Here is a 71,405-nt window from a genome sequence, read left to right as displayed (position 1 = left end):
CTCCTTCTATTTATAGCCCCATGGGCTAAAATAGCCGTTACCCCTTCACTGGGCATTTTTCGGGTTGACCAGACGCGCCGGCCATATCGACTGAATGCAGGACCTCAATGTCAGATTAATGGATGCTCGCCATGTGTTGCCTCTGTTCAACCTTAGTCATTTGATCTCAACTGGTCAAGTGATGACCAGACGCTGTTGCTCAAAGTGACCGGACGCAGGACCCCAACGTTCGGTCACTTCTAGTAAGCTTCCATAGGTGAAAAGTCATGACCAGACGCGTCCGGTCGGTCACGATCGGACGCAGCATCAACGTCCAGTCATTTCTCCTCTTCTCTGTGCTACCATGTCAGTGGGACCAGACGCAACCACCTAGCATCCGGTCACGAAGTGACCTAGCGTTCGATTGAAGACCGACGCCTGCGCCTTCACTGCTGCTAGTGACCGGACGCAGGACCCCAGCTGTCCGGTCACTGCGTGACCAGCATCCGGTGTACTCTATGAAACCCTATCTTTTCTGTATAGGGCGCCGGTGGCACCAGTTGTACTGTCCGCACTCTACGGGCGGACACTCTACCAATGAAGTTGCGAACCCTTTTCTTTATCAAGCTGATCCACATCAACTCCAACTTCTTCTCCTTTGTAAATGTGCCAACACCACCAAGTGTATGTGTGTTTGCTTTTCACAAACATTTTCCAAAGGATTAGCCACTCAACTTGCCACGCCACTCGATCCTAGCGATGATGCAAAGTTAGATTACTCGAGTGGCACTAGATGACCGATATGCAAACAAGTTTGCCCCTCTTGATAGTACGGCCATCTATCCTAAACCCGGTCATCAACTTCTCTACACACCTATGACCATTGAAATGAAATGCCCTAGGTTATACCTTTGCCTTACGCATTCCATTCCATCTTCTCATTGTTGATGCAACACATGCACCAACATGATCAACAATGATATGATCCACTTTATATCATCACGTGATCATATTGGTTCATCGATCTTGACTTTACTTGTTTTTCACCGTTGCCTTCGTCCATCGGCGCCAAGTCTTGCTCAAGCTTCACCGCCACATGGTCCATTGCTCCAAAGCCTCCGACTTGCCCTTCACGCTTGCAACCGGTCCATCAAGCCTAAGTCATGTCTTGATCTTCTCCACCTTGATCACATGATTCAATGTCATGTCTAATGTGCAATGAGCTCCTTCATCATCACATGTGTGAGCTTTGCAACATCTCCGAGCCATTTCCACCTTCATGGCATATGTTACTCACACACATGTACCTGTGGACTAATCACCTGTGTATCTCACATAAACACAATTAGTCCACCTAGGGTTGTCACTCAATTACCAAAACCACACAAGGACCTTTCATATACCTAGACATTTTGTGTTTTCGGCAACAATGCCATAACTGTCCCGCAAATGAGAAAAGTTACGAGCCTAGTTACTTTGGAGGTGTGCTTACTAACAAGTAAAGTTAATCAGTTAATTATATTTTTGCAGGTGTGCATGAGCCTAGTTACTTCATATCGATTCTCAAGACGTATACATATCGACAATCCTCATTAGCTTATATGTTTGTATACATTCTTGTAACGTTCACTTAGGCAGTACCAACACCTTGTGCTCTTGTGCTTGTGGTTAGATTTGAATTATATATGTTCTGGTCGAATTTGAATTGTAAATTTGAATTTTTTTGGTAGAAAAATATACTATAGGGGTGGTTCTAGACCGAACCGTCCCTACAAACAGATATTATAGGGATGGCTGGTACTACGACCGCCCCTACAAATCGATTTTATAGGGGCGGCTGATAACATCAGTCGCCTCTATAAATCTATAAATCGATTTGTAAGGGCGATCTGGAAACCGCCCCTACAAATACATAATTTGTAGATACGGTATGGTAGGGACGGCTGGCCGAGCCACCTCTACAAAGCCTCACCAGCCGCCCCTACTAATCCTGTATGTGGTAGTGGTTCAAATTGTCTCTCCCGCCGTAACGTCCGCAGGCTTAATTTATTTACGTTTGCATGCGTTAGGAACCTGTCAACCAAACAGCTTAGCTATGTTTAGCCTTTCTTAGACAGATTAAGGAGAATGTCTTCTATGAATGTGACCTTCATCAAACTATGTCCCTGAATGCTTGTTTCAGTTGTTTGGTCTCCATATGCCAACTATTGCCTACCTTGCATGTCTTCATATGCTGGTTAAATGGAAATAAATAAATGTGCATACATGCCGTCATTTGCCCATTTATTTCCGCAGCATATAGTATTGTCCAGTTGCATAGCCACATCTTCTAGAATATAGAGTAAGTGGTTGTCGATATCCACCTAGGCAAGTACTGTCCAGCTGCATGGCCAAAATCCCTTATATTTTAGAACGGAAGTCGTAGCTAATGCCTATGTTAGTATGTTGTGTGTATATATATACACTCCATATCTGTACGTCCTGAAATATACTATATTTTTAGTTGTCCTAAATCAAACTAATCTAAATTGACCAAGTTCTTAGAAAGAATGTATAACATTTACGATGTCAATACATTTATAGTTTACCTATTTGAGGTTGTAGATGTTAATACTTTTCTCTATAAATTTAGTAAAATTTAAGGTAGTTTGACTCAAGATAAACTCATTATATTTCAAGAAAAAGAGAGCAGGATGAGAGGCGAGTTAAAAAAGAGCTAGACTTGGGCTGGTAAGTTATTATAAGACAAAAGAGTGACTAGAGGCCATAAAAGTAAAGCCTAATCTCACAAAACATAGTTGCTTCGCTTGTGCTATATATGGTCAACACCTTTCATTTCTCCTTTATTTTCGGTGTGAGGCCTATTCTTTGTTCTCAATCCAAAATATGAGATCCCAGTAGAGAAGGATGATGAGTATTCACAGGTGCCCTCTTGGAGGTATTTTGGAGTTATCACTGTATTCAAGAAATTTCAAGCCACTATGCTATATCATCTCATCTCAGTTCTTCTCTGGTGTAACACCACTCCATGAGAAAAGTTTTGTGATTATTTCTAGTCCACATGCTTAGTGGTGGATCTAGGAAAACAAGTTAGGAGGGACTTCTTCCATTATCTTCTACCTTTAGCCTCTCTTTCTAAGCTTTTATTGGATACCAATTTATAGTGGGGCCTTAGGAGGACCTCCATGCTTTGAGTACTCGTAGCGGGGGCGGGGTGCTAGATCTGCCCTTGCACACACTGGCTAAGGGGTGTCCTCGAGATCCTTCTTGTGTACTTTGTTTACAATTGTTTTTGAACTACAGGTGAAGAACTTGTATTTTGGCGGTGCAAACGCTAAGATATAGCTATGGGGAATATATTTGGCTCTTGTATTTTGTGCGCCTTTGGTCGTGTAGAGGCCGGGAGACCGATTTCAAGTCCTTGTATATCACCTTGACATACTTGTGGCAGAACCGCCCGAAATAGCATATTTACGGAGGCGCTTGTCTTCCATCAGACACTAAGCACTTCGGAAGCAGGCTACAGCGAGCGGTGTCCGTTGGGCACACCCCGAGGGAGAACATGAAAGATCCACATTTTCCCATGGATCCAATAATGAGAGCGAGTTACAATACCAGTTCATTTCATATATTCGAGTTTCTTAAAAAGTACATTATTACAATACCAAATACCAGAGTGCGGAATAATAAACAACGGAATTTTAAAAATAACAACTAGCGATAAGGGCGAGGATTCCGTCTGAGCTCATCCAGAAGGATCATCCACACAAAGGTACTCTTCAAGCATCACCTGCAACAGGGGTAAATAAACCCTGAGTACATAATGTACTCGCAAGACTTATCCAACTATTGGGAATAATTTCCCTGACTCCAAGGAATATGATAGGCTTTATGGTTTGCTAGGTTTTCTTTAGCAGAAAGCAACGCTAATAGTGAGTCCTTATTTATGTCTTATTATAAGCCGTATTAAATTATCATCTAGCCAGTCTATATAAGCACCTGTTCTACTTTCAAGCAAGAGTTGAGCAATCAGTTTCATGTCTTCTCCTTTCAACTTTCAGTTCTAACTATGATGCTAGAGGTAAGACAAGTCGTACCGACTCGGCGGCGATTCGCGAACCAATGTGCCCAGCTAGGTGCCCCGAAACACACGCCCTGCTTGTACCCCAGGCACAAGCAGGACTAACCCATCACTCTCCTGTCCCGGGTGTCCAGGTCCCCGTCCAAACTTGGACTCCAAGCCCCCACACCAAAGTCCCTAGACTTCGTGTAGTGCAAGGACCTCTACCATCCCCGCCTCCAATCAGTCGGTCCGGAAAGAGCCGGATCCGCGACAAGAGAGCAACAAGTCTTCCGTGCGCCCATACCCAAGTATGCGCTCGAAACAATATATCTGTGACTTGCCTAGCGTCCATTGCAATGACCAGTCCTTAATCGACACGGACAGGGAAAAAGTGTAACCCAGTCATGCCCCGTTGGCCGCAGGACACAACCCTTTACACCCACTAGTACCCAAACCATATCCCTGCCCTGTCACCATTCTTCTTTTCACCATTTTATCATGAGTGATCATATTTTATCACCTATTTGCGAGTAACGGTAGGTTACTCACGCTACTGATATCCTGAGCATAGCAGCTACTCGACCTGTACTAGTAGGACTCATGGGTAGATATATTTATGCAGGTAGTTTCCATAAAATGCATGTAACTTAAATGCATATCACACACACATATATATATATATATTTATTTAGTGATCATAAAAATATGGATTATGCTCCGCGGCTTGCCTTGGGCGGGCGCCGGGTCAGCAGGGTCAGCACCAATAGGCTCCTAGGCTTTCTCCTGCATGAGGATCTCCTCCTCGTACTCCTCGATCACCTTGTCAGTACTCCGGCTCACCGATGGGCACGAAGTCTATCAGTTCGTGATCTACATGAAACTGATGATGCAACGTTTAATAATACGGCAACAGAAATTCTTGAAATAAAAGTGCATCGATTAAACTACTAAGTGAGGTCTACCCACTAAAGGCTAAGCTGCATACCGTCACCACTAATAAGTATGAAACATGACATTCATTCTTATAGCAACTACAGGTATTCTTACTCCAAATGCTAATTTACGCAATATATGATAAAGTAAAGGTAATAGCTACTCTATCTAACAACTCATTCTAAGGCTATAAAATTTACATCAAGTACATAATGGCCTAGGGAAACTACTATAAAATTTTTATGTCGATAGATATCACCAATTTTCCACAAGTATTCCTACAAATATGAATCTACATAATACCAAGCTTTCTAATTAGAATTTACGAGCCTATCATCATAACAGCTAACTGTGAACTAACTACACTAATAGATAGATGGTGTTTTTGTGAACCTAACAAAATTAGTCTTGCTATTTTTGGACAACTACGCAATTTACTATCGATTTATCGAAGTTCAATTCATAACTAAAATAAATAAACATTTTCTAATTTACTAGAATTCAAGGAAACCGAATCCTACCCCTCGGCCCAACACTGACACGACTTGATTTCCGTGAAGGGAAATCCACATAGTCGAAGTGTATTATGACCATTGTAGATTATATTACCCAAATTCCACTCGAATACCACATCCATACAACGATAATATCAGAGTACATAAGGTGTGGAATTACATAAATTATTACATCGCCGCATTAGCGGAATCAAAAGTAGCATTCAATCAGAACAGCTTGAAGATAAGATCACCAAACTCGAGCGTAGGAATGAACCCCTCAACCGTCAAACTCCTCAGAGCTATAATCCTCCGCAGAGCCTGTGTGCCAAAATTTATCAGTACGATTTGTACTGACCACTCCCACCCTATGAGCATTGCTTTGTGGAAATTGGATGCAAGTTGGATATATTCAAAAGGAACCTATAAGGTTGGAGTTTCCTATGTATTAGCATATCAAGAGTTTTTAATAATAGTTGGTCAAGTTTTTAACACCATTTCCACACCCGTTCCACCCCATTTCTGTCTAGAGCCAGGTTTCGATCCTAGGATCGATATACCACCATCACCATACCATCGCTCAGTCGACAGGCCAACTCCCTCTCGACACTGTCTCAAGGCCCATAGCCCCTGGCTACGACCAACACTCTCTCATGGGGGAAGAAGAGAAGGACTCATCTCGCTATCTAGTTTAAGTGAAACCCAAGAAAGGTCCATAGCCGACAAGTCGGCACATGTATCGATCGATCAACCATACACTCTGCAGAGGTTTTACTTAACCACAAGATCTGCCTTCTTCACTGACCATCGTCAACTGGGCTAATTCTAGCCGCTTGCTAGCCTAGGATAATGCCACTCTACCATTCAGCCCTAGTATACCCCAAGTCTAGTCTGGGGCGGCTGAAACTGTGAGTCATGAGCTGGCTCCACAAGGTCTCCATGAAGTCTCAGAAGGGTGTGGGGGAATCCTCCGTGCCCCGTATCTCCTTACATTGTCCGCTATCAACCTAGCAGTAGTGGCAATATCCTACCAAGTAGTCCGGCCGTCCCACACCATATAGGGTGAGTGGTACGTAAGGCTTCCCGGTGAATCTAAGTACTAGTAAGTCCTTAGGGATGACCAAGCCAGAATGTCTTCATCAGGGTTTCCATTTATCGTGCCACCATAGCACCTCCACCCTGGGTTCCTCCCATCATAGGTTCACACCTAGGACCACCTCATATACCATTTACCCACCACAGGTATCCATTTCTAGGGGTGCCTAGGTAGCACCCCATGGCAAGACTTGCCCCAGGCTCATCGTATACTCCAACTTGGTCGACACAACCCTCACCCTCCACACACCCAAGTCACACACACAGCACTCTCCCCATAGTCCAGATAACACCAGTTTCCACCACGCATTAACGTAGTATAAGCATAGTAGAAGTATGAGCAGTGGAATATAGCAGTAAGCGTGTGTCTAGCCTAATAGCAGGGTATGTAGGGGTAAGGTTGCGTCAAGGTAAAGGCCATCAAGTAAGTATACTACCATGCAAGTCCTATCATAGTATGATTATAACAGTAAATTAAAGCAATAGCAGTTCTAGATTAGCCATGCGTAATAGGTGCTACAAGATTGGATGGGATGTGGCACCTTTAGTGTAGTCGTCTCCGTACTCCTCACGATACTCACGATCCTTGTCCGTCTGGTTCTCCTCCGAGTCTGCATACGTTCGAATTATAGTCGCGTTAGCGACGTCTATAGAATAGCACAAAGAAGCAATGAAAATTCAAAGGAGCCAAATGCACTCAAACATGGGTTCATTATGTGAAGCTCGATTTTAGATGAATTTTGATCCTAGTTTTGTATTTTTCTGAGGTCGTATGAATTAGTTATGAATTTCCGAAGTTTAAATCATCTCTGAAAATAGAAAAGGCTGAATTAATTCAGGGCTGACACGTGTTATGCTGATGCCAGCGTGACGTCAGCATGACATCATCATCTCGGCTTCGAGCTGACAAGTAGGGTCCTGCTGATGTCATCTTGACGTCAGCATGACGTCATCAGTTCCGACAGGTGGGGCCAGGGCTCTTGGGTCGCTGATATGTGGGTCCGATCAAAGTCAACATCAAGTCAACAGGTGAGTCAATGGTCAACGGATCATAGTCACTGACATGTGGGGCCAGAGCTGCTAACGTCAGCAGCTGATGTCATCGTGATGTCATCATGACATCACCTCGACTGTGTTGTTACTGATAGGTGGGACCCGTGTGACGTCGTCATGATATCAGCATGACATCACTTACTGACAAGTGGGTCTAGAGTCTCTGTGTCGCTGACATGTGGGTCCGGTCAATCGGTCAATGTTGACCGGTCAATGGTCAACACAGACTGGGTCCAAACTTGGCCGGTTGGGCCTGGATACAGGCTGGGCTTTGGCCCACCACGTGGCATGCTATGGCGTTGCCATGTCATAGGCAAGGGCCTCCACTGGGCTTTGGTCCATAGATTGGCCCACACCGCGTGGCTCATGGTGGACTGGTGTTCATGGTCCATGGACCGTAGGCTGGGTCTTCGGTGGACCGAGTCTATCCTCCTTCCCTTTGGCCTGGTCCACGTGCACTAGGTGCATGTGTGTGTGGCCAGCGAGGGAGGATTCCTCTGCTTCCTTCCCCGGCGTGTTCCTGCCAGTGGGGTGCTCACTGGCGAGCTCCCATAGAGGCACTAGCGTTCAATTGAGGTGGGGAAAAGCATCACCAGGCCTCGGAGAGTACGGTGGTGGGGTCAAGGTGGTGGCTAGGGTTTCCTAGGGCTTTGGCCATGGTGGTCGGTGGCTCAGCATGGCGGTGCTTGCCGGTGGGGCATCTAGGGGCAGTTCCAGGGGTCCTGGTGCCCCATTTTCTTTCAGACAGATAGCAAAAAGCAGGATGTAGCATCGACGATGACCATAGGGCGTGGCAGTGTCCACACGCAGTGGTGGTGCACGGCGAAGCTCCGGCCAAGGTCCGGTGCTCGTGGCCAAGGCGCTGCGGCCGGCTAACGGTGTCTTGGTCTATGCGGCTATCCTCCAGGCATCATGGCGGTGCTCTATGGCTATGTCCTAGTCCAGCGAGGCGGCCAGGTGCGCATGCGGTGGCCACGCCATGACGGCGGCATCATGAGCGTGGCGAGCGCGTGCACTGCTATGGTGTCCATGGGCTAGGAGGTCTCAGCAAAGGAACTCACCGAGTGGTGCTAGTGGCGTTCGGTGGTGGTGCGGTGGCGAGGCACTGCCTAGTGGTGGAAGCCGCATCATTGGGGTAGGCGCTTAGCGCGGCGCTCTAGGCTCTGGTGATCGACGTCTCCGAGCTCCCTGCTCGCCTCCCTCTTCCGAACTTCCTTCTCGGCCCTCTTCTCTCAGAGTGGTGTGGGCAGTTGGGCCACCGAACGGTGGCGGTGGGCTATGGAATCCCTAGGGCACTCTAGCGTCGCTTTATAGCCCCGAGGTCCGAGCTTCACCCATGGCGGATGGGGCGGATGGCAGGCGATGCGCCGATTGCATCGGACGGTGTCGCGGGTGTGGGTAGTTGGCGTAGGGGTTGCGTGGGCACGGCTCCAAGGGAATAGGGCTAGGTGATTCGCGTGACCCTAGGCCCACGCCTGTCGCTTTGGTTGGAACTCGATCGGGAGGAGATGCTGGCATAGGGAGGAAGAAGGCACTGTGCCGGGAGTGGCTAACGCGTGGGGTCCGGGTGGCAGCGGCAGCAAGGGGGGGCGGACGGGCGCGCGAGCGTGTGCGGCATGCTAGGCCGGTTTGCTGGGCCGGTCGTTCGGTCGTGTGAGTTGGGCCAGTTAGAGGGCCGAGTAGGCCGAGCCTGGCTGCGAGGCTTTCTTCTTTTCTTTCCTTTTTTTGTTTTATTTTTCTTCTTCTTTGTTTGAATTCAAATTTGATTTGGAGTTTGAATTCAAATCTGGTGTACCTTATTAATTGGATTTTTAGTTATAAGGCCCACAACACTCTTTTATATATATTAGGAACTTTATTTAGCTATTTTGTTTAACAAAAATAGTGGTAGTTTTGTTATACAACAATAGAAATGGTTTTCATTTTAAGCATTTATTCTTTGGTTTGATTAATAATTACTTTGTGGTTTATTACTTTAAAGAAGTTGTATAGCAATTGGAAATCCAAATCACAATTTGAGTTGACAATGTATTCATTACTTTATTTATTAGAATTTAAATAAACATAATTAACAAATGACATGCTATGCTCATGAAATTGTCTAGTTGGGTTACAACTAATGAAAAACCTAGGGTTGGCTCCTTCAGTTGTCACTCAACATTGCATGGGGTAAGAAACAAAAATTTTGTAGTTGTGATTTTTGGTGTGTGGATTTTTGGGTTGTTACAGTCCTACCCCCTTAATAGAATCTTGTCCCCGAGATTAAAGCGTAACGTGCTCTTTGAAAAGGTAAGGGTATCGTAGCCGGAGGTCAGACTCTTTCTCCCATGTTGCTTCTCTCTTAGTGTGATTGCTCCATTGGATCTTGCACATAGGAATAATTTTGCTTCGGGTGTCTTTGGTATCTCTACCCAGAATTCTGATAGGATGCTCTTTATACTCGAGAGTGTTCTGGATGTCAAGTGTATCAGTCGAGATCACTTCATCGGGCACTCTCAAACACTTGCGTAGTTGTGAGACATGGAATACGGGATGTACACCCGCCAATTCCTCGGGTAGCTCGAGTTTGTAAGCGAGTTTTCCAATTCTCTTATGGATCTTGTATGGCCCAACAAATCTAGGCGCAAGCTTTCCTTTCACATGGAACCTGATAGTCCCATGTAGCGAGGATACCTTGAGATAGACGAAGTCTCCCACATTGAACTCAAGTTCTCTTCTTCTTTTATCAGCATAGCTCTTGTATCGACTTTGGGCAATTCTCAAATTCTCCTTTACTTAGGCAACTCATTTGGCATCTTGAATCTTAGGAGAGTCAAAGAATGATCTTTCACCCGGTTGAGACCACATCAAAGGTGTCTTACAAGGTCTGCCATACAGAGCTTCAAATGGCGACATCTTGATACTGGCTTGGTAGCTGTTATTGTAAGAGAACTCTACATAGGGCAGGCATTTCTCCCAATCAGAGCCATAATTCAGTACACTAGCGCAAAGCATGTCTTCTAAGATCTGATTTACTCATTCTGTCTGTCCATCTGTCTATGGGTGATAAGTGGTAATGAAATCAAGTTTGGTCCCAATGGACTTGTGCAGAGCTTCCCAAAATTAGGACACAAACTAAGGACCACGATCAGATATAATACTAGAGGGAGCTCCATGCAGTCTAAGGATATGCTCAACATATAGATCTGCTAACTTTTTGGCATCGGTCTTGGTCTTAACTGGTACAAAGTGAGCAACCTTGGTCAAACGATCAACAATCACCCAAATGGAATCATTGCCTTTCTGTGAACGGGGCAATCCAACTATGAAATCCATGGATATGCTCTCCCATTTCCACTCGGGAACATTAAGAGGCTTCAGCAATCCTGCAGGCCTTTGATGTTCAGCCTTGACTCTATTATAGGTGTCACATCATGCCACATGTCCCACAATGTCTGTCTTCATGCCTTTCCACCAAAAGTGTTTCTTCAAGTCTTGATACATCTTTGAACCTCCAGGGTGAATACAGTACTTAGAATCATGAGCTTCTGATAGAATTTCCCCTCGTAGTGCTGGATCGGAAGGGACACAGATTCTATCCTTGAACTAGATGGTTCCTTATTCATCTTTATGGTGGTTGGTCTTGTAGCCTAGTTTCATCAGACCACGGAGATATTCGATCTCTTCACAATTTCTCTAAGCTTGACGAATGGGATCTGTGAGATCATACTATATGCGGAGCTCATTCAATAAGCCATGTGGTAGCATCTCTAGTTGGAAATCATCAATCTCTTCCTTGGGCTTAGGTGGTGTGGATTCAGTGATCAAAGTGTGATAGTAACTCTTGCGACTAAGAGCATCTGCGACTACATTAGCTTTTCCCGGATGATAGTGAATTTCTAGGTCATAGTCCTTAAATCATCTCTGAAAATGGAAAAGGCTAAATTAATTCAAGGCTAACATGTGTCACACTATGACTGGTCCATGTGGCATGCTGACGCCAGCGTGACGTCAGCATGGCGTCATCATCTCGTCTCCGAGCTGACAAGTAGGGTCCTGCTGACGTCATCTTGACATCAGCATGACGTCATCAACGTCATTAGTTCCGACAGGTGGGGCCAGGGCTCTTGGGTCGCTGATATGTGGGTCCGGTCAAAGTCAACGTCAAGTCAACGGGCGAGTCAACGGTTAACGGATCATAGTCACTGACATGTGGGGCTAGAGCTGCTAATGTCATCATGACGTCACCTCGGCTGTGTTGTTACTGATAGGTGGGACTCACGTGACGTCATCATGACATCAGCATGATGTCACTTACTGACAAGTGGGTCCTAGAGTCTCTGTGTCGCTGACATGTGGGTCTGGTCAATCGGTCAATGTTGACCGGTCAATGGTCAACACAGACCGGGTCCAAACTGGGCCGGTTGGGCCTGGATACGGGCTGGGCTTTGGCCCACCATGTGGCATGCTGTGGCGTTGCCATGTCATAGGCAAGGGCCTCCACTAGGCTTCGGTCCACAGATCGGCCCACACCGCATGGCTCATGGTGGACTGGTGTTCACAGTCCATGGACCGTAGGCTGGGTCTTTAGTGGACCGAGTCTATCCTCCTTCCCTTTGGCCTGGTCCATGTGCACCGGGTGCATGTGTGTGTGGCCAACGAGGGAGGATTCCTCTGCTTCCTTCCCCGGCGTGTTCCCGCTGGTGGTGTGCTCACCAGCGAGCTCCCACAGCGGTGCTGGCGTTCAATTAAGGAGGGAAAAAGCATCACCAGGCCTCAGAGAGTATGGTGGTGGGGTCAAGGTGGCAGCTAGGGTTTCCTAGGGCTTTGGCCATGGTGGTTGGTGGCTCGGCATGGTGGTGCTCGCCGGCAGGGCATCTAGGGGCAGTTCTAGGGGTCCTGGTGCCCCATTTTCTATTAGACAGATAGCGGGAAGTAGGATGTAGTGTCGATGATGACCATAGGGCGTGGTGGAGTCCGCACGCGGTGGTGGTGCATGGTAGAGCTCCGGCCAAGGTCCGATGCTCATGGCCAAGGTGCTGCGGCTGGCTAACGGTGTCTTGGTCTACACCGCTATCCTCCAGGCATCACGGTGGTGCTCTACGGCTGCGTCCTAGTCTAGCGAGGCAGCCAGGTGCGCATGCGGTGGCCACGCCATGACGGCAGCATCATGAGTGTGGCGAGCGCGTGCACTGCTATGGCGTCCATGGGCTAGGAGGTCTCAGCAAAGGAACTCACCGAGTGGTGTTGGCGATGTTTGGTGGTGGTGCGATGGTGAGGCGCTGCCTAGTGGTGGAAGCCGCATCATTGGGGTAGGTGCTTAGGGTGGCACTCTGGGCTCTGGTGATCAATGTCTCTGAGCTCCCTGCTCGCCTCCCTCTTCCGAACTTCCTTCTCGACCCTCTTCTCTCGGAGTGGTGTGGGCAGTTGGGCCACCAAACGGTGGCGATGGGCTGAGGAATCCCTAGGGCACTCTAGCGTCGCTTTATAGCCCCGAGGTCCGAGCTTCACCCATGGCGGACGGGGCGGACTGCAGGCGATGCGCCGATTGCATTGGACGGTGTCGCGGGCGTGGGTAGTTGGCGCAGGGGTTGCGTGGGCGCGGTGCCAAGGGAACAGGGCCAGGTGATTTACGTTACCTCGGGCCCACGCCTGTCACTTTGGTCGGAACTTGGTCGGGAGGAGATGCCGGCGTGGGGAGGAAGAAGGCACTGTGCCGGCAGTGGCTGACGCGTGGGGTCCGGGTGGCAGCGGCAGCAAGGGGGGGCGGATGGGCGCGCGGGTGTGAGCGGCGTGCTAGGGCCGGCTTGCTAGGTCGGTCATTCGGTCGTGCGAGTTGGGCCGGTTTGCGGGCTGAGCAGGCCGAGCCTGGCTACGAGGCTTTCTTCTTTTCTTTCCTTTTTCTGTTTTATTTTTCTTCTTCTTTGTTTGAATTAAAATTTGATTTGGAGTTTGAATTCAAATCTGGTGTACCTTATTAATTGGATTTTTAGTTATGAGGCCCACAACACTCTTTTATATATATTAGGTACTTTATTTAGCTATTTTGTTTAACAAAAATAGTGGTAGTTTTGTTATACAACAATAGAAATGGTTTTCATTTTAAGCATTTATTCTTTGGTTTGATTAATAATTACTTTGTGGTTTATTACTTTAAAGAAGTTGTATAGCAATTGGAAATCCAAATCACAATTTGAGTTGACAATGTATTCATTACTTTATTTGTTAGAATTTAAATAAACATAATTAACAAATGACATGCTATGCTCATGAAATTGTCTAGTTGGGTTACAACTAATGAAAAACCTAGGGTTGGCTCCTTCAGTTGTCACTCAACATTGCATGGGGTAAGAAAGAAAAAATTTGTAGTTGTGATTTTTGGTGTGTGGATTTTTGGGTTGTTACAGTCCTACCCCCTTAACAGAATCTCGTCCCCTGAGATTAAAGCGTAACGTACTCTTCGAAAAGGTAAGGGTATCGTAGTCAGAGGTTAGACTCTTTCTCCCATGTTGCTTCTCTCTCAGTGTGATTGCTCCATTGGATCTTGCACATAGGAATAGTTTTGCTTTGGGTGTCTTTGGTATCTGTACCCAGAATTCTGATAGGATGCTCTTTATACTTGAGAGTGTTCTAGATGTCAAGTGTATTAGTCGGGATCACTTCATCGGGCACTCTCAAACACTTGCGTAGCTATGAGACATGTAATACGGGATGTACACCCACTAATTCCTTGGGTAGCTCGAGTTTGTAAGCGAGTTTTCCAATTCTCTTACGGATCTTGTATGGCCCAACAAATCTAGGGGCAAGCTTTCCTTTCACATGGAACCTGATAGTCCCACGTAGCGGGGATACCTTGAGATAGACGAAGTCTCCCACATTGAACTCAAGTTCTCTTCTTCTTTTGTCAGCATAGCTCTTGTATCGACTTTGGGTGATTCGCAAATTCTCCTTTACTTGGGCAACTCCTTCTTCAGCATCTTGAATCTTAGTAGAGTCAAAGAACGATCTTTCACCCAGTTGAGACCACATCAAAGGTGTCTTACAAGGTCTACCATACAGAGCTTCAAATGGCGACATCTTGATACTGGCTTGGTAGCTGTTGTTGTAAGAGAACTCTGCATAGGCAGGCATTTCTCCCAATCAGAGCCATAATTCAGTACACTAGCGCGAAGCATGTCTTCTAAGATCTGATTTACTCATTCTGTCTATCTATCTGTCTATGGGTGATAAGCGGTACTGAAATCAAGTTTGGTCCCAATGGACTTGTGCAGAGCTTCCTAGAATCAGGGACACATACTGAGGACCACGATCAGATATAATACTAGAGGGAGCTCCATGTAGTCTGAGGATATGCTCAACATATAGATCTGCTAACTTTTCGGCATCGGTCTTGGTCTTAACTAGTACAAAGTGAGCAACCTTGGTCAAATGATCAACAATCACCCAAATGGAATCATTGCCTTTCTATGAACGGGGCAATCCAACTATGAAATCCATGGATATGCTCTCCCATTTCCACTCGGGAATGTCAAGAGGCTTTAGCAATCCTATAGGCCTCTGATGTTCAGCCTTGACTCTATTACAGGTGTCACATCATGCCACATGTCCCGCAATGTCTGTCTTCATGTCCTTTCCACCAAAAGTGTTTCTTCATGTCTTGATACATCTTTGAACCTCCAAGGTGAATACAGTACTTAGAATCATGAGCTTCTAACAAAATTTCCCCTCATAGTCCTTGATCAATTCTAGCCATCAGCGTTGCCTCATATTCAGATCTTCCTGAGTGAAAAAGTACTTCAAGCTCTTGTGATTAGTATAGATATCACACTTGTTGCCTATCAAGTAGTGTCTCTAGATCTTCAAGGCATGCACATCTGCTGCTAACTCAAGATCATGAGTTAGGTAATGGTTCTCGTGTTCTTTCAACTATCGAGACGCATATGCTATCACTCTTCCACCTTGCATCAGTACACAACCAAGTCCTTGACGGGATGCATCACAATAGACCATGAAATCTTTACTGATATCAGGCAATGCTAGCACAGGTGTCGTGGTAAGCTTTTGTTTCAATTCATGGAAGCTTTGTTCGCACTCGAGCGTCCATTCAAACTCCTTATTCTTCTTTAGAAGGTTGGTCATTGGACGGGCTATCTTGGAGAAGTTCTCGATGAATCGGCGGTAATATCTAGCCAATCCTAAGAAACTTCTGGCTTCAGTCACATTACAAGGTTGATCCATTCTTTCACAGCTTCAATCTTAGCTGGGTCAACTGCAATGCCTTCAGCTGATAGTACATGGCCTAGGAAGGCAACTTCCTGTAGCCAAAATTCACATTTGCTAAACTTTGCATAGAGCTGATGTTGTGCTAATTTCTCAAGCATAGTCCTCAGATGATGTTCATGTTCTTCAGCGGTGGGTGAATAGATAAGGATGTCATCAATGAATACTACCATGAACTTATCCAGTTCATCCGTGAAAAGCTTATTCATCATGTTCATGAAGTATGTGGGAGCATTCGTGAGTCCAAAGGACACCACAGTGAACTCATACTGCCGATACCTAGTCACGAAAGCTATCTTTGGGATGTCACTCTCTCGATTCTTCATCTGATGATAGCCAGATCTAAGATCAATCTTAGATAAATACTTGGCACCTCGAAGCTGATCAAGTAGATCATCGATTCTTGGCAGAGGGTACTTGTTCTTGAAGGTGACTGTGTTCAAGTTCTAGTAGTCAATGCACATTCTCATCGAGCCATCCTTCTTCTTAACAAACAGAACAGGGGATCCCTAGGGTGAAGCACTAGGTCTGATATACCCCTTTGATATGAGCTCATCAAGCTGTTTCTTGAGATTGGCTAGTTCGTCCACTGACATGTGATAGGGTCTCTTGGCAATGGGTCCTATTCTCGGCAAAAGATCAATGATGAACTCCACATCACGGTCTGGTGGCATACTCGGTAATTCTTCAGGGAATACATTGGGATAGTCTCTGACCACAGGCACATCATGAACTGTCTTCTCCTCTTTTTGTGATTCTGAGCTGGCTTTAAGGGCACATAGGATAGAAGTGGACTTTCTGGACTGGGGTTCACATCTAATAACTTGGCCTGATGGGTGGGTCACTTGGACGTATCTAGGTGAACATGATATGATACCTTGGTGAATGGTTAGCCAATCCATACCTAAGATGACATCTAGGTTTGTGGAAGGTAACAGGGTTAGGTTGGCTTTAAAGATAAGACCCTCAATGGTAAGACTCACTCCCTTACAGATGTGGGTGCACTTTAGGTCTCCTAAAGGTGAGCTGGTGATGATAGGCTTTCCACATGGGGTTACAGGTAGGTCATGCTCTCATGCAAACTTGGATGATATGTAAGAACAAGTTGCTCTAGAGTCAAATAGAACTGTTGTAGTAATGCCATTAACTAAAAACATACCATACACAACTGTCAGGGGCAGCCTATGCTTCCTCGGCAGTCCAGATGGTTGAGATGTCCACGAGTAGCAGATCCCTTGAACTAAGACTTATGAGTGGCTAAGTTCTGAGGGCACTTAGTGGCTTTGTGACCTAGTTGGCCACAAGCGAAGTAGGTGAAAAGCGCACCACCTATAGGGGTTGGCGCGGGTGCCTTCTAGTTTCCTAGTGCTTAGTGCAGAGCGGTTCTGTGCTGGGCGTTCATTCACAGAGAGGAACAGTTGAAACATGTCCTGAGTGTTGCAGTCCTGAGCATAACTGGTCTCGAGTGTAACGATCCTGAGCAGGGCAGGGAGTATTTGGTGGTGTAGCCTCCACTACCCCTACTTGATCCAGGGTTGTCATCCTTGTTGTGGTGAAAGCATTCCCTGGATGGTGCATCTTTGCGGAACCTCTTGCGATCACTGGCCACAGAAGGACTCCTCAGGCTTATGCTTTCTCTCCCTATACTCTTCTCCAGCTTTAGCACGGTCCTTCTTGATCTGGATGCAGTGATCCACCTAGAGCACGCAACGTGCTACTCTCAATATCGCCAAACTTCAGCTTGATGTGCAGGTTAAGTCCCTTGCGGTAATAGTATAGCTTCTCCTTCTTAGAGTTCACAACATAGGAAAGTGCATAGCACAGAAGATTGGTGAAACGAGTAGTGTACTCAGTCACCTTGTCCTTTCCCATCTTGATGTTGTGAAACTCCTCGGCCTTGGCCTCCATGATACCCTTGGGAATGTGATACTCAGTGAATGCTTCGGCGAACTCATCCCACTGAGATGTTGGTAGGGTCCACATGGGAATCACTGAAACTATCCCACTAGGCGCGTGCTACACCTATGAGCTGGTGTGTGGCAGCTCCAACACACTCATCATCAGTGAAAGTGGTGAGGTTAAGCTTCTTCTCCATCTCCTTGAGCCAGTCATCGGCCACAAGCTGAGTCAGGGTTGGTGCCATCATAGGTAGGTGGCCTTAGCTTTAGAAATCCTTCTAGCTTCCTTTGGAAGTCATTATGTTGACCTCCCTGGCGACGGTTTGCTCCGTTAACAAGAGCTGCAAGAAGCTAGGTTTGTTGTGCCATCACCTCTGCCAGGTTTGGTGGTGGTGGTGGCAGGAATGTTCTCCTCAGGTGGTGGGGTATTCTCCTAGGTTGAAGGGTATCCCTCCACGTCCACGGCCACGGCCTCGGCCACTAGTTGTTGCCACCACACCCCCCATTTGGTTCAACTGGTTCGGGGGTGGGCGCATGTCCATGCTTCATTAGACGATTAGATCGGCGGTTCGACATCTGCAACACGAATCATAGGAATCTTAGTGTTTGTGCCTTAAGTGCTTATAATTCAGTATGATTACATATTTTACGATTTAAAGAAAAACATTTATACTATCCAACACTCATTACAAAGAAGCAATAAGATCCATAAGATGCAATAAGATCCAAAACATTCATTACATGGGTTTTATTACATAGCATCATCTCTAGTGGCTACACTTGGAGACTCGCAAAGATCGTACTACTGCATAGTGTCTCATATTACATCTCATAAGGGGTACATCATGGGGTACAACTTATGGAAGCCACTGACATGACTCATGACCTCGCTAGGGTCATCTACTCTAACTTGTACACCGCAGATGGGATATGACGGTTCTTGATCTCGATCTCCTCAGTCGGACTTGTGAAGTCAGGACACGTACTTCAAGGCCTCGGCGAGCTCCTCAATAGGCTTGGCTCCAGGTAGGGTAGGGCAGGCATCTAGGTTGAGGCGAGTTGGGGCTAACTTAAACTCCTCTATCCTAGGATTCGTCTTGCTACGAATCTCCTTGGGTAGCTGATCCCACACACCCTTCATCTCCCTAAGGCGCTTCTTATCAGACTTCTACCAAGCCTACCATGTCCTCTCACACTTATCCTATAGGTACTCATTCTGCCTGAGTGCCTTGATCAGGTGACCCTGGTTGCAAACGGCCTTCTTCTTGAACTCCTCTAGATCCTGAGTCATGGTCTTGTTCCTGAGATTGAATTTTCAGCATATCAATCCCCTTGGACCTCTCTCTGTCTCCTCTATGGTTGAACTCGGCCTTCTTGTCGTCCAACTCTCTCTACAACTCCAAGACCTTACTGTTGAGGTAGTAGTTCATGTTGCCTAGGTCGATGGCTTTGTCCTGTAAGTCTACGACCTTGGTTCTGTGGACTTCTTCATGATGGTTGAGCTCATCCTGTAGCTTGGCAACTGTCTCAAGTAGACTAGCTCGCTCCTATGCTCCCTGTGAGTCTCACTCCTAGTACTCCCACAGAAGGGCCTGGTCCTGACGTCTCCTTTGCTCCAGCTAGGTCACGTACCTGTCCTGCTCTAGTAGGTGCATAGTCCAAGATGCGAAGGCATCTGTCCTCCTCGGCAAAGATAACTCTGCCGGCTACTGAAACTCTACTCACTAGGGGTAAGGCTGAGGTTGAGGGCCTAGGGAAGTAGATGGAACTCTAGTCATCTTCAGGTGCTCGTAGTGGTCCCTCATCACTCTAGCAAAGTGCCTTGTGTGAGACTAGCTCATAATCCCTCGTTGACTATGTCCTCTATAGTCAACTCGGTGAAAGCTAGGACAGAAGGTAAGGTAGTGCTAGCTGGGAACTCGACTAAGGTGACAACCGATCCTTTGATTTCTCCTTCCTAAGCTGACTTCCTAGTGTAGGAGACCTTGACAAGCTCGTTAGGGACTCCTAACATGACTGAGAACTTGGTAGAGGGTCTATGCAAAACCCCTGAGCTCATGTAGGTCGAAGGTAAGCTTGGCGTGGTCCAGAGGTAGTGGTCCTAGAGGTGGCCATTCGATGTTCGTTGTCATCTGCATTTTTTTAAGGAAATAGGTGTTAGCAGGTCAATAAATAGATAGGTCTTGCATAAAAGTAAATGCAGGGTCAGGTATATAACTGAAAGAAGGGTTGTTCACGTCCTATTCTATCGTCCATTTCTGAGGGTTTTGTCCTATGGTCAAGTATGGCTCTGATACCAACTGAAACGACCATATTTCTAGTGAAGGAAAATCCACAGAGTCGAAGTGTATTATGACCGTTGTAGATCATATTACCCAAATTTCAGTCGAATACCACATCCATACAACGATAATATCAGAGTACATAAGGTGCGGAATTACATAAATTATTATATCACCGCATTGGCGGAATCAAAAGTAGCATTCAATCAGAATAGCTTGAAGATAAGATCGCCAAACTCGAGCGTAGGAATGAACCCCTCAACCAGTCAAACTCCTCAGAGCTATAATCCTCCGCAGAGCCTGTGTGCTAAAATTTATCAGTACAATTTGTACTAGCCACTCCCACCCTATGAGCATTGCTTTGTGGAAATTAGATGCAAGTTGGATATATTCAAAAGGAACCTATAAGGCTAGGGTTTCCTATGTATTAGCGTATCAAGAGTTTTTAATAATAGTTGGTCAAGTTTTTAACACCATTTCCACACCCATTCCACCCCAATTCCGTCCAAAGCCAGGTTTCGATCCTAGGATCGATATACCACCATCACCATACCATCGCTCAGTCGACAGGCCAACTCCCTCTCGGCACTATCTCAAGGCCCGTAGCCCCTAGCTACGATTGACACTCTCTCACGGGGGAAGAAGAGAAGGACTCATCTCGCTATCTAGCTTAAGCAAAACCCAGGAAAGGTCCATAGCTGACAAGTCGGCACATGTATCGATCGATCAACCATACACTCCGCAGAGGTTTTACTTAACCACAAGATCTGCCTTCTTCGCTGACCGTCATCAACTAGGGCTGATTTCAGGCCGCTTGCTAGCCTAGGATAATTCCACTCTACCATTCAGCCCTGGTACACCCCAAGTCTAGTCTAGGGGCGGCTGAAACTATGAGTCATGAGTCGAGTCCACAAGGTCTCCATGAAGTCTTGGAAGGGTGTGGGGGAATCCTCCGTGCCCCATACCTCCTTACACTAGTCCACTATCAACCTAGCAGTAGTGGCAATATCCTACCAAGTAGTCCTGGCCATCCCACACCATATAGGGTGAGTGGTACGTAAGGCTTCTCGGTGAATCTGAGTACTAGTAAGTCCTTAGGGATGACCAAGCTAGAATGTCTTCATTAGGGTTTCCATTTACCGTGCCACCACACCACCTCCACCCCGGGTTCCTCCCATCACAGGTTCACACCCAGGACCACCTCATATACGATTTACCCACCACAGGTATCCATTTCCAGGGGTGCCCAGTGAAGCGACCTGATTTCCACGAAGGGAAATCCACAGAGTCGAAGTGTAATAAGACCGTTGTAGATCATATTACCCAAATTCCAGTCGAATATCACATCCATACAACGTAATTTCATAGTACAAATAGTGCAGGAATTACATAATTTATTACATCGCCTGCATCAGTGGAATCAAAAGTAGCATTCATTCAGAACAGCTTGAAGATAAGATCGCCAAACTCGAGCGTAGGAACGAACCCCTCAACCATCAAACTCCTCAGAGCTATACTCCTCAGCAGAACCTATGTGCCAAAATTTATTAGTACGATTTGTACTGGCCACTCCCACCCTATGAGCATTGCTTTGTGGAAATTAGGATGCAAGTTGGATATAATCAAAACAAACCTATAAGGCTGGGGTTTCCTATGTTTTAGCATGTCAAGTATATAATAATAGTTGGTCAAGTTTTAACACCATTTGCACACACATTCCACCCCATTCCCATTTCAGAGCTAGGTTTCAATCCTGGGATCGGTATACCACCATCCACACCATCACCTATATCATCGCTCAGTCGATAGGCCAACTCCCTCTCGGCACTGTCTCAAGGCCCGTAGCCCCTGGCTACATCCGACACTCTCTCACAGGGGAGGAAGAGAAGGACTCATCTCTCTATCTAGTTTAAGCAAAACCCAGGAAAGGTCCATAGCTGACAAGTTGGCACATGTATCGATCGATCAACCATACACTCTGCAGAGGTTCTATATAACCACAAGATCTGCCTTCTTCACTGACCGTCGTCAACTAGGGCTGATTCCGGCCTGCTTGCTGTCCTAGGACAATGCCTACTCTACCATTCAGCCCTGGTACACCCCAAGTCTAGTCTGGGGTGGCTGAAACTGTGAGTCATGAGCCGGGTCCACAAGGTCTCCATGAAGTCTTCGGAAGGGTGTGGGGGAAATCCTCCTGCTCCCCAGTACCTCCTTACACTAGTCCGCTATCAACCTAGCAGTAGTGGCAATATCCTACTAAGTAGTCTGGCCATCCCGCACCATATAGGGCGAGTGGTACGTAAGGCTTCCCGGTGAATCTAAGTACTAGTAAGTCCTTAGGGTTGACCAAGCCAGAATGTCTCCATCAGGGTTTCCATTTATCAGTGCCACCATAGCACCTCCATCCCGGACTCCTCCCATCATAGGTTCACACCTAGGACCACCTCATATACCATTTACCCACCATAGGTATCCATTCCAGGGGTGCCCAGGTAGCACCCCATGGCAAGACTTGCCCTAGGCTCGTCGTATACTCCAACTTGGTCGACACAACCCTCACCCTCCACACACCCAAGTCACACACGCAGCACTCTCCCCATAGTCCTAGATAACACCAGCTTCCACCACGCATTAATGTAGTGTAAGCGTAGTAGAAGTGTAAGCAATGATATATAGTAGTAAGCGTGTGTCTAGCCTAATAGCAGGGTATGCAGGGGTAAGGTTGCGTCAAGGTAAAGGCCATCAAGTAAGCATACTACCATGCAAGTCCTATCATAGTATGATTATAGCAGTAAAGTATAGCAATAGTAGTTCTATATTAGCCATAGCGTAATAGGTGCTATGAGATTGGGTGGGATGTGGCACCTTCAGTGTAGTCATCTCCATTCTCCTCACAGGTACTCATGATCCTCGTCCGTCTGGTTCTCCTTCGAGTCTGCAACGATCGCATTATAGTCACGTTAGCGATGTTTATAGAATAGCACAAAGAAGCAATGAAAATTCAAAAGTGCCAAATACACTCAAGCATGGGTTCATTGCGTAAAGCTTGATTTTAGATGAATTTTGGTCCTAGTTTTGTATTTTTCTGAGGTCGTATGAATTAGATATGAATTTCGAAGTTTAATTCATCTCTGAAAATGGAAAAGGCCGAATTAATCTTGGGCTGACACGTGTCACGCTGTGGCTGGTCCACGTGGCATGCTTGACAGTCAGCGTGTCATCAGCATGACATCATCAGGCTCGGCTCTGAGCTGTCAAGTGGGGTCCTGCTGATGTCATCTTGACGTTAGCATGATGTCATCAATGTCATCATTTCCGACAGGTGGGGCCAGAGGCTCTTGGGTCACTGACTTGTGGGTCTAGTCAAAGTCAATGTCAAGTCAATGGGTGAGTCAACGGTCAACGGTTCATAGTCACTGACGTGTGGGGCTAGGGCTACTAACGTCGGTAGCTGACATCATCGTGACATCAGCAGCTGACGTCATTGTGACGTCAGCTTGACGTCACTTCGGCTATGTTGTTACTGACAGGTGGGACCCACGTGATGTCGTCATGACGTCAGCATGACGTCACTTACTGACAAGTGGGTCCAGAGTCTCTATGTCGCTGACATGTGGAGCCTAGTCAACCATCAATGTTGACCCTGTCAACGGTCAACCAGGTTGGGCCTTGACTAGGCTTTGGTGGGCCTGTACAGGGGCTGGATTTGGGCCAGGCTGACCCAGACACATGGCATGTTGTGGCGCTGCCACGTCATAGCCAAGGGCCCCCACTTGGCTTCGTTCATAGCTCAGCCCACACTGCGTGGTTCACGGTGGACTCATGTTCACGGTCCATGGACCGTTGGCTGGTCTTAGGTGGACCGAGTCCACCCTTCTTCCCTCTGGCCTGGTCCATGTGCACCGAGTGCAGGTGCGTGCGGCCGGCGAGGGGAGTCCTCTGCTTCCATCCCTGGTGCGCTCCCGCCGATGGTGTGCTCATCGGCGAGCTCCTATGGCGACGCTGGCATCCAATTAAGGTGGGGAAAATCTTCACCAGGCCTCGGTGAACACGGTGGTGGGGTCTAGGTGGTGGCCAGGGCTTCCCAAGGCATTAGCCATGGTGGTCGGTGGCTTGGTTGTGGCGGTGCTCGCCGGCAGGGGCTGCTCGGGGCTGTTCCAGGGGTCCTGGTGCCCCATTCCCTTTCAGACGGCTAGCAGGCGACAGGGTAAAGTGTCGACGGTGACCAAAAGGCGTGGCGGAGTCCGCGAGCGGTGTGGTGCATGGTGGAGCTCCGGCTAGTGATCTGGTGCTCGTGGCCTAGGCGCTGCAGTCGGCTAACGGGCTCTCGGTCTACGTGGCTACCCTCCGGTCATCACGGTGGTGCTACAGCTACATCCTAGTCTGGCAAGGCGGCCAAGTGCGCTAGTGGTGGCCATGCCATGATGGCGGCATCATGAGCGCAGCGTGCGCATGCTCTGCTACAGCATCCAAGGGCTAGGAGGAGGTCTTAGCCAAAAGACTCACCGAGCGGTGCTGGCGGCATTCGGTGGTGGCGTGGTGGCGAGGCGTGTTGTTGGGGTAGGCGCTTGGGCGGATGCTCCAGCTTCGGTGATCGGCGCCTCCAAGCTCTCTCTGCTCGCCTTCCCCCTCTTCTGAACTCCTTCTCAGGCCCTCTTCTCTCGGTGCGGTGCGGGCTATTAGGGCCACCAAGCGGCGGCGATGGCTGAGGAATCCCTAGGGCTCTAGGCGTTGCTTTATAGCCCCAGGGTCTGAGCTCCATCTATGGCGGACGGGGCAAACGGCTGGTGATGCACTGTTGGCATTGAACGGTATGGCGGGCATGGGTGGTTGGTGCGGAGGTTGCGTGGGCAGCGGCGCCAAGGGAGCAGGGCCAGACGATTCGTGTGACCCTAGGCCCATGCCTGTCATTTTGGTCTGGTCTCAGTCAGAGGCGGTGCCGGCATGGGGAGGAAGACAACACTGTGCTAGGGTGTGGCTGATGCGTGGGGTCCAGTGGCAGTGGCAGCAAGCAAAGTAGGAAGGTGCATGGGCATGAGCAGCGCACTGGGCTGGCTTGCTAGGTTGGCCTACGCGTGAAGCAGGGCTGCTTGCAGGGCCGAGTGCTGCCGCGCGCGTAAGCTAGGTTGGCTGGCTGGGCCAGGCTATTGCTGCACGCTAGCAGGGCTGAGCAGGCCGAGCTAGCTGCGGGTCTTCTCCTTTTCTTTTCCTTTTTCTGTTTTATTTTTCTTCTCCTTTGTTTAAATTCAAATTGATTTGGAATTTGAATTCAAAATTGGAGTACCTTATTCATTGGAGTTTTAGATATGAGGCCCACAACATTCTTTTATATATATTAGGAACTTTATTTAGCTATTTTGTATAACAAAAATAGGTGTAGTTTTGTTATACAAAAATAGAAATAGTTTTCTCTTTAAGCATCTATTCTTTGGTTTGATTAATAATTACTTTATGGTTTATTTCTTTAAAGGAGTTGTTAGGCATTACATAAAACAAATGAAAATCCAAATCACCATTTGAGTTAACAATGTATGCTATATTTTATTTTGTTAGTATTTAAATAAACATAATTAACAAATGACATGCCATGCTCATGAAATTGTTTAATTGGTTTACACCTAGGGTTGGCTCCTACAGATGTCACTCAACATTGCATGGGGTTACAACAAAAATTTGTAGTTGTGATTTTTGGTGTGTGGATTTTTGGGTTGTTACAGTCCTACCCCCTTAATAGAATCTCGTCCCCGAGATTAAAGTGTAACGTACTCTTCGAAGAGGTAAGGATATCGTAGCCTGAGGTTAGACTCTTTCTCCCATATTGCTTCTCTCATTGTGTGGTTGCTCCATTGGATCTTGCACATAGGAATAGTTTTGCTTCGGGTCTCTTTGGTATCTCTACCCTAGAATTCTGATAGGATGTTCCTTATACTCGAGGGTGTCTTGAATGTCAAGTGTATTAGTTGGAACTACTTCATCGGGCACTCTCAAACACTTGCGTAGCTATGAGACATGGAATACGGGTTGTACACCCGCCAATTCCTCAGGTAGCTCAAGTTTGTAGGTGAGCTTTTCAATCCTCTTACAAATCTTGTATGGGCCAACAAATCTAGGGGCAAGCTTTCCTTTCACGTGGAATCTGACAGTTCCACGTAGCGGGGATACCTTGAGATAGACGAAGTCTCCCACATTGAACTTAAGTTCTCTTCTTCTTTTGTCAGCATGGCTCTTGTATCAACTTTGAGCAATCCTCAAATTCTCCTTCACTTGAGCAACTCCTTCTTTGGCATCTTGAATCTTAGCGGAGTCAAAGAATGATCTTTCTCCTGGTTGGGACCACATCAAAGGTGTCTTACAAGGTCTGCCATACAGAGCTTCAAATGGTGATATCTTGATGCTGGCTTGGTAGCTGTTGTTGTAAGAGAACTCTGCATAGGGTAGGTATTTCTCCCAATCAGAGCCATAATTCAATGCACTAGCACGAAGCATGTCTTCTAAAATCTGATTTACTCGTTCAGTCTATCCATCTGTCTATGGGTGGTAAGCGGTACTAAAATCAAGTTTGGTTCCAATGGACTTGTGCAGGGCTTCCCAGAATTGGGATACAAACTGAGGACCATGATCACATACAATACTAGAGGGAGCTCCATGCAGTCTAAGAATATGCTCAACATATAGATCTGCTAATTTTTTGGCATCGGTTTTGGTCTTAACTGGTACAAAGTGAGCAATCTTGGTCAAACGATCAACAATCACCTAGATGGAATCATTGCCTTTCTGTGAACGAGGCAATCCAACTATGAAATCCATGGATATGCTCTCCCACTTCCACTCGGGAACAGTCAAGAGGCTTTAGCAATCTTGCAGGTCTTTGATGTTCAGCCTTGACTCTATTACAGGTGTCACATCAGTGCCATATGTCTCGTAATGTCTGTCTTCATGCCTTTCCACCAAAAGTGTTTCTTCAAGTCTTGATACATCTTTGAACCCCCAGGGTGAATACAGTACTTAGAATCATGAGCTTCTGATAGAATTTCCTCTCGTAGTGCTGGATCAGAAGGTACATAGATTCTATCTTTGAACCAGATGGTTCCTTGTTCATCTTCATGGTGGTTGGTCTTGTGGCCTTGTTTCATCAGACCACGGAGATATTCGATCTCTTCACAACTTTTCTGAGCTTGACGGATGCGATCTGTGAGATCATACTGTATGCGGAGCTCATTCAACAAGCCATGTGGTAGCATCTCAAGTTGAAAATCATCAATCTCTTCCTTGAGCTCAGGGGGTACGGATTTAGTGATCAAAGTGTGACAGTAACTCTTGCGACTGAGAGCATCTGCGACTACATTAGCTTTTCCTAGATGATAGTGAATTTCTAGGTCATAGTCCTTGATCAACTCTAGCCATCGGCGTTGCCTCATATTTAGATCTTCCTAAGTGAAAAGTACTTCAAGCTCTTGTGATCGGTATAGATATCACACTTGTTGCCTATCAAGTAGTGTCTCCAGATCTTCAAGGCATGCACAACTGCTGCTAACTCAAGATCATGGGTTGGGTAACGGTTCTCGTGTTCTTTCAACTGTCGGGAAGCATATACAATCACTCTTCCACCTTGCATCAATACACAACCAAGTCATTGAATGGGATGCATCACAATAGACCATGAAATCTTTACTGATATCAGGCAATGCTAGCACAGGAGTTGTGGTAAGCTTTAGTTTCAATTTCTAGAAGCTTTGTTCGCACTCGGGCATCCATTCAAATTCCTTCGTCTTCTTCAGAAGGTTGGTCATTGGATGGGCTATCTTAGAGAAGTTCTCAATGAATCGGCGATAATATCTAGCCAATCCCAAGAAACTTCTGAACTTCTGTCATATTACAGGTGTTGATCCCACTCTTTCAAAGCTTCAATCTTAGCCGGGTCAACTGTGACACCTTCAGCTGATAGTACATGGCCTAAGAAGGCAACTTCCTGTAGCCAAAATTCGTATTTGCTGAACTTTGCATAGAGCTGATGTTGGGCTAGTTTCTCAAGCACAGTTCTCAGATGATGTTCGTGTTATTTGGTGGTGGGTGAATAGACAAGGATGTCATCAATGAATACTACCACGAACTTATCCAGTTCATTTATGAAAACCTTATTCATCATGTTCATGAAGTATGTGGGAGCATTCGTGAGTCCAAAGGACACCACGGTGAACTCAAACTGCCCATACCTAGTCACGAAAGCTGTCTTTGGGATGTCACTCTCTCGAATCTTCATCTAATGATAGCTAGATCTAAGATCAATCTTGGAGAAATACTTGGCACCTCGAAGCTGATCAAGCAAATCATTGATTCTTGGCAGAGGGTACTTGTTCTTGATGGTGACTGCAGTTCAAATTCCTGGTAATCAATGCACATTCTCATCGAGCCATCCTTCTTAACAAACAGAATAGGGGATCCCCAAGGTGAAGCACTGGGTCTGATATATCCCTTCGAGATGAGCTCATCAAGCTGTTTCTTGAGCTTAGCCAGTTCATCAACTGACATGCGATAGGGTCTCTTGGCAATGGGTCCTGTTCTCGGCAAAAGATCAATGATAAACTCTACATCACGGTCTAGTGGCATACCTGGTAATTCTTTAGGGAATACATTAGGATAATCTCTGACCACAGGCACATCATGAACTATCTTCTCCTCTTTTTGTGATTCTGAACTGACTTTAAGGGCACATAGGATAGAAGTGGACTTTCTGGACTGGGGTTCACATCTAATAACTTGGCCTGATGGGTGGGTCACTTGGACGTATCTAGGTGAACATGATATGATACCTCAGTGAATAGTTAGCCAATCCATACCTAAGATGACATCTAGGTTTATGGAAGGTAACAGAGTTAGGTTAGCTTTAAAGATAAGACCCTCAATGGTAAGACTCACTCCCTTACAGATGTGTGTGCACTTTAGGTCTCCTAAAGGTGAACTAGTGATGATAGGCTTTTCACGTGGGGTTACAGGCAGGTCATGCTCTCGTGCAAATTTGGATGATATGTAAGAACAAGTTACTCTAGAGTCAAATAGAATTGATGCAGTATTGCCATTAACTAAAAACATACCATACACCACATCAGGGGTAGCCTGTGCTTCCTCAGCGTCCAGATGGTTGAGATGTCCACGAGTAGCAGATCCCTTGAACTGAGACTTCTGAGCAGCTGAGTTCTGTGGGCACTCAGTGGCTTTGTGACCTGGTTGGCCACAAGCAAAATAGGTGAAAGGCGTACTGCCTGTAGGGGTTGGCGTGGGTGCCTTCCAGTTTCTAGTGCTTGGTGCAGAGCGGTTCTATGCTAGGCATTCATTCACAGAGCGAGAACGGTTGAAACGGTCCTGAGTATTGTGGTCTTGAGCATAACGGTTCTGGGTGTAACGATCATGAGCAGGGTGGGAGTATTTGGTGGTGTAGCCTCCACTACCCCTACTCGATCCAGGGTTGTCATCCCTATTGTGGCGAGAGCGTTCCCTGGGTGGTGCATCTCTGTGGAACCTCTTGCGATCACATCCACGGAAGGACTCCTTAGGCTTACGCTTCCTCTCCCTATACTCCTCTCCAGCTTCAGCATGGTCCTTCTCTATCTAGATGCAGCGATCCACCAGAGCACGCAACGTGTTACTCTCAATACCACCAAACTTCAGCTTGATGTGCGGGTTAAGTCCCTTGTGGTAATAGTATAGCTTCTCCTTCTCAGAGTTCACAACATAGGAAGGTGCATAGCGCAGAAGGTTGGTGAAACGAGTAGTGTACTCAGTCACCCTGTCCTTTCCCATCTTGATGTTGCGGAACTCCTTAGCTTTGGCCTCCATGATACCCTTAGGAATGTGATACTCAGTGAATGCTTCGGTGAACTCATCCCATGAGATGTTGGTAGGGTCCTCATGGGAATCACTAAAACTAGTCCCACCAGGCACATGCTACACCTGTGAGCTGGTGTGCGGCAGCTCCTACACACTCATCATCGGTGAAAGTAGTGAGGTCAAGCTTCTTCTCCATCTCCTTGAGCCAGTCATCGGCTACAAGTGGGTCAGGGTCGGTGCTATCATAGGTAGGTGGCCTTAGCTTCAGAAATCCTTCTAGCTTCCTTTAGAAGTCATTCTACTAGCCTCCCTAGCAACGGTTTGCTCCATTAACCAGAGCTGCAAGAAGCTTGGGTCTATTGTGCCATCACTTCTGCCAGGTTCGGTGGTGGTGGTGGTGGAATGTTCTCCTCAGGCGGCGGGGTATTCTCTAGGGTGAAGGGTATCCCTCCATGTCCATAGCCATGGCCATGGCCACGATTGTTGCCACCATGCCCCCCATTTGGTTCAACTGGTTCAGGGGTGGGTGCACGTCCACGGTTCATTAGACAATTAGATCGGCGGTTCGGCATCTACAACACGAATCATAGGAATATTAGTGTTTGTGCCTTAAGTGCTTATAATTCAGTATGATTACATGATTTTGACAATTTAAAGAAAAACATTTATACTATCCAACACTCATTACAAAGAAGCAATAAGATCCATAAGATGCAATAAGATCCAAAACATTCATTACATGGGTTTTATTACATAGCATCATCTCTAGTGGCTACACTTGGAGACTCGCAAAGATCGTACTATGCATAGTGTCTCATATTACATCTCATAAGGGGTACATCATGGGGGTACAACTTATGGAAGCCACTGACATGACTCATGACCACGCAGGGTCATCTACTCTAACTCATACACCGCAGCTGGGATACTGACTGTTCTCGATCTCAATCTCCTCGTCAGACTTGTGAAGTCAGGACACGTACTTCAAGGCCTTGGTGAGCTCCTCAATAGGCCTGGCTCTAGGTAGGGTAGGGCAAGCGTCTAGGTTGAGGTGAGTTGGGGCTAACTCAAACTCCTCTATCCTAGGCTTCGTCTTGCTGCGAATCTCCTTAGGTAGCTGATCCCACATACCCTTCATCTCCCTGAGGCGCTTCTTGTCAGACTTCTACCAAGCCTGCCATGTCCTCTCACACTTGTCCTATAGGTGCTCGTTCTTCCTGAGTGCCTCGATCAGGTGACCCTAGTTGCGAATGGCCTTCTTCCTGAACTCCTCTAGATCCTGAGTCATGGTCTTGTTCCGAGATTGGATTTTCAGCATGTCAATCCCCTTGGACCTTTCTCTATCTCCTCTGTGGTTGAACTCGGCCTTCTTGTCATCCAACTCTCTCTACAACTCCAAGACCTTGCTGTCGAGGTAGCAGTTCCTGTTGCCTAGGTTAGCGGCTTTGTCCTGTAAGTCTACGACCTTGGCTCTATGGACTTCTTCACAATGGTTGAGCTCGTCCTATAACTTGCCAATTGTCTCAAGTAGACTAGCTCGCTCCTGTGCTCCCTAGTGAGTCTCGCTCCTGGTGCTCCCATAGAAGGGCCTAGTCCTGACGTCTCCTCTGCTCTAGCTAGGGTCACATACCTATCCTGCTCTAGTAGGTGGATAGCCAAGATGCAAAGGCATCTATCCTCCTCGGCAATGGATAACTCTGCCGGCTACGAAACTCTGCTCACTAGGGGTAAGGCTGAGGTCGAGGGCCTAGGGAAGTAGATAGAACTCTGTCATCTTTAGGTGCTCGTAGTGGTCCCTCATCACTCTGCGAAGTGCCTTGTGTGAGATAGCTTGCAGTCCCTCCTCGATTGTGTCCTCTATAGTCAACTCGGTGAAAGCTAGGGACAGAAGGTAAGGTAGTGCTAGCTAGGGAACTCGACTGAGGTGACAATTCGTCCTTCGATTCCTCCTTCCTGAGCTGGCTTCCTGATGCAGGTGACCTTAACAAGCTCATCGGGGACTCCTAACGTGACGAGAACTCAGGCAGAGGGTCTATGCAAAACCCCCGAGCTCACGTAGGTCGAAGGTAAGCTTGGCGTGGTCCAGAGGTAGCGGTCCTAGAGGCGGCCATTCGATGTTCGTTGCCATCTACAGGTTTTAAGGAAATAGGTGTTAGCTGGTCAATAATAGATGAGCCTTGCATAAAAGTAAATGCAGGGTCGGTATATAACCGGAAGAAGGGTTGTTCACGTCCTTTTCTATCGTCCATTTCTGAGGTTTCGTCCTATGGTCAAGTATGGCTCTGATACCAACTAAAGCGACCTGATTTCCACGAAGGAAAATCCACAGAGTTGAAGTGTACTAAGACCATTGTAGATCATATTATCCCAAATTCTAGTCGAATATCACAACCATACAACGTAATTTCAGAGTACAAATAGTGCGGAATTACATAATTTATTACATCGCCGCATCGGCGGAATCAAAAGTAGCATTCATTCAGAACAGCTTGAAGATAAGATCGCCAAACTCGAGCGTAGGAATGAACCCCTCAACCATCAAACTCCTCGGAGCTATACTCCTTAGCAGAACCTGTGTGCCAAAATTTATCAGTACGATTTGTACTGGCCACTCCCACCCTATGAGTATTGCTTTGTGGAAATTGGATGTAAGTTGGATATAATCAAAAGGAACCTATAAGGCTGGGGTTTCCTATGTTTTAGCATGTCAAGTATATAATAATAGTTGGTCAAGTTTTAACATCATTCCCACACACATTCCACCCCATTCCCTTTCCAGAGCCAGGTTTCGATCCTAGGATCGGTATACCACCATCCACACCATCACCTATACCATCGCTCAGTCGATAGGCCAACTCCCTCTCGGCACTGTCTCAAGGCCTATAGCCCCTGGCTACGTCCGATACTCTCTCACGGGGGAGGAAGAGAAGGACTCATCTCTCTATCTAGTTTAAGCAAAACCTAGGAAAGATCCATAGCCGACAAGTCAGGCACATGTATCGATCAATCAACCATACACTCTGCAGAGGTTCTACATAACCACAAGATCTACCTTCTTTCGCTGACCGTTGTCAACTAGGGCTGATTCTAGCCGCTTGCTATCCTAGGATAATGTCACTCTACCATTCAGTCCCTGGTACACCCCTAAGTCTAGTCTGGGGTGGCTGAAACTGTGAGTCATGAGCTAGGTCCACAAGGTCCCCATGAAGTCTCAAAAGGGTGTGGGGGAAATCCTCCGTGCCTCATACCTCCTTACACTGTCTGCTATCAACCTAGCAGTAGTGGCAATATCCTACTAAGTAGTCCGGCCTGTCCCGCACCATATAGGGCTAGTGGTACGTAAGGCTTCCCGGTGAATCTAAGTACTAGTAAGTCCTTAGGGTTGACCAAGCCAGAATGTCTCCATCAGGGTTTCCATTTATCGTGCCACCATAGCACCTCCATCCCGGGCTCCTCCCATCACAGGTTCACTACCCAGGACCACCTCATATACCATTTACCCACCATAGGTATCCATTCCAGGGGTGCCCAGGTAGCACCCCATGGCAAGACTTGCCCTAGGCTCGTCGTATACTCCAACTTTGTCGACACAACCCTCACCCTCCACACACCCAAGTCACACACGCAACACTCTCCTCATAGTCCTAGATAACACCAGTTTCCACCACGCATTAATGTAGTGTAAGCGTAGTAGAAGTGTAAGCAATGATATATAGTAGTAAGCATGTGTCTAGCCTAATAGCAGGTATGTAGGGGTAAGGTTGTGTCAAGGTAAAGGCCATCAAGTAAGCATACTACCATGCAAGTCCTATCATAGTATGATTATAGCAGGTAAAGTATAGCAATAGCAGTTCTATATTAGCCATGCGTAATAGGTGCTATGAGATTGGATGGAATGTGGCACCTTCAGTGTAGTCGTCTCTGTTCTCCTCATGGTACTCACGATCCTTGTCCATCTGGTTCTCCTCCGAGTCTGCAACGATCGCATTATAGTCGCGTTAGCGACGTTTATAAAATAGCACAAAGAAGCAATGAAAATTCAAAAGAGCCAAATACACTCAAGCATGGGTTCATTGCGTAAAGCTTGATTTTAGATGAATTTTGGTCCTAGTTTCGTATTTTTCTGAGGTCGTATGAATTAGTTATGAATTTCCAAAGTTTAATTCATCTCTAAAAATGGAAAAGGTCGAATTAATCCTGGGCTGACATGTGTCACGCTATGGCTGGTCCACGTGGCATGCTGACGCCAGCGTGACGTCAGCATGACATCATCAGCTCAGCTCTGAGCTAACAAGTAGGGTCCTGCTGACATCATCTTGACGTCTGCATGACGTCATCAACGTCATCAGTTCCGATAGGTGGGGCCAGGGCTCTTGGGTCGCTGATATGTGGGTCCGGTCAAAGTCAACATCAAGTCAACGGGCTGAGTCAACGGTCAACGGATCATAGTCACTGACATGTGGGGCCAGAGCTGCTGATGTCACCGTGACATCAGCTTGACGTCACTTCGTCTGTGTTGTTACTGACAGGTGGGACCCGCATGACATCGTTATGATGTCAGCAAGATGTCACTTACTAACAAGTGGGTCTAGAGTCTCTATGTCGCTGACATGTGGGGCCTGGTCAACCAGTCAACGTTGATCAATCAACGGTCAACACAGACCAGGTCCAAACTAGGCCGGTTGGGCCTGGATACTGGCTAGGGCTTTGGCCCACCACGTGGCATGCTGTGGCATTGCCACGTCGTAGGCAAGGGCCTCCACTGGGCTTTCAGTCCATAGATCGGCCCACACCGCATGGCTCACGGTGGACTGGTGTTCACGGTCCATGGACCGTAGGCTAGGTCTTCGGTGGACCGAGTCTATCCTCATTCCCTTTGGCCTGGTCCACGTGCACCTGGGTGCATGTGTGTGTGGCCGATGAGGGAGGATTCCTCCGCTTCCTTCCCCAGCGTGTTCCCACCGGTGGTGTGCTCACCGGTGAGCTACCACAGCGGCGCTAGCGTTCAATTGAGGTGGGGAAAAGCATCACTAGGCCTTGGAGAGTACGGTGGTGGGGTCAAGGTGGCGGCTAGGGTTTCCTAGGGCTTTGGCCATGGTGGTCGGCGGCTCGACGTGGCGATGCTCGCCGATGGTGCATCTAGGGGCAGTTCTAGGGGTCCTAGGTGCCCTGTTTTCTTTCAGACGGATAGCGGGAAGCAGGATGTAGCATCGACTGACGACCATAGGGCATGGCAGAGTCCGCACGCGGTGGTGGTGCACGGCGGAGCTCCGGCCGAGGTCCAGTGCTCGTGGCCAAGGCACTGCGGCCGGCTAACGGTGTCTTGGTCTACGTGGCTATGCTCCAGGCATCATGGCGGTGCTCTATGGCTGCATCCTAGTCCAGCAAGGCGGCCGGTTGCGCATGCGGTGGCCACGCCATGATGGCAGCGGCGTGAGCGCGGCGAGCGCGTGCACTGCTATGGCAGTCCATGGGATAGGAGAAGGTCTCAGCAAAGGAACTCACCGAGTGGTGCTAGTGGCGTTCGGTGGTGGTGCGGTGGCGAGGCGCTGCCTAGTGGTGGAAGCCAGCGTCGTCGGGGTAGGCGCTCAGGGCGGCGCTCTGGGCTCCGGTGATCGATGTCTCCAAGCTACCTGCTCGCCTCCCTCTTCCGAACTTCCTTCTCGACCCTTTTCTCTCAGAGTGGTGTGGGCAGTTGGGCCACCGAACGACGGCGGTGGGCTGAGGAATTCCTAGGGCACTCTGGCGTCGCTTTATAGCCCCGAGGTTCGAGCTTCACCCATGGCGGATGGGGCGGACGGCAGGCGATGCGCCGATTGCATTGGACGGTGTCACGGGCAGGGGTAGTTGGCGTAGGGGTTGCGTGGGTGTGGCGCCAAGGGAACAGGGCCAGGTGATTCGTGTGACCCTAGGCCCACGCCTGTCGCTTTGGTCGGAACTCGGTCGGGAGGAGATGCCGGCGTGGGGAGGAAGAAGGCACTGTGCCAGGAGTGGCTGACATGTGGGGTCCGAGTGGCAGCGGCAGCAAGGGGGGCGGACGGGCGCGTGGGCGTGAGCGGCGTGCTGGGCCGGCTTGCTAGGCCGGTCGTTCGGTCGCGCGAGTTGGGCCGGTTTGCGGGCCGAGCAGGCCGAGCCTGGCTACGAGGCTTTCTTCTTTTCTTTCCTTTTTCTGTTTTATTTTTCTTCTTCTTTGTTTGAATTCAAATTTGATTTAGAGTTTGAATTCAAATATGGTGTACCTTATTAATTGGATTTTTAGTTATGAGGCCCACAACACTCTTTTATATATATTAGGAACTTTATTTAGCTATTTTGTTTAACAAAAATAGTGGTAGTTTTGTTATACAACAATAGAAATGGTTTTCATTTTAAGCATTTATTCTTTGGTTTGATTAATAATTACTTTGTGGTTTATTACTTTAAAGAAGTTGTATAGCAATTGGAAATCCAAATCACAATTTGAGTTGACAATGTATTCATTACTTTATTTGTTAGAATTTAAATAAACATAATTAACAAATGACATGCTATGCTCATGAAATTGTCTAGTTGGGTTACAACTAATGAAAAACCTAGGGTTGGCTCCTTCAGTTGTCACTCAACATTGCATGGGGTAAGAAACAAAAATTTTGTAGTTGTGATTTTTGGTGTGTGGATTTTTGGGTTGTTACAAACACGCTGGCTTGGCCCACCACGGCGCAACGTGCGCGCCAGCGCAACGCGGCCCAGCCGGCCAATGGCCTGCGACGAGGGAAGACCCGCGCGCGATGGCAAATATGCACGGACACCCCCGAAGTACTATGTAATCATAGTGAGCTCTAGGACACTATTCCACCAGTCTATGGTTTTATAGCTGCACCCTCTCCTTTCTCCTTCTTTACCGTGGCAAAGTCCTCCGACACCCGTGCGTGCACTAGCAGTGACGGCGCGGGCACCGAGCGGCCACACCGGCGCCATCCGAGCCTCTACTACCTAACTAAGGGGCCGATGATTACCTTGGGGACAAAGCGCAGCGACTAGAGGCTTCACGGCGAACAGGGGCGTCGTGCCGAGCCCCCTCCTCGGCGGTGGTCCCTTCCCTGCGATGGTGGGCGTGTTCCCGTGAATGACAGCGAAGGCGGAGCAAGCAACTAAGCTAGAGAGCTCAAGGGACTACTCACGGATACCTTTGCATTGACGGTACGGCCGGAGATGGCTCGAGCCAAGCTAGCCACGTGCGCACCGACGCCGTAGCGGCGCACGGCGATGACACGGCCCCGTCGGGGAAGGTCGGACTGCTGCAACACTATGACCGAGGTGCACAAGATGCTCAGGAGGGTAAGGCGGGGCTAGTGGTGCACTGAATTGCCATGGGGTGCCTTGGTTGCGAGGATAGCCGACGGCGCAGGCCGTCCCGGTCTTATGGACCCGAACGCGCGGCGTTACAAAATTGAAGCCTAGGACGGAGCTACAGGTAGCGATGTGGGGTCGATAGGACTACAGGCTACCTAGTGGAGTCGAGGACGAAGCCAATTGTAACAGGGCACTGCTACCACGGTGAATTTGAAAGAGCCATCCCGGCGGCCATGGAGACAGCGGAGCAGGGGAGGTCCTGGCGTGGCTTGGCTCGGTCCGGCTGTGGACGTCAACGCAATAGACGAGCACGTGCCACAATGGGGGATAGTGGGACGTGCCCCAGGCGACTGACCGCAGCTGCAAGCCGACGAGGCACGGCACGGCGTCGCAGCGGGCAGCGCCAGACAAGAACGACACAGTGTGAGTGACGCGGAGGTGATGGGGGAGCAGGCTGTCGTCCTTCGCGCGAGCAGCCAAGGCGAGTGAACGAAGCAGTGCCGTGCGTGGCCGCTGGCGGCGTGTAGCGTGGGACTCGGCACGCCTCCCACCAAAGCAGGGCAGGGCATGGCGCGACAGCGCGTGGTCGGCGGCCCGGGCGCAGCGCGTCAACCGCGGTATTGTGACCCACGCGCCAACGAGTGCTAGCAAGCAGACAAGGCAGCCATGCCCAGACCCTGCGCGTGCGTGCCTTCATGGTGGCAGTGCGGATGCGGCCAGGCACATCGGCGCACGCGCGTGGGCAAGCCAGCAGTGGCGGACACAGGCCAGCAACGACGATGGCCGCGGTCAGCGCACGTGGCAGACGACATTGGCACGCAGCGCAAAGCCGTGCGCGTGCACCGGCGCGGCGGTGGGGCGCAGCCGGCGTGGCAGCGGGACATGGCCGACGTGGCAGTGCGCTGGCAAGCCAGCAGTGGTGCCAGGCCAGTGGTGACCGTGCCCAGAGCCGAGTCATGTGTCGTGCACTGCTTTTTAAAGCAGTCCTGAAAACTTGTACACGATGCTCCAAAGGCCAAACCAACTGTTCGATACACAAGAGGGTACGTCGGGCTGTCGACCGGAGTCCAGATATCGTACCACTTCCTAAGCCGATCGCTCTACAATTATTGCTAAAGATGGCTTCGTCGACCTTTTTAAAACTTACGCGGAACGACGTCGATTCGAACGATTTCGCGTCGAATCCCTATTCCGACCTACGGAATGTACTAGCGAGTTATCCTAGTCCTCGACCGCACCTGTTTCATCAGCCGTTCGCAAAACGTTCCATACATTTTTGTTCGACAAAATTCAATCAAGGGACATGACGCGTATCATTGTTTCATGTTTCGCAAAAATGTTTCAAGTGTCTAACATTGATTTATAATTCGTTTTATACACAGATGCACATAAATATGATGCTCATGCGATGTTTAGCAAGAACAGCACAACGTAACACCGAGGGTGTTACAATACTAATCTTAAAATTTTCATAAAAACTTCCTTTATCGAAAAAAGCTATAGGAAGTATATAGTGGAGGTTAATTAAGTCGCATTGCATAACTATGGTAATTAATTAAGGCTATTGCGCTCCAAGGTAAATAGGTAATAGGTAATACATATAACTATGGAGGTCAAAAGCTTTTTCTGCTTTTCTGGTTCTCTGTGGGTATTGTTGATGATTCTATGTGTGGGAACGAATAATCCTATAGCAAGAGCTAGCTACTAGCTTGTTTTTCTCTTCTTTGAAAATAGTACGGTGCTGTTAGTTTTTCAAGATTATATTATTGTAGTCCTTTCTTGAGGCCTTGTTTGGATGTATGTGTATTCACCTCAATTCCATATGTGTTGGAGTGGAAATAAAATATAATTTAGTTTAATTATACTCTAATCTACTTCAACATATGTGGATTGAGACGAATACATGCACGCTAAGACCTTAAGATTTGCTGCAAACTGTGATCCGTGATCCTCTCTCATATATAGTTTGGTTGCACTTGCACCGAGCCCCAAGGCAATTGTATGACATCCAACGCAATATTCAAATTTGCTAGTTGCTACACAACTTCAGTCCTACATTCTGAGCCGTGCATGCATGCATGGCTAATTGGCATGCCACTATTAATATAAGCTGAATGATCGATCAAGATGTGGGTACTTTCCATTAGCATCTCTGCCTCTGCCTCTGCCACTATTATTAGTATTCAGTCGTGATGTCACGCTATTTCTCATGTCGTCTCATGCTGACATTATATTAACCCTTTCAACATAGCTGGATCCCGTATGTGGCCCTCTTGATCAAGTGGTCGAGTCTGGAGGCTCCAAGCAAAACAATCGATCAGCAGACAACTGGGAGATGCAAATTCAGATTGCGCTACAAGCCTCAGATCAAGCGAGAGGCAGGTGTTCACCGCAGGCTACAAGGTGCAGGGCTCGACAGAGACAATACAACAGCCTCTGCCCTTTTCTGATTGCAACAGGGCATCTGCCAGTTGTGTGTACACATTACACACGATATATAGAACGTTGAAGAGTAGTAGATTGCAGCATATCTCATCTTTAGGACTCACTGCTTAGGGCTTAAGGATGTATGATTAGTTGATTACTGCTATGATGCACATTTGTTCCTATGGGTAAGGCGGTTGAGCTAAGACAATCTTGGGACGTGAGATATACTCCATCCATTTCAAACTACATTTCACTTTGCTTTGTCCTAAGTCAAACTTCTCTAATTTTGCAATATCTATAACATCAAATTAATTTTACTAAATTCTCCATGTGCACTTATCTCAACTTATGGATATTAATATATTTTTCTAAAATGTTAGCAAAGTTTGATTTAAGACAAAACTAAAGTGAACTCTAATGCTAGGGTTATGGTTCACCCTCTGGTCATGTTTTTAGAAAGCCATCATCACGTAAGCATTATTGAACACGTCAAACCCTTTTTACTAATTATTAAAAAAGTTTTGCTTGGTGAACACAATTGTAGTTATTTCCTGCTTCATTTAAGTAGCACCCCAAAATTTTGGTCGTTTAGTTTCAGTCAAACTTTCTTTGTTGATCAGTCTAAAAAATATAAACATCTACGACATCAAATAAGTTATATTAATTATTTAAACAATAAAATCATTGGTATTGTATATAATTTATACAAATTTTAGAAAAAATAGAGAAGAAAGTTTATGACCACCTGCATTTTGGAACTTAGGGAGCAACAAAGCGCGTGTTCAGTTCCAAAAATACTTCCAAAAAAGTGCTACGGTACCCGTCACATCGAATCTTGCGATACGTGCATAAAGTAGTAAATGTAGACGAAAAAAAAACTAATTACACAGTTTGGTTGGAAATCGCGAGACGAACGTTTTGAGCCTAATTAGTCTATGATTGAACACTATTTACCAAATAAAAACGAAAGTGCTACAATACCCAAATTTCAACTTTCCCTTCAACTAAACACAAGCAAAGCCACTTCGTAAGCCTCAAGACAACAAAAGTGACAGACATTGGCTTTATTTATTATTGTTTTTTATAACTCTCGCATGTACATCTTGTCGCTTGTCAGTTACTTTTGAGGCAGAAAAATAAAATGCAAGCCTAAACAAGAAAATTAATTGACGTGACCTGGGAATTAATTTGATTTGGTTACTAGGGCCTCGTTTAGATGCCATCCAAATTCTAAGTTTTTTCACTCTCTTTCCATCACATCAATTTTTAGCCGCTTGCATGGAGTATTAAATATAGGTAAAAAAATAACTAATTACACAGTTTAGTTGGAAATCACGAGATGAATCTTTTGAGCCTAGTTGGTCCATAATATTTGTCAAATAAGACGAAAGTGGTACTATTCATCGGGTTCAAAAAAATTTGCAAAGTGAACAAGGCCCTACTTCAGCTAGCTAGCTATATACACTACGTGCGTCTGCGTGCACAAAAAAAAATACAATTTTCACTTTTCGAGAAATCATACAATTTAGATTATAATTTGATCAAAATTATATAAAAAGTACTAAAAAATTTATATAATAAGTAGCATTAAATTAATTGTAAAATATACTTTAGCAAGTCTAGTTGGAGACATAAATATCAATATTATTAACTATAAATTTGGTCAAAGTTAAACTAATTTAACTTACATAAATCTCATAATTGCAAAAAAAAAATTGACGGAGGGAGTATATACAGTAGGTACCTAAGCAGGATCGATCGTTGCACATCAAGTCCCGACAGCCATCTAGTTTGCATCAATTTCATCGTACATACAAAATCATATTTCTTCATATATTAATTTCTGTCCATGGTGTGTACGTACGCGTGTACGACGTACGAATCCAAATAACGCGTGGTTCTTTTCAAACGAAAAGGTCTGAAACTAAGGAATGGGATGGGAGGCAGCTAGTATCTCTCGTGATTGTGCTTTTGCAGCCTTTTGAGACTAATAATGCCGATGACAGGCATAAAATGTTTTATACTCCCTCCTTTCCTTAATATAAGCCATATAGATTTCTAAAGAAAATTCCAAAATATAGATATGTATCAGCTCCCAAGCCGATTAGTTTAGAAACCTTCCCACCATACATAGCACATGCCCCAACCAATCTCTTAGATTAGGAAGTAATCTGATCGGGAGAGAGAAAATAGGATTGATTTTCCTTTTTTTCTCGGTCTCACATCTTTCCCCAAGCTATGCGTTAATATTGGTGCTAAAAACTATATGGCTTATATTAAGGAACGGAGGGAGTATATGGCTTATATTAAGGAACGGAGGGAGTATATAAAAGGGCGTACCCAGTACAGAGAGCTCCCGCTCTGTGCGGGGTTTAGGGAAGGGTGTTAGTGGCAAGCCTTACTCTCGGCTGTGCAATGCGAGAAGACCACGACTCGAATCCTGGGACCTTTCGGTCACAGACGGTAAGACTCTACCGCTTGCACCAGGCCCGCCCTTCTAAGCCAAACGAATCAGGTCAACCGTACTTTCAGCCATAGCTTATCAGCCAAGCGAACATGAGTAAATATATAAAAAAAAACTCGACCTGTGGGGGGTTATGACGGCCTCCGGGTTTTCCAGTTAAGAAGAAGGATCTTCTCACATAGATCGAGAAAACCCTCAAATCCCGCCCCCATCCTGACGCAGGAGGTGCCGAACATGGCAAATATATGATCAATTGAATTTCACAAGCACAAGAAAAGCGAGAGCAAAGAAGTGATTTAAAACCTCTGTAGTTTTTCATCTATTTGCTAGTAGTTTTTTTTTTTACCCCAAGTCATTAAGTTTATACCCCTAACATGAATTGCATATCGAAAAGAAATTCGTTGCGGTGGCATTTTACTAAATTACAGGCTTCAGATGGCACCTTATGAATTTTCATTCTCAAATATGGTTAGTTGCGTTGGTTACTGAAGGGTTGATAAATCAGTCCAAGAAGTTGACTATCAACAAATACAATAGCAGTGCGCCAACAAGCAGCAAGGTTCAATGCTCTGAGACCGAAGATTTCTCTTGGTTTTCCCTAACATACTAACATGTAACATGAACTTGAACAAATCAATCTACAACCATCTTATTCTTCGAATCTGAGTATCAGACATAGAGATCACCAGAAGACGACTAAACAGAAAAAAAAGCATTTGTGGATGTCAACAAAGATACTGTATGATAGATTCTCACATGAAGCAAAAAAAAAATGACAAGGAAAAGATGACACATTCATTTTTAGGAAGAGCCGTAGCAGCCATTTGTTTCTCTCAAAACCGTGTGTTCTTTTAAGATTATAATTGATTGTTGGCTGGTTCGTATCGTTGTTAGTTCGTGAAGAAGTACTGCTGGCTGGTTTGTGTGAGAGAAAAATAATGTTCCAGCTGAAAATTTATGATCGTTTATAATAAACCACAGCCAAACAAACAAGCTGATTATCAAAAAAAAAAAATGGTTGTAGTATCGTTTCATGGTCACTGTGGACCCAGGAAAGCGATGCTCTGGCTCATTTTTTAGACCCCTTCTCAAGGCCGTTTCAAGCCGGCTTTTACTGTAGAGAAAATAGTTTGCCTGAGAATCAGATGCAACCGAACAGGGGTTTTCTGGAGAAAGAATCTATCTTAAGAAGCAAGCTGAAACAACACATTATCAAATCCTAAAGGTACTGTTCAAATTGAAATGTGAAATGACACGGTATCAAATCTCAAGGCATATAAATACAGTTGAAGCAATATGGTATCAAATTCTCCCACCAATAGTGTTTCACTAAGGAGCCTACATTTGATGGCGTCATGCAATTTAGGCCCCATTCGGCTGGCAGAATTTTGGCTGAAACTAACTGAAAAACACTATTCTGACTGAATTGTTATGAGAGAAAAATACTGTTTCGACTAAAAAAAACTGGACAAGCCAAATATGGGGTAAGCCGAACGGGCCTAAGGTGTTCAATTCAAATGAAATAGGACAGGATCACTCCCTATAAATTATCCCGGGGTGTTCAGTTCACAGATCCAAACAAGAAATTGCGTCCGTTCGTTTGGAGGAATTCTTGAGGAATTTAGAGGAATCTGGATGAATCTGTGAGAGAAAAACACTGTTTCGGATGAAAAAAAAAAGCGGCTCAAGCCGGGTTTAAGAGCACGCGAACGGGCTGTAGTACATCATAGCACATCTGGCGAGTTCAAGTCGATTATAACAACTTACCATCCACATATCCAACAAATCCATCAACATCAGGCTGAACAGCAGTAAAAAAACAACAGGCAGTTGAAGACGAAGCGTGCCTGAAAGAGCAGGGAGGATACATTAGTGTACAAAATACTTATGGGTGGTTCGATGATTTGTTCCAGTAGTTAATGTTTAAAGAACAAAGATGATGTTGTTTCTAACTCCTAATTTGGCTCATCTGAAGTCGTCAAAGTAGAGGAGTGTTCCAGTATTCTACTTTATATTTTATATTATTAAACTATGCATATAGAGTTGCCACGTTTGACATTTGTCTATCTACCCTCCGCTTTATTGCAAATGCACAGATTAATAGAAAGGGTGAAAACTAATGGATCTCCACTAAACCAAACCCAACAACACACCAATACAAGTCCATCTGTACATGTACAATCATACTAAACACATTGATGTTGTAACCTGAATTTCTGATCCAGACCCAAAACAAATTATGGGATATAATATTTTTTTGAGTTAAATGCACTAGAGGTCCATTAACTCATAAGGAGGTTTCAGTTAGGTCCATCAACCTTCAAAGTACATTTTTTATCCATAAACTTTGTATGCGTATCACTTAGGTTCATACTTTCTCCACGTTGGCTTCTCATGCTGATGTGGCATGATGATTAGGCTCAATCATGCATGCAGCCCTATGCCAATGCAAACCCGCCAAGATCGTGGCGCAGTCAGTGGCGTCCAACAGCGGCAGCACCGCCGCCAGCAACGTCTCGCTGCACGTCCCGACACAGGCCAAGAAGACCACGGTGGCCGTGTCGTCGTTGTCTACCACACTGACGGCCGCCGCGGCGCTCGCGGGCGCCTTCTTCTCGTCGTTGGCGTCGTTGGACGCGGCGCTGGGCGCAACGTGTGGCGGACGTGGCGACGGACGCCAGGGAGCGACAACCGCGGCCAGCTGCTGCTCTTCGTGGTGACGCTCGCCATCGGGTGGGTGCTCTACGAGATCCTGTAGCCGGCGCTGAACCAGCTGAACCGCATGCACAGCCAGGCCATGGTCGCCGGCACTGGGCCTCGGCACCGCCGCCACCGCCTCCAGGATGTCGGCCGCGCCCGAGGCCTTTCGCCGCCGCGGCATAGGACCTCGACGCGCACGACAACCGGGGCCTCCTGCTGCTCCCTATTCGCCGCCGCCGGCATGAACCGTGACAAACAAGATGCGCATAGTCACCAGCGTTCCTCGCAGCAGACACGTCGTCAGCACCGCCCCTCACCGTCATCGGACCCTCCTCTCTCCGGCGTTGTGCGTGCACAGCTCACAGCAGAGGCACGTACAGGTTGCGTAGCCTCGGCTTCTCCTCCCTGTCGCGTCGCACGCTTCATGTTCGCCTTGCGCGGTCTGCTGTGCCGCCGACGCCATCGACGGCCTTGACCATGCACGGCGACCGTGGCCGATGCTACCTCGCTGCCCAGCACTGCCGCTGATGCACTGCATCGATGGACCTGCACACCAAGTCAGTCAATTCATGAATGAGATGCCATGCAAGGTTTCAAGGTACGGAGTGAACTGAATGAACTAGCTGGAGTCTCAAGATCAAACGAGAAATGCTAATACTCGACCTCTCCGATCGTCCGGTGCCAGGTGACAATCACGTCCATGGACGACGACGCTCCGACACCTCCGATCTGATCCTTGCCACCGAGTTCTGTCACCACGTCCACACGACGCTCTCCATGGCCGGCACGTCACAGGCTAATCCCGCTACGGGCGGCAGCGTGCATGCATGGCAACCACATGTCGGCGCTCCGAACCAAGTTCTTGGTACTGTGCTACCGCTCTCGGTCAATCCGCTGGACACATACGCAGGGCCGCATGACATGTTGAGCTCCTGCAGCGCGGAGGAGGCGGTGAACAGGGACCCCGGGATGGCGCCGGAGAAGGCGTTGTCGGAGAGGTCGAGGATGCGGAGGCTCGGCGGCAGCGGGACCCCCGCGGGGAGCTTGCCATGGAACCAGGTGAGCGCGCAATGGAGCGTCAGCTCTTCTTGCTCGGATAGGTCCCGCGACGTGGGCGCGTGGAAGACTATGACCATTCACGCCGCACATACTGTCGTAGTCGGCGCCGGTGGTGTGGGAGCTGGCCAGCACGGCCTGTGCCAGTGGGAGGCGCAGCAGCTCGTCCAGCACACAGAGGAGCGCGCGCACGTGCGCCAGCAAGAGTGGGTACTTGGGGCCCGGGTTGGACGTCCATGACCGCAGCGCCAGGAGCTGGTCGTCCACGTTCGCCAGCAGCGGGTGCGTGTGGCACGGCACGCTCGCCGAACGCACGTGCCCTGCCACTGCTAGCGGCCTCGCTGATCTCTCCGGCGGCGGCACGGTCCCGCTGATCTCGAGACGACGTCGAGAGGAAGACGATCGACGACCTGGAGCAGTTGGGTTGTCGCGGTGCTGGTCACTGTTTGAAAAGCCATGCACACGGCAGCAGAGCTGAACTGAGCAGGCAGCTGGCATGGATGGATCACCGACGAAGCTTCTGTGAAGTGGACGGCTCCACATGCACAGCACACGCTGACACGCACACACGCAGACTGCAGGAGCCTCACTGCAGCTTCCTCGTCCTGGCCGACGCCTTCGGCACATTCCTGGCGGCGCTCGTGTCGCTCCGGCAGCACGAGGCCGAGCTCCGTGCCGCCGTGCGCAGGCGCGACGGCGCCAAGCTGGCCTCGGCCGCGTGCGCGCAGCGGCAGGCCGGGAGGCAGCTCGAGCAGCTCGCCGCCGCCGTCGCGCGCGAGGCTGCTAGGTGCGTGCGCCCTGCTGCCGCCACCGCCACCGCCTCGGCTTCGCCCAAGAAGAGACGGCTGCCGCCGCTGTCCAGGAGCAGGAGGACGCGACTCCATCGAGTTGGCGCGCTCCAGGAGGTCCGCGAGCATGGCGCGGTCGACGTCCGGTGGGAACGCGGCCTTCTACGACACCCTGACGCACGTGGCTTGCAGCGCGTAAGGCATACGGTGATCCCGTGTGCATCCGATGTTCGGCACCGAGGTAGGGGCGCTCACCCACAAGCTGTTTGACAAAATACATTGCCAAGAGCTGCTTCAGAAGAACATGTCAGCAGACCATGTCAGCATGAGAAGCCCGCGTGGAGAAGTATGGACCTAAGTGATACGGCATACAAAGTTTATGGATCCAAAAAACCACTTTGAAAGTTGATGGACCTAACCAAAACCTCCTCATAAGTTAATAGACCTCTGGTGCATTTAACTCATTTTTTTTTTGTGTGCGCTCTTGGTCCTTCCGTGCCTATGCCTTGGCCGGCGATGGTCAGTCATTAATATTTCAATTATGGGATATAATATTTTGTGTGCTTTTGGCTTCTTCCATGCCTATGCCATTGGCCGGCAATAATCATAACACTTCATTGGTAATAACGGCTGCTTATAGGTTGCCCATGAGACAAACTTGTTTTGATTATTAGAACAACCACAAGGTGCGTGAGAAGCATTCTCGTGTTCTTCTCATACGCCCTGTAAGCTGAAGGGAATGCATAGAGGTTTGTTTCTTTTACCTCTCTCGCCCATGCCTTTCTACTTGATCTTTCAAGCTTTGAGCTCCTCAAAATTACTCAGCAGGATATGAAGCGTTGCTAGGATGCCTCATTGCTGGGGTGATAATTGGGGCCATTGCTATTTTCTGCCATGTCAGGAGAAGAGCCAGCAAGTTTCAACCATCAAGAAACGATATCGGTAATTTCACTAATTAATTAGTTGCACATCCATATGAATATAGAAGTTACTGAGATGAGTTTTTTTACCCACTAATAGCAATATGAACTTACGAAGTCGCACATGTTATTTTTTTTTCTTGCAGAGGTCGCGGTGGCATCCCTTGAGTATGAGGAGACTACCTGCAAGCCGATGTCGATCAAAGAAATATACACAGCAACTGAAAGCTTGAGTCCATCAAACATCATTGGACAGGGTATTGCAGGTACGTGTCCATAATAGCTGATTCACGGTTATGGTTTCTGTACCATAAAGCAAGCGGAAAGTATATTTTTCATCCAAGAACATGAGACTTAGAAACCATACTGTTAAAGTATGTTGTTCTTTATGGTGTGCAACTTGTTCCTCTTGTGGTTCCAGGGAAGGTCTACAGAGGAGTGCTTGCAAATGGCTGGCCTGTTGCAGTGAAGCACATCGTTAAGAATGAGCATGCAGAAACCTTCCTAAGGGAAGTTAAAAGCCTCTCACATGTCAGGCACCCGAATCTTGTGTCATTAAGAGGTTACTGTGACGGACAGGAGGAGTGTTTTCTTGTGTATGAGCTGTGCATCAACGGTAACCTATCAGAATGGCTATTTGGTGAGTAACAGGATAGCCTAAACATTTAAAGTGATGACTAGAACTCTAGAAATCTATACATTATTGCGTAATTGAAGAAAAGAATAATTTGATTCTAGGAAAAGATAAGAACCTTTCATGGATTCAGAGGCTTCAGATAGCACTTGGAAGTGCTTGTGGCCTTTGGTTCCTGCACATATATCCTGAAGGCTGCATCGTTCACCGTGACATCAAGGTTTGTTGCATGATCTGAAAGGCTTCAGTGCATCTATAGATTCATGTTTAGTCCAACTCATACTTGCTATGACAGCCAACCAATATACTTCTTGGGGTTGATATGGAACCCAAGCTGTCGGATTTTGGACTCTCAAGGGTCATGGACTTAGGTGTGTCGCATGTAAGCTCTGAAGTCAGAGGAACGTTTGGCTATGTTGATCCAGAATACCGCCACAACCACAGGGTGAATGCTGCAGGGGATGTGTACAGCTTCGGCATGGTGCTCCTGCAACTCCTGTCAGGAAAACGAGCAATCAACATCATGAATACTGCTATGCCAATGTCACTGGACAAAATGGTAAGATCATAAGCAGTTAAAGTAAGATATTACATTCTGAGACGAATAATTGATTGAGCCGAATATGTGTACCTGTCGTTCCCAGGCTTCTACACTTATCCAAGATGGCAATGTATCAGAGTTTGCTGATCCTAGGTTGAATGGAGAGTATTCAACGGAGGCATTTTATCTCAGTTTGAAGCTTGCTCTGTTATGCACTGGCCACAAGAAGCAACGGCCATCCATGGAGCAAGTTGTATCAAGGCTTGAGAAGGCTCTTGAGATCTCCATGAGAGATGATGCAAAGCGCAACAACATTAGCATTGTCGAATCCCTTTCATAGCTAATATGTGTAATCCTTAAACCCCTTGATGTTTACATGACCATGCTTAAACATTTTTGTGCACTAAGTGAACCAAAACCAATTGAGACATTGAGTGGTGAGAAATTTACGTTAGAAAACTTTTAAGACAAACCAATAGAATTACTTCACGCCTATAACCAGAGATAGTTAAAGACCAAATCTAGGGACAGTCAGCCTGAATGGCTGTCGTTTATGCTGGTGGGCTGGCTGCTGTGGCTGTGCGCTGCCCTTGGGCTCGCTGCCGTAGCGCCTTGGCACCTGTCCAGCAGCAGTTGCAGCTGCAGCGCTGTGTAGCACCGCCGATCAGGGCCAGATCTACAATCCAGACTTCTATTATAACACACGCTTGGATATTTCAGCACCTTTTCTATCACAGTATACAGAGAAGTATAACTAGAGCAGAGGAAAACCAATAAAAAGAGTCAAGCATGATACCTCTTAGAAAGACAATGATCCAGATAATGATAACGAGTTTAATGCAGCACTTGAATTCACTACGATGATCCAAGTGAATATGCTCTCTTTCAACTTACTACAAAAGGAAACACCAGTAAGTGCACAACGCGCGATAATTAGCTTGGCAGACATCATCACGTTACAGCATATACCAACTAGTACCAAATGAAAAATATGGTCATGCGTGCCTTGAATACCAATCATATGATCCACCTCCATGCGACCAATAAAAAAGATGAAATTCTTTCTCAACAGAAATCAATGTCATCCATATAACTTTATTCCATAACAATATATGCTTCCAGAAATACAGGGCTATACATAGGTGCACTAGCAATCATCCAGGTAGTAATTAAATCGAATTACAACATAATGCAGAAACCAGACTGTTAGTAAACAGATATTCTGCACAGATTGGAAGAAAAATGCACAATAGCAACACAAATTATTGAAGTGGCAGTTCATTCAGTGCATCTGTATAATCCTTTTGATCCATCGAAAGGACGCACAAGCCATGTGGGAGAAAAAGATAAATGGCAAGAAATATTATCACTCCGAGATCAGCTTCTTCGCCTATAGCAGGTTGAGGGGGTTGCCGCAAGTATATCTGACTGGCACACCACATACAATACAGGGTGGCTATCATCAGGATGAGAAAGAAAGACTGGTTTGATTTTTCTGCTGCAGACCTTCCATGCTTCACTCTGCCAAAACAAGGAACTCGTGTTTACAGAATTGCAATAAGGATTTGTAATGTTTTTCAGAAGGGAAAAGGTTTTGTAACGGATGGAGTGATGGAAACATTGAAAACTCAAGTGAGCGTATGTAAGATAGGTCTATATTTCTTTTTCTAGAATGCATAGGAGAACAGACTATCTTTGCATAGAAAGAAAGAAAGACAGGTTTGATACAACACTAAGCTGCTGTCTTGCAGTCTGCTGGCCAGAACACTTGAAACTATTATACAAAAATAGAACAGAAACAACCTAAAACAGACAAGTTATACAACAGGCACACTAAATAAAGAAACAGAATTTCGAATGATCTGGTGCCAACACTTTACACTTCTGGGGTGATAAGGATTGCCTATTTCCATCCATTACAAATGTGGGGAAAAAAAGTGATACAACTGAACATACCCAGGCCTAATGGACCAAACAGCATAATCAACTCCATAACAAACAGCCAAACAGGGTAATGAAAACCACAGACACCAAAAGTAGATGTTCTAAATTCTAGAGTTGTACATAAAAAGTTTTTCCTTTTCTATTCTAACATACTGAGGAAAACCATAACTTCTATAGAGAATCAATTATAATTACTTGTTCTGTATACAAGGAACCGAGAATTTAAATTGTGTTTGTAGTGGCATAGCGGTGAGGTGCCAAAATGTGCTGCACTACTTGCAAGTAACCTAATCTAGTTTCTGTGTAACATTTTTTTAGTTTGTACTAGGGATAGTGCATGCAAAAAAGCTGTCACCTGTTGATGTACACAAATCCCCCCATGAGGCAAGTGCAAAGAAGTCCTACGACGAGCACTGCATCTGGATTGATAGGAGCACGACCTTTCCACCAACCAGTGCTCACTATCCAAGCGTACATTGTAGAATGTCCATTCTCCTGCAGCAGTATTGATGGATAAGTCTCATGTGTGGCTGGTCTTTGTGGGGCTATGATGCTCACATGGTCATGGTCCTTGTGGCTGTTTTTCTGTTTTTAGGACAGCATCTTAGACTAGAGGACAGCATCTTAGAGGACAGCATCTTAGACTAGAGGACAGCATCTTAGCTAGGACAGCATATTAGCATCTTAGACTAGCATCTTAGACTAGCATCTTGGCATATGCTTGGCTGGCTAGCAGCCTATAAATATGTAACCCCAACCCCTTGGGTTGGCATGGCATTTGTGTGAGCTTGTGTGAGAAATAGACAAGAAAATTGCCCCAACTCCTAGTGTCATCCTCTCTCGATGAGAGTAAGAATTCTCCTACTACCAAGAGTGAGAATTCAGCGACTAACAAGTGGTATCGGAGCCGTATTATCCTGTAGCCTGAGCATCTCTTGCTCATCTTCTCTCCCAGCCCCACAACAGCCCCAGCTGTTGGCAGCAGCAGCTCCTCCGGCCGCTCCTGTTCACTCCTCTCCCAGCTCGTCTGAAGCAGCCCTCTCCCCACGCAGCAGCCCCCGGTAGCGCGTCATGTCCGCAGGGCAGTCTCAGCGCTCGGTCGCCTCGAGCACGCGGCGTCGGCAGGAGGCCGAACTTGCCGCGGCAGAGGAACGCGAGCGAGCGGCGGCAGAGACCGCTGCGGCGGCGGCAAGGGCGTCGAGGCTAGCAGCGGCGGAGCTGGCAGCAGCCAGAGCAGAGGCGGAAGCAGCGGCGGCGGCGAATGCAGCGCGTGCGGCGGCGGCGGAGGTCGAGGCTCTGCGCGGCAGCATCGGCAGCTCCATTTCCGCTGACGACACCGCCGACGCGGACCTCGAGCTGCTAGAGAGGGAGGCAGCGCGAGCGCGGGCGGCGCAGTGGACAGCCGCGCACGTCCACGAGCGTGGCGGCAGCCCAGACAGGCGCGGACGCGCTGGCGGTGCTCCTGGAGGAGGCGCGCACGGCGGTGGCGCTCCTGGGGCAGCCGCGCACGCCCACGAGCGCGGCGGCAGCCCAGACAGGCGCGGACGCGCCGGTGGCGCTCCTGGAGGAGGCGCGCACGGCAACGGTGGCGGACGGATCGATGGAGAGCGCGGCCTTCACAGGCAGCGTGGCTCTCTCTCCCCGGATCGGTACCGACGGGTCGATGGAGAGCGCGGCCTTCACAGGCAGCGTGGCTCTCTCTCCCCGGATCGGTACCGTGGTTACCACGGGCTCCAGGCTGTTGTCAGGGACGTCGGTCCCGGCGGTGGGTGGCCTACCCTCACCAAGACCAACTACGTCGAGTGGGCTGCGGTGATGAGGGTAAAGCTCCAGGTGCGGCACATGTGGGAGGCAGTCCGGTACGGCGACGTCGACTACGACCTAGATCGACGGGCGTTGGATGCTCTCATCGCTGCAGTCCCGCCCGAGATGCAGTTCTCGCTTACCAGCAAGCGGACTGCCAAGGAGGCTTGGGACGCCATCGCTGCGGCACGCATCGGCAGCGACCGCGCCCGCAAGTCCACACTGCAGGCACTTCGCAAGGAGTGGGAGAACCTGGCTTTCAAGCCAGGTGAGGACGTTGATGACTTTGCTCTCCGTCTCAACACTCTGTTGCAGAAGATGGTGCAGTTCGGCGACGACACCTACGGCGAGGAGAGAGCTGTCGAAAAGCTCTTCCGCTGCGTCCCCGAGAAGTACAAGCAGATGGCTCGCTCGATCGAGTCGCTGCTGGATCTCTCCACGATGTCGATCGAGGAGGCGATAGGTCGCCTCAAGGTCGTCGATAGTGATGAGCCACAGTCCCTCTCAGGGCCCATCACCACTGGCGGGAAGCTCCTTCTCACTCGGGAGCAGTGGCTTGCCAGCCAGGGTGACCGGAGGAAGGGGGAGCCTTCTTCCGCGACAGGCGGCCGCAAGCGTGGCAAGCCACGTAAGGCGCGCAGAGACGCCCAGGCCGGGGCGCGAGGACGTGCCGAGGGTGATGCCCGCGGAGGCGCCCAGGGCGGCGCCGCCGGCAGGCACAAGCCGGCACGAGACGACGCCTGCCGCAACTGCGGCCAGCTTGGCCATTGGGCCAAGGACTGTCGACAGCCACGACGCGGCCAGGCCCACGTCGCACAGGCGGAGGAGGAGGAGCCGGCTCTGTTCATGGCACATGCCAGCATCGAGCTACCTCCAGCGGCACCGGCCGCAGCGGCTCTCCTCCACCTTGACGAGCCAAAAGCACACGCCCTCCTCGGCGACAGCTCCGGCAACGACAAGACTGACGGGTGGTGCCTCGACACCGGCGCCACCCATCACATGACCGGTCGACGGGAGTTCTTCACCGAGCTTGACTCTAGCGTCCGAGGCTCCGTCAAGTTTGGGGATGCCTCCGGCGTGGAGATCAAGGGCGTCGGCTCCATCATCTTCACCGCCGTGTCTGGTGAGCACAGGCTGCTCACCGGAGTCTACTACATCCCCGCGTTGAGGAACTCCATCATCAGCTTGGGACAGCTGGATGAGAACGGTTCACGCGTGGTGGTTGAGGACGGAGTCATGAGGATTTGGGATCGTCGTCGTCGCCTTCTTGCCAAGGTATCCAGAAGCGCAAATCGACTCTACGTGCTTAACGTGCAGGTGGCACAACCCCTCTGTCTCGCTGCTCGTCGGGACGACGAGGCGTGGCAGTGGCACGAGCGTTTCGGGCACCTTCACTTTGAGGCCCTGAAGCGGCTCAGTGCCACGGAGATGGTGCGAGGCCTGCCGTGCCTCGACCATGTGGAGCAGCTCTGCGACGTCTGCGTGTTGACGAAGCAGAGGCGACTCCCCTTTCCCCAGCAGGCGAGCTTTCGAGCCAAGGAGAGGCTCGAGCTCGTGCACGGGGACTTGTGTGGCCCGGTGACACCGGCCACACCGGGAGGACGACGCTACTTCCTGCTGCTCGTCGACGACCTCTCCCGCTACATGTGGGTGATGGTCCTCGGCAGCAAGGGAGAGGCTGCGGACGCCATCAGACGCGCGCAGGCTTCTGCGGAGGCGGAGTGCGGCCGCAAGCTGCGCGTGCTGCGCACCGACAACGGCGGTGAATTCACGGCGGCTGAATTCGCGTCGTACTGCGCTGACGAGGGCATTCAGCGCCACTACTCCGCGCCGTACAGCCCGCAGCAGAACGGCGTCGTCGAGCGGCGCAACCAGACGGTTGTGGGGATGGCTCGGGCCCTCCTCAAGCAGAGGGGGATGCTGGCTGTCTTCTGGGGAGAGGCGGTGGTGACGGCCGTCTACATCCTCAACCGCTCGCCTACCAAGGCGCTCGACGGCAGGACGCCGTACGAGGCTTGGCATGGGCGCAAGCCGGCGGTCTCCCACTTGCGGGTCTTCGGCTGCCTCGCGTTCGCCAAGGAGCTTGGCCACATCAGCAAGCTCGACGACAGGAGCACTCCGGGAGTGTTCATCGGCTACGCGGAGGGCTCGAAGGCCTACCGCATCCTCGACCCGAAGACACAGCGTGTGCGCACGGCGCGCGACGTTGTGTTCGACGAAGGGCGAGGATGGGCGTGGGACAAGGCGGTGGACGATGGCTCGGCTCCGACTTACGACGACTTCACTGTCGAGTACGTCCACTTCGAGGGAGCTGGGGGAGTAGGCAGCTCTTCTTCGGCGAGCGCGTCTACCCCAGTCCCCGAGCCTCCACCGACCCCGGCGCCTGCTACTCCGACAGCTCCACGCTCTCCAGCCAGGACCTCGGCTACGATGAGTTCTTCGCCGGCTTCACCACAGCCGGCAACGCCACGCACTCCAGCACCGACAGGCACCTCTCCGGGCACGTCTACTCCAACACCAGCTCGTGTCGAGCATAGCCCGGTTGAGCTCGCTACTCCGCTCTCTCACGACGAGGAGCGCATCGACGCGTACCACGACGGCGAGCCGTTGCGGTACCGTACGATGGAGAACCTTCTCGGCGACCAGTTGGTGCCGGGACTGGTGCCTCATGACCTGGAGGACCTGGAGGCGCAGTTGCACCTTGCGTGTGACGACGGCGAGCCTCGGTCGTTCGCAGAGGCCGAGAGACACGCGGCATGGCGCGCCGCGATGCAGTTGGAGATGGATGCGGTTGAGAAGAACCGCACCTGGGAGCTTGCTGACCTTCCTCGTGGTCATCGCGCGATCACCCTTAAGTGGGTGTACAAGCTGAAGAGGGATGAAGCCGGTGCCATCGTCAAGCACAAGGCTCGCTTGGTGGCACGAGGTTTCGTGCAGCAGGAGGGGGTCGACTTCGACGACGCCTTTGCTCCCGTGGCACGGATGGAGTCCGTGCGACTCCTCCTTGCGCTAGCTGCCCAGGAGGGCTGGCGTGTTCATCACATGGACGTCAAGTCGGCGTTCCTTAACGGCGACTTGAAGGAGGAGGTCTACGTGCACCAGCCGCCGGGATTTGCGATCCCCGGCAAGGAGGGCAAGGTGCTCCGCCTGCGCAAGGCCCTCTATGGCTTGCGACAGGCACCGAGGGCGTGGAATGCCAAGCTGGATTCCACGCTAAAGGGGATGGGCTTCGAGCAAAGCCCGCACGAGGCGGCCATCTACCGACGGGGCAATGGAGGTAATGCCCTGTTGGTGGGTGTCTACGTCGACGACTTGGTGATCACCGGCACCAAGGATGCGGAGGTGGCGGCATTCAAGGAAGAGATGAAGGCCACCTTCCAGATGAGTGACCTGGGGCCTCTCTCCTTCTACCTGGGAATCGAGGTACACCAGGATGACTCTGGGATCACGCTTCAACAGACCGCCTACGCCAAGCGCGTCGTTGAGCTAGCTGGGCTCACCGACTGCAACCCAGCTCTCACTCCGATGGAGGAGAGGCTGAAGCTGAGCCGCGACAGCACGACGGAGGAGGTGGACGCTACGCAGTACCGGCGTCTTGTGGGGAGCCTTCGCTACCTCGCCCACACACGGCCGGACTTGGCATTCTCCGTCGGCTACGTTAGTCGGTTCATGCAGCGACCGACGACGGAGCACCAGCAGGCTGTGAAGAGGATCATCCGCTATGTTGCGGGGACTCTCGACCACGGCCTCTACTACCCGAGGTGCCCTGGGGCGGCACACTTCGTCGGGTACAGCGACAGCGACCACGCCGGCGACATCGACACCAGCAAGAGCACGAGCGGGATCCTCTTCTTCCTCGGCAAGTGCCTCGTTAGCTGGCAGTCGGTCAAGTAGCAGGTGGTGGCCCTGTCCAGCTGCGAGGCCGAGTACATAGCGGCCTCCACCGCTTCGACTCAGGCGCTCTGGCTCGCTCGACTGCTTGGTGATCTCCTCGGCAGAGACACTAGAGCGGTGGAGCTCAGGGTGGACAGCAAGTCCGCTCTGGCCCTGGCAAAGAACCCCGTGTTCCACGAACGCAGCAAGCACATCCGGGTGAGGTACCACTTCATCCGAAGCTGTTTGGAGGAAGGGAGCATCAAGGCGAGCTACATCAACACCAAGGACCAGCTTGCGGACCTGCTCACCAAGCCCCTTGGGAGGATCAAGTTCCTTGAGCTCTGCTCCAGGACCGGGATGGTTCAACTCTCCCACAAGACGACGCACAAGACTTAGGGGGAGAATGATGGATAAGTCTCATGTGTGGCTGGTCTTTGTGGGGGCTATGATGCTCACATGGTCATGGTCCTTGTGGCTGTTTTTCTGTTTTTAGGACAGCATCTTAGACTAGAGGACAGCATCTTAGAGGACAGCATCTTAGACTAGAGGACAGCATCTTAGCTAGGACAGCATATTAGCATCTTAGACTAGCATCTTAGACTAGCATCTTGGCATATGCTTGGCTGGCTAGCAGCCTATAAATATGTAACCCTAACCCCTTGGGTTGGCATGGCATTTGTGTGAGCTTGTGTGAGAAATAGACAAGAAAATTGCCCCAACTCCTAGTGTCATCCTCTCTCGATGAGAGTAAGAATTCTCCTACTACCAAGAGTGAGAATTCAGCGACTAACAAGTATAACATGAACTCAGTTGGGGAAAGTAAGACATTCAATTCCAAAGTATCAAAGGGAAAGGTTCATTTGTGATCTGAACAAATGTTACTTCACATGCAGAAACATCATGCCAGTTGGATTAGGTGGATATCTCTAGAACAACTTTTTTCCAAGCTGTTAAGCACACACTGTTAAAGTTGGGACATCAATTCTAGATATGCCTCCCCCATTCACGAGACATCCGTTGCCGGCTTTCAGTTGACAAAATTCCAAACTACTGTATGCTCACCTCAAACAAGTGATCCAAGAAAAAGTGAGAGAGCGAACCGGCAGAGATCAGCAAGAAACACTGCCTCTTTCTTAATGGTACCTGCAACGACACCAAGATAAAACAAAATCAGGCACGCAACACTAGATTGATACAGAGGCTTCTGGACTCTGAAGCTACTAAACACTATTCTGCAACAGAGGATTAAGATAATGCGGCATTTGTTAATCTAGAATGGCATTGACACCAAGTGTCGCTAGACTCTGAACGCAGCCATACCGAATAGTAGATTAAAAAAGGGCCAAGAAAAAATAGCAAATCCAAGGCGGCGAAAGAAAGATTCATGAGCAATTGAAAATTCCGGCACCCACCCCGGAGGGGGAGTCGAGGACGCCGGCGCGAAGCAGCCGGCGCGAGAGCCAGGCGTAGGCCCAGGCGAGCGGGAGGCTGAGGAGGAGCGGGTAGTAGAAGGGGTGGTGCACGGCGGCCATGGCGAGGTCCCCCGCGGCGGAGGCCGAGGGGAGGAAAGAGCAGAGCCACTCGGCGAAGGAGCCGAGGTCCGGGCCGAGGAACGCGTTCGCTGCGTAGAAGGCGCAGTGGTGCGGCCCGAAGCGGCGGTCCGGGCCGGCGAGCCGAGACAGCGCCGCACCGCCCGTCAGAGCGTACAGCAGGTGCGCCCCTGGCCCCGGCATCCCGCTCCTTTGGCCGCTGATAAGCTAGCTCGGTCGCCGCCGCCGGCCGACGGAGGCGTGGCGCGCGGTGGTGTTTGTAAGTTCGTTTGGTAGGAGGAGTAGAGCGGAATCGGGAGACGAGCTTCCCTGTAGGCGACGACGACGGTGGGTTCTTGGTTTGGTTAGTAGGCAGCTTTTCCTTTCCGCAGTCGTCTCGGCTTCCGCGGTTTCCTCTTCTGCTGTCACCGCGAGACGCCAATGTAACGGTTAACGGTCACGTGTTTTGACCTGTACTCAACCCTGGTCAGCATGTGTTGCAGGTTCTAGAGGTCTGGTCATAAATAGTCCTAGCTGTAACGTGGACAACTGTTTTTAGCTAAAATATAGCTCTAATACTAATGTGATGACTTCAGCTTTCTATAAGAGCTTATGTATAACCACTTTATGAGCCAAAGCTATACGTACATATTTGACGCTTATGTTTCCAAATTTAATACTTTTGATAACTGCTACCCGCTAAAGTTTCAAAACTTTGTTAATCAAAACGGCACTGCTAGCGCCCGGACGTTTGGATGGACGCACGAGGCTACAGTCTGTTGCGCCTTTGTTTTGTGCATCCACACGAGGGCCTGCGTCGCTCGGAGTCGCCTGCTTTAGCGCCCACACGGGGGCTCGCGCCGCGCACTCGCGTGGGGACTGCTTGCATCCCCTCCCGTTTCCCATACGAATCACATGTATAACACCCTGATCTACTTTTGAAACATACAGATGCAATACCTGCAACATACAAAAGAAGACAGATAAAACACTTCAAACATGTGTCTGAAACACTTGCAAAAACACGTGAAAAACACTTGAACATCATTGCAACACATATGCAACATGCAGATAAAACATTTGCAACATATGTATGAAACATATGCAATATCCAGATAAACACACGTGCAACATACGTCTAAAAAACAGATGAAACATTGAGAACAGATTTGCAACATCCATATGAAACACTTGCAATATACCTCTGAAACATCCGGAACAAACATTTGCAACACGCGTTTTCAACTGCAACGGGCGGCGCGGCGAACTGACGTAGTGGAGGCGACCGCGAGCAGATGGCGGCACCCGACGCGGTGGAGGCGACCCGCCGCGGTGGAGTCGGCCACGGCAGGCCTACCTGGGCGTTGTGGCTCGGGGACGGCATGAGGAAGGCCATGAGGCCAGCGCAACCGAAGAACTTGGCGACGAAGACATGGTGTGGCCTTGTGCTTCGGCACCATCGATCCACTACAGCGGGCAAAGGTTGGCAACGGCAGCGCGTGGCCAGCAGTACCGGGCTCTCCAAGCGCAGCAGGGAGAGGAGAGGAGAGGAGGGGCGTCAGCGGTGGAGAGGAGCGGGGGCACCAGCAGAGGGAGTTCGGATAGAAACGCCTTCTTGCCGACTACCGAGGGAGAGAGCGAAGAGAGAAGAGTCGTGTGACTGAGGCCCCGTTCGCGTGCCCTTAAACCCGGCTTGATCCCCTTCTTTTTTTTCATCCAGAACAGTGTTTTCCTCTCACAAATTCCTCCAAATTCATTCAGATTCCTACAAAATTCCTCCAAGCGAACAGGGCCTGAGCGTTGTCCGGATAGAAACGGACCGTCCAAACGCCCTAAAGCCCCATTCGTTTCACAGGGAATGGCTACCAGGAAAAATTCCAGCCGGGAATGGTAGTTAATTTATACAAGCTTTTATTACCTGGAATAATTCCTGGCCATATTCACCTCAAACCGAACAGGCCCTAAATAAAGCATTACCAAAACGTTGGGAGTCAAAACTCAATTGAGCAACCGTCCCAACGAACCACCAAACGGGGCCCTTGGTAACCCATACGTAACGGCTTAGCTAATCATACCCGCTCGGATGCTCCGCATATTCTAGTCATCAAGAAGGGCAAATCATGATTCCAAGGTTCCACCATACGATACGATACTACGATAGAGTGTACACCTTTTAGGAGCAGCTCAAGACAGACCGCACTACTTTTTTTACAGCAAGCAGCGGTGCTTCTTATTACTACAGTTTTCCACTCGCATCACAAGCTCACTTCATTGTCACAGTGGCTCCTCCGTCTAGGAGGCGTCGCAGTCCATGGGTGTGGCGGCGGCGTCGCAGTCCATGGGCACGGCGGCGTCTTCCACCCGCTTCCGGCACCTGCGTGCCGCCTTGATCGCCAGCAGGGTGTCACAGACGATCCACGGGAAGCTCCAGAACTGCTTCTCGCCGCGGCGGTCCCGGTGGTACGTCACGTGGTACCATGCCGACGCCACCTTCGACGCGTCATCAGCCCTGCACGCCCTGAGCCACCCCCTCACCTCTACGTGCAGGGCGTCGACGGCGGCGATGATACGGTCCTTCATCTCGAAGTAGCGCTTGTTGTCCCGCCGCAGATACACCAGCTTGTTCCGGATGTTGCCCGTCAGGACCTCGTCCTCGCCCTCCGCGGAGTAGTAGGTCATCAGGGTGCCCAGCTTCTCGGCGTACGCCTCGTACTGCTCCTCAGCGGTGTCCAGGAACTTGTCGAAACCGGCGACCTCGAGGTCCGGGTCATACACGCAGCTCGGTGGGGCCGCAGGCAGGAGTGCTTCTGCGTTCTCCTCGTGGCGCAGGGCTGCACGGTAGAGCTTGCCGAGGACGCCGTTGGAGACGTACATTGGCCTCTCCCATCGTTCCATGAAGTCTGGGAACTCCCGGGGCCTCAGCGCCAGGGGCATCTCGGCTGGAGCTCCTGTCTTGGCAAAGTCGACCGCCATGGAGTGCAGGGCGGCCAGCTGGAGGCACTCAGGGCTGCGAGCTTTCAGCGGATTACGGTCTGCGTGGATCAAGTGGGCGGTGGAGATAACACCGAGGGCATCATTTATCATGTAACTGACGAAGTGCTTCTGAATTTCCTGCAAGCATTTGCATGCAGATGTTCATTTGTAACATTTTGCTCAAGCGAAAATAACCATGCAAGACGGCGAAATATGCAGGCATTTGCTGAATGTTCACGGTGAGCATAATGCACATACCATCTTAATACCATGCTGACTGGACTAAAATGTGGTCTTAGCAGCGAGTTCTATATGCTCATTATTGCCCTATCAACACCTGTTTCATGAGGTTAATCCTAAATGCATACACACATTTTAGAAACATGCAAGGTTCCTTAGCTCCGTACATATCATTATCATTAAAATGCCTTAATCCATCGTCTCAGGGGAACGATCGCTTATAACTGATATTTTGCGACTATAGAAATCCGATTAACCGAATAAGAACAACAGCAAATCAACCATAGTATATACATATAATCCAGAAAAATGAGTGAATGAAAGACACTCAGGAGTATGGAGTGTACCTCGAGTGTAACAGCATGGTCCATTATGCGTGGCCTCGTTGCAGTGTAGTCCATAGGTGCATCAACCTTCTCCGGAATCAGTTTGTCATCCCAAGTAATAAAGTAGATGTCGCCATCCAAATCGCCACCCGAGCATTCATTTGGATGAGGCCTAAATAATTTGAAGATTACAAGTAAGGATAATACAAGCATTGACAACATTAATCCAAATGGTTAATTGTAAACTACAAAATCAACATAATATGGATAACATTGCTAGCAGAGACAGATACAGTGTCTTAGTTCAGTAGACAGGCTGCTTCACAGCCATGGACAGAGAAATTGAACTCCACATTCTGAAGATAAGTCATTTTTCAGCTTCAGAATAGCAAACATACCTTTCCCCTCTCTGAGGAAATACAACACAATCAATAAGACCCCTAGCATCCAATGCAGGATCATATACAGCTTCAAGTACTCTGACATCACCAGGATGGAGACATGGGTTTTTTGTGATTGCAACTTTTCCAACAATTACAGCTGTTTTGCCATCATCATTGCAAAAGAATGGCTGTTCACTGTACTTCTGCTCCTTGCGATTCTTTGTAATTCTGATGTAAACTTGGCCATAGTCTAATTTGCAGGTTTCATCCAAACAACCAATAAGAACACGGCCTTTCTGGACATGAATCTTACACCTAGTTCTTATGTCGGTCAGCCTATTAGCCCGATGGGCTTTAAGAATCATTAACAGGTAAGGCTCTGAACTTGGTTCATAGCCTTGCAGCAGCATCTCAGCTGCCGTCTTGGTATCAGTACCACCAATTTTCCCTAGGACAGACAAAGCGGCTTCTTTGTTTGTTAGCATTCCATCTGATTCGTGCATGTCATCTTGTTGCATCGATTCAAATACTTCATCCTTTATCCCCAATGTCGAAAGAAGAGAGATAATTTCACGGTTCACATAACATGGCTGAGACTTGCTCCAATTTGTAATGTTCAGCATAGTGCTCTTCGATTCAAACTTCTTCATACTAGGTCGTAGAGAAAGATTGAAAAAGGAAGTAGGGTCAACAGCAACGACTCCTTTATAGCCCCCATACCTTATTTGAAAAGCAGAGGGAAGGTGAGCAGGGTCTAATCCAATTAACTTGGCAACATTTCTGGCAAATCTAGTAGAAATCTTCCCAATACCATCAGAAAATATATATTTAGTGCCATCAGTTGTGACTTCAATATCTGGAATTACTTCTACATCATATGATGTGACTTCTAATGTTTGCCTGGAGGAGCTAAACAGTTGGCCCATTCTAGCTGCACACTTGGAGACTGAACGGATATCTTCGAAGTGGCCCATCCACCTCCTTATACTCTCAGCAGTCAAAGAATTATTTGAAGCAAACATCCAAACAGAATTACCACGAAGTTGACTTGCTGAAAAGGCCAAAAATTCATATTTTTTTGGGCCAATGCAAAATCCTTCCTTTAGAATGGAGAGAATACGATGATACAGGCCAGTTTTCAAGGGTGTAGAAAAGAAACCTTGTTCAGTTCTAGCTGACAATGCATTGGGAGAAAGCTTGCTCCAATCTTCATCAACGAAAGTAACTCGAGCAAAGTCAGAAGCATACTGAGAGTGGTACTTAACCACGTAATTTGAAACTTCTTCCTCAGGTCCCAAGCAGTATATTTTTGATGGTGTGATGTGAATTCTGTAACACCTCATCAATTTTCCACCCTCCTTCTTGTTGGACAACAAGGCTTTCTTGCTCATACTCATGCTATGAGCCTCATGTCTGATAAATTGCAAAGGTTCATAGCAGGTAGATTTTAATTTGCTCATTTTCTCAAATATTCTCCTTACAGTATCGATTGACAGCTCTTCAAGGACTTTAAACAGATCAGCGTTAACATGCCTGGCAACTAGCTTCCCCATGTGAACAAGAGAGTTCAGACGAAAAAGAACTTCGTAAGGCACGGAAAAGCCATTTGGGCAGTCAACAAGAGGAACCACATTGGAGGAGGAGCCAAATGCATCCATCGAAGAAATGGCCAATTCCCCTAATTCTCCTGAGAAGGGTAAACTTTCAAGAATTTCTGATACTGGTACACCTTTGCTCAGTTTCAGGACAAGAGTGGAACACTCGCCGAAAGAGTTATTAGGTGTAAAATCTAGTGCTCTGACCCATGCAAATTTGGCGTCCTCCTTGCATGCATGAAAGCGGTCATCTGTAAACCTTGATTTAACTGTAGACCCAAAAATTGCAGTGTATATTCTTGGTGCATAAGTCAGCTGAAGCAAGGATAATATTAATTTTATCAGAAGAGTAGCTTCAGATTAATTAAAAAAGATGACCAGAGAATATTGCAGCTGAAACAAATTGATAGTCGAAGAAATACGACAATCATTAAATCCATATCATTGCAGATAATATGTAATTATGTATTCAACAGGGCAGCTTAATATTAACAGGAAAAATTGATAGAATAGCATTTGTAAAATCTACTTCAATGTATTAAGTAAATAAATCTTAAACAGCTTACACTCAATAAAATATATGATGAAAAAGACATGCTTCAAATAACATGCAGAGGAAACTCGATTATGCTTGCATAAATATGAAGTTAATTGATCAGTTTCAAAGTAAAAGATCTTATCCCTTATGAGGATTACATTTATTGTGCATATCTCAACTCTCAAGTCGTTGAGTAATTACTCAAAATGGAAAATGGCAAGATTATGCAGTAAATGAATCATATGAAAACCTAGAGTGTGATTGTTTTGAATGCTGCTACACAACATATGCGATAGCGGACATAGAGAACTCAAGCAGGCCATCGAAGATTGCAAATATCCTTCTGTACAGCACTAGAGGAAGAAGAAAGCTCCATGTACAGGCTGCAACCCACTTGGGTATGCTCCCATTCTGCTGGTTTGTTAGGCCAGAATAGAGGTCCAATTATATGTTGATGTGGAGGAGATGATCGCTCAACTGTCAAAAGAGTTCTTCTGCAAGGCTGCTTTTTGCTGGACATTTGGTGTAGTTCTTTTCATTTCCTGAGTTCTGATGACAGTAGTCGAGGTTCTTTCAGTCATAGTTGCTTAAGAAGGTTTGTTCAGAGGTGTTTCGTCCGGAGAGAAGTCAAAGTCGAGTAGAATTATTGAAGGCTTGTATTTTGTAATAAGCTGGTAAGTGGTAACCCCAGTAAAACTCCTTTTAAGTTTTCAATAAAGCTGGGCCAATGGTCTTTGGTCTGAAAATATATCCGTAGATTTACTTGTTGACTTACATCTCACCCATATTGAGCTATTCTATCACAATCACTGGGTGAATCTCCTGGGCCCTGGCTACTGACCGAAAATGAGGGTTGATGATAATGCATATCAATCAGATATCTGTGTGTCGACTATTAATTCGAAACAGGCACACTTCAATTCATATAAGGGCGCATCAAGGTTTTGGAACTTTGTGCATTGAAACGAATAGCACGGTCTAAGCAGCTCACCTGCAGCAAGATGGCGCCCGTCCCATCAAGGTGGCACCCAAAGCACTCCCTGATGTCCTCAAAGAGAACCTCAAGCTTGTAGCTCCGGGAATCCTGCTTCAGGTAGAGGTCCACACGCCGCTTCCCCGGGATGACCTCGGCCCGCACGCCGTCCCAGGTGTAGGCCACCTCCAGCTCTCGCTCGGCGACACGGTTGCCTAGAATGAGGCTCGCGTCGGCGGCGCGGAGGGAGAGGTCGGGCGCGCGGGGCAGGAGGTCGGCGTGGGCGGGGGAGACGGAGAGGCAGGAGCCGAGGAAAGGGGGCAGGCGGCCCGAGGAGGCGAGGTCGATGGCGTGGGTAGCAGCGGAGGCGGAATCGAACTGGACGGAGCCGTGGCCGCGGCTGAGCCAACCGCGGTGGGCGGCGGCGATCTCGCAGGCGAAGGCCGCGCCGGCGGTGGTGACGGCGGAGTCAAAGAAGGCGAGCAGCTCGGCGGCGATGGCCGAGGCCGGGATGTTGGATACCCGCACCGTGGCCGTGGAGCCCGGCGCGGGAGCCGCCTTCGACATAGTGGCGGGGGAACGTTGAGCTGGAGGGCCGGGATCCCGGCGATGTCACGGCCGGGGGGTTCTGTGATAGAAAATAGGACCTCTACATCCTAGATCAGGCGATAAAAACTCAGATTCAGAGGGGCGCTCGGTTTCTCCTGCTAAACAACTTTAGTGGTTGTCCCGTATGTATGGTTTATTAAATATAAACTAATTACAAAATTAATTGCACAGCTTATGACTAATTTGCGAGACGAAACTTTTAAACCTAATTAGTCCATGTGTTTGACAACGTTGTGCTACAGTAAATATATGCTAATGACGAATTAATTAGACTTAATAAATTCGTCTCGCGGAGCACCGACGGATTATGAAATTTATTTTTTTTATTAGTATCGGGTTTATAAACCCGGGGTCTCTTACGGATCGGCTTCCCAAAGGCTCGGTCCCGCAGACAACGTTCCAAACAACACGTAACTCATGGGCCAACCCAAGTACCTAAACGACAGGCCAAAAGGACGATCCAATCACTGATCGGAAGGCCTGGCCGAGGAAACGGCGCCCGTTTTCGACTCCGGCCCACCTCTCCGACCTATTGGGATGTGTTCTCTCCCAACAAGGAAGATTCATTCAGATCGATCAAGTTCACTAGTACACAACAGCAGAACTACCGGGTTCAAACCACGAGCAAACGCTCGAACACTTAGCATATAGCGGAGCTCCCGTCGCCCTCGGTCCCTCTGACCAGAGTCCGACCGGACCTCTTGTACCCTTCATCTTTCTCCTTCTCGTTTATAACCCCACTACAAACTTCGAGCACCTGGACTCAGGAATAAAGTCACCAACCGACTTAAACTGGACATAGGGCACATTGCCTGAACCAGTATAAACCATGTGTCATTTAGTGCTAGGCCACCTCTGATCATAATGTACGACAAAACTATAAATATTTACGTGTTGGTCACTTTCTGCACCGACAGTTAGCGCCGTCCGTGAGGAAGACGTTGTACGTTCAACACCTTTTGGTCATCAGATGGCCCACTTTTTCGCCACCTTCGCCATGGCGGGCTCAAGCGATGCTACTCGCTTCGACTAATTGGAGTTTTACGCACTCCCACCTATTGGGATGTGGGTTCCACCGGTCTTCGAGCCATCCCAGGCCTTCCTCTTTGGAAGCCTGGACTTCTTCACCGACCGGCTCGGTGTACTACACCTCCGCGAGGAGTCACTCATTCCGGCGCCCGTCGGAGGGGCACCCTCCATCGGCTCCGGGACGCACGACGACTTCAACGATGAGGCGCCTGTGCTTTATTCAGAGTAAACTCTCTGCTCAAACCCTGCTATAAGTAATGGGCATGCTGTTTTTTACTTGTTATTCTCTATCTTCCACCGATTATCCGGAGGAACCCCGCTGTCCCTCACCGCGACCGCCATGCGACCGGTTCTCCTACGGCCTTGCGTCCCCCAGTAGACGCGTACGCCCGGGGGCTCCGAAGGATGCCGGCGCCGCCCCCTCTCTCATCCGAATCTGTGGGGATGGCGAGCTATACTTCCACTTGTTTCCTTGACCTCATGGATGAAGATGTTGAGAGTGATGGCTCCAGCATCGGCGACGTCAGAGTGCACTATGGTGGATGCTCTAGGACAGCCACCGGTGGTAATGAAGTCCTTGCAGACTCACACCCCTCCAGACCCTCGTGCGGAGACCCCCACGCTCACACGGGAGCACGGTCAGGAGCTGCGACAATAGCGGCTGAACCAGCCGCCGACTGCTCCAGCGCGCTCGGCACACCACACTGCGCCCCCATGCGCATAAATCGGCGAGCGACGCTCGAGGTCACGCCCATCGGGTCCAACGCAACACCATGGACGGAGGGAACGATACCCCACAGTTTGCTCGGGCCAATCAGAACAACGCCGCTGCGACAATGCTTCTGCGCGGCCTTCTCGAACCGAACGACTCCTAGGAACAGGCGATCCACCGGAACCTCCGGGCACTAGTGGAGACCACCGCCGCTCAATAGGCGGAGAGCTCCGCATCGCGACACCGACTCACGGCCTCTCTCCCCACTAGAGGAGTGGGAACGCACTAGACGAATCGCTCCACCCGCTCACCGCTACGGCCGTCGAACGCGGCATAGGAGGCCGCATCTACGCCTCGTCTTGACTTGGCGACCGTTTTGCACTGACCGCCTGTACACGAGTTGCTCGGGCCAAACCAAGATGCTCGCAGCGTCATCAGCAACCGGAGTCCTAGCTCGGATGGCCCAGGACCACTAGCCTTTGTCCGACGCATCCAGAGTGCGCCGCTCCCACAACGCTCCAATGGAGGCCGAGGCAAAGGTAAGGCCAAGTGTTAGGATCAGGACGAGGGCCCCTCCATGTAGAGGGAAAAAACAGAAAAGATCACCACTGATCGGCCAACTCCGTGTTGGTCGCCACGGCTTATCACACAGGCAAGTAGCCCTAGCAGGACCTTCTAGGACACTTCAACAAACTCATGGAGAGCCTGTGCACCAACCATGTCTACCCCGTCAAACACCTCTATAAGGACTGCGAGCTCCTCAAGCACCTTCTGTGATAGGCCGACGTGTCGAAGGAAGAAAAAGGTGAAGAAGCAGCGACCAAGAAAGGGGGCGTAGTGGGCAAGGATCCGGATGACTGAAGGTCGAGGTGATCCGACCAGACGCCTACCGACTAAAGGACGACAACGACGACATTCTCACCAACGCTTAGAACAGCTATGTCGTTTCTTCCCCAAAAATTATGTCTTACCATTGTTTACTTTAACGTTTGCTCCTATAAAAGCGCCCCGACCCAAACACTTTTGGCTCGGATCGCTCGGAGGCTTCACGGGGGTGCACTACTACCTCTCTTTTTGTTTACTATCATATGGTAAAACTCCTTCCTACCCAAACAAAAGGGTAGTTCATTCCTTTAAATTACCTTATGTAGCTTTGTTTTAAAATATTCCGACCGATCGCACGTCGCCTGTACCTACGGTTACGAGCAGCTGAGCCTCATGGGCCATGCCTGGGCTCCTAAGGTTGCAACCTATAGGATGAATGGGCAAGTATGGAAAAGAAAGAATAAAAAACAAAATTATGCTAAGGTAAAACTAAGGAACGAAAGGGACAAGCTTCCCCAGACGGAGTGACTCCATCACAAAAAAATGAAACCGATTGTAGTCATTGAGTACACAAGAATGTTTACACGGGGGCTCCCCCATGAACTTAACCTTTTACATCTGCTAAACTACTTATACTTTACAAGCTATTGGGGCTGCCCGGCGGCATTTGCTGTCGGTGCGACCGGCAAAGGCACGGGCTGCTCACTCCCCGGCTGGACGACATTTGGCTCGGTTGAAGGCGGGGCGATGTCCACTTCCAACCCAGGCTCTGCGCCATCCATAGGTTGGGCAACATCCCCCTAACGCACGCTTCCAGCCATGTCCTCACGGCGGGCATCCATCACCCACTACGTAGAGACTTGCTCTGCCACCAACCTTGCATGCGGCAGCAAGCTCTCCCTGAGCAATTGGATGTCCTCCGTGCTCAAGCTGTTGGCATACCCACTGTAGATAGTGGTGAAGTCTAGGTCCTGGGTGATACGTCGCCACCGAAGTCAACACCCCCAATGCTCCATAGAACAACTCGTGTGTGATGAGGGACCGAACCTCATCTGGAACCTCTGCCAGCCGGATGGCGGGCACGCTGGTACTTGGCGCCGACCCAAAGACCTCCAAGACGATGAGCTAGGCAACATTGTGGATCTGGTCAAGTTCCTCCTCGAGAGCACGTTGCTCCTCAAGAGACTTGGCCAGTGCCTCCGCATTCTGGCCAAACGTCACCTTGGTCCGTCTCTAGGTCCTACTCCTAATGACTTCACCTTTCTGCCCAGCCCTAGAAGAAGGGCGACAGGCTTAGAAATAAGCTAAAGGAAGAAACCAACATGATGAAAAACAGAAAAGGTATGTACCGAGGTGGAAGTTCTCAAGGGCAAATAGTCCCTCCCCCTACCGAGCCACCTGCTCACGTAGCCGAGCATTCGCCTCTTTCGTACCCATCACCCAGCCCCGAAGCACAAGCACTTCCTAGTCTGCCTCTGACCGGGCCTTTCGCTCTGACTCTAGGGCCTTTCGCACTAACTCCAAGGCAGTTCTGCTCTGACTCAAGGGTCTCTAGGGATTTTTGGAGCGCCACCTCAATGTTCGCTAGGCACTTCCATAGCTCTGCCTTAGTCTCTACCTGGTGGGCCTTCGCCTGCCTCAAGCCCCTGCTCGGCGGCTAGTCGTCTGCTCTGCCATGAGCTGCTCCACCGACCGTGCCTCGGTCGTCCTCCACCACCCGGTCCTAGGACTCGCAGTGGGTGGACTCCAGCTGATGCTCAAGCTCGCCCATCTGGGCGTGCTCCATCTAGAGGAAACTAGGACTTGTGGCACGACATCTCTTGTAGACCCTACAAAAAAAGAAGCAAACATGCTAAGGCAACCAAGGAGAGACCAAGGGCTCAAGGACAAGCGTGGGAAACTCACCTCCGCGGCGAGCTATAGGTTCGACCTTGACCAACTGCTGGATAGACTTAACCTACTCCTAGCATCCTCAAGCTTCACTGATAGCTTGGCAAGATTGGACTCCATGGCAAGTCATCTTCCCCTAAGGATACCCTAGAGCTGGCACTCTTGTGAATCCTAAAGGATGAACCAAACCTTCGTCAGGTCCTCAGGATAGGGCCACACCAGGTCAGTCTCCTCCAGCCCACTAGAGGGTCCAGCCTCCTGATCAGACCACCTCCAGCTCCTGCAATGGCAGCCGATAGCTCCACCACTTCATCCACCTCATTGTCGGAGGGGATCTCTACCACCTCATCTTTGCAAGGCACTGATAGATGTTTTGGTTCTGACCCAGGTCGCATCTCCTGGCACCTTCAGCGCTGATCGGGATGGTGAGCCAGTGTAGCCCTCCGCCTGGTGAGGCAGGAAGCCTAATCTCCCTCTCCTCTTCCATAGCAGCCAGGTGGAGGAGGGGCCGCAAGGGACACCTCCGACACAAGCCTCCACCGTCACCACCAGGATCACCGCCAACACCATCACCGCTGCTGCTGCCATGCTAGCAACCGACCCGGGGAGCACCACCCCCAGAAGGGAAGGACTCGCCACCACCACCCTGCTCTCCCCATCGCTCGTCGCGGCGTGCTACAAGGTGGGCCCCCAAACCTCCTGCATAGAAGTTGGAGCGATGCTCACCCCATCAGCGTCTGGCCAGCTGTCAAAAAGCATAGGTCAGTCATACTCCAAAAAAGACTCAATAGCAAGATCTAAAGGAAACAAAGAAAGACGTACCGGGATGTAAGCGATATGACTCTAAAGCCAAGACCTGATGTTGATGGGCCCATAGGGTGAGGACCGCTCCCGAGCTATGACCCGTGCCCCTCACTTTAGCCAGGGACAGAGTACCCAACCTGGCTCCTGCCAGCCCTATGAGTCACCACCACCTTTGGCTCAGGGCACTCTGATCGGAGCGGTAGGTAGGGCATCCTCCCTGCTGTGAGTCATGTGCTGGCGCCGGACCCAACGACGTGCGGGTACAAGCCCGCTCCTCCGACCACGTGGCTTGCTCGGCCACGTCCAGTGGTAGGTGGGGACGAGACTGGCAACACCACCAAGGGGTGCGATTGACTGTGTCCGCTTTGCCTCCTGTTCATCGGCGACTGTCCACGCTCGCCGCATGCTTCCTCGGCATGGGAACCACGGCAGTGCCTCTCCGCCTCCTGCTCATTGCCAATAGACATCGCCACAAGGTCAGCGATGCTCCACCGAGGTCATAGCGACCTCCTAGCTTTCCTCCTCTTCGAAGAAAATCATGTCATCCACCTCTATGGGATCCTTCGACTCAAGCCCTAACTCGACGTCGCTCTTATTTTCCTCAGCCTTCACA

General features: G+C 49.0%; 3 protein-coding genes across 3 annotated transcripts; 1 reads left to right on the top strand and 2 right to left on the bottom strand.

Annotated features, from left to right (window-relative positions):
- The first annotated feature begins 46,360 nt into the window (after window positions 1–46,360).
- On the top strand, window positions 46,361–49,113 carry LOC136491955 (probable serine/threonine-protein kinase PBL23). Its single transcript, XM_066488143.1, has 7 exons — window positions 46,361–46,889; window positions 47,477–47,590; window positions 47,715–47,834; window positions 47,990–48,208; window positions 48,307–48,422; window positions 48,498–48,761; window positions 48,847–49,113. The coding sequence occupies exons 1-7, from the start codon at window positions 46,361–46,363 to the stop codon at window positions 49,081–49,083; spliced, it is 1,599 nt and encodes a 532-aa protein (XP_066344240.1). The 3' UTR covers window positions 49,084–49,113.
- A 709-nt stretch (window positions 49,114–49,822) lies between these two features.
- Window positions 49,823–58,287, bottom strand: LOC136490745 (uncharacterized). The gene is made up of 4 exons (XM_066486938.1): window positions 57,779–58,287; window positions 57,429–57,509; window positions 51,043–51,182; window positions 49,823–50,264 (listed from the first exon to the last, which is right to left on the bottom strand). Exons 1-4 carry the CDS (start codon window positions 58,097–58,099, stop codon window positions 50,006–50,008), a joined length of 801 nt encoding a protein of 266 aa, XP_066343035.1. The 5' UTR covers window positions 58,100–58,287; the 3' UTR covers window positions 49,823–50,005.
- A 1,729-nt stretch (window positions 58,288–60,016) lies between these two features.
- Window positions 60,017–65,618, bottom strand: LOC136490742 (probable RNA-dependent RNA polymerase 2). Its single transcript, XM_066486937.1, has 4 exons — window positions 64,942–65,618; window positions 61,833–63,727; window positions 61,456–61,606; window positions 60,017–61,006 (listed from the first exon to the last, which is right to left on the bottom strand). The coding sequence occupies exons 1-4, from the start codon at window positions 65,488–65,490 to the stop codon at window positions 60,188–60,190; spliced, it is 3,414 nt and encodes a 1,137-aa protein (XP_066343034.1). The 5' UTR covers window positions 65,491–65,618; the 3' UTR covers window positions 60,017–60,187.
- Window positions 65,619–71,405: the final 5,787 nt, after the last annotated feature.

This window comes from Miscanthus floridulus, chromosome 11 (genome assembly GCF_019320115.1).
Source record: "Miscanthus floridulus cultivar M001 chromosome 11, ASM1932011v1, whole genome shotgun sequence".
NCBI lineage: Eukaryota > Viridiplantae > Streptophyta > Magnoliopsida > Poales > Poaceae > Miscanthus > Miscanthus floridulus.
The sequence above is the reverse complement of the archived record's forward strand: the minus strand, read 5'-3'. Positions and strand labels throughout refer to the sequence as shown.

Excerpts from the sequence above, each read along its gene's own strand:
- LOC136491955 (XM_066488143.1), top strand. The coding sequence starts at position 46,361 with ATGGATCACCGACGAAGCTTCTGTGAAGTGGACGGCTCCACATGCACA. Across the intron at positions 47,591-47,714 it reads ACCATCAAGAAACGATATCG|AGGTCGCGGTGGCATCCCTT; the intron begins GTAATTTCACTA and ends TTTTTCTTGCAG. Across the intron at positions 47,835-47,989 it reads CATTGGACAGGGTATTGCAG|GGAAGGTCTACAGAGGAGTG; the intron begins GTACGTGTCCAT and ends TTGTGGTTCCAG.
- LOC136490745 (XM_066486938.1), bottom strand. The coding sequence starts at position 58,099 with ATGCCGGGGCCAGGGGCGCACCTGCTGTACGCTCTGACGGGCGGTGCG. Across the intron at positions 57,510-57,778 it reads TCCTCGACTCCCCCTCCGGG|GTACCATTAAGAAAGAGGCA; the intron begins GTGGGTGCCGGA and ends GTGTCGTTGCAG. Across the intron at positions 51,183-57,428 it reads TCTTGGATCACTTGTTTGAG|GAGAATGGACATTCTACAAT; the intron begins GTGAGCATACAG and ends ATACTGCTGCAG.
- LOC136490742 (XM_066486937.1), bottom strand. The coding sequence starts at position 65,490 with ATGTCGAAGGCGGCTCCCGCGCCGGGCTCCACGGCCACGGTGCGGGTA. Across the intron at positions 63,728-64,941 it reads CGGGCGCCATCTTGCTGCAG|CTGACTTATGCACCAAGAAT; the intron begins GTGAGCTGCTTA and ends TCCTTGCTTCAG. Across the intron at positions 61,007-61,455 it reads ACCATGCTGTTACACTCGAG|GAAATTCAGAAGCACTTCGT; the intron begins GTACACTCCATA and ends AAATGCTTGCAG.